The sequence below is a fragment of the Leucopleurus acutus genome (assembly GCF_964270905.1).
Source record: "Leucopleurus acutus genome assembly, chromosome: 7".
In the NCBI taxonomy this organism is placed as follows: domain Eukaryota; kingdom Metazoa; phylum Chordata; class Mammalia; order Artiodactyla; family Delphinidae; genus Leucopleurus; species Leucopleurus acutus.
In genome coordinates, this window is record NC_139150.1 from 13,320,594 (window position 1) to 13,391,768 (window position 71,175).

The 71,175-nt window shown below is 50.1% G+C and overlaps 1 protein-coding gene across 2 annotated transcripts; it reads right to left on the reverse strand.

Annotated features, from left to right (window-relative positions):
* Nucleotides 1-1,600: 1,600 nt before the first annotated feature.
* GSN (gelsolin) lies at nt 1,601-58,429 on the reverse strand. Of its 2 annotated transcripts, XM_082843371.1 has the most exons (18): nt 58,385-58,429; nt 46,483-46,561; nt 27,434-27,638; nt 26,333-26,487; nt 20,766-20,927; nt 18,803-18,952; nt 17,547-17,636; nt 14,692-14,824; nt 14,114-14,202; nt 13,729-13,944; nt 11,756-11,889; nt 8,464-8,554; nt 6,426-6,596; nt 5,667-5,841; nt 4,458-4,582; nt 4,134-4,211; nt 2,599-2,659; nt 1,601-2,008 (listed from the first exon to the last, which is right to left on the reverse strand). In XM_082843371.1, the coding sequence occupies exons 3-18, from the start codon at nt 27,627-27,629 to the stop codon at nt 1,839-1,841; spliced, it is 2,196 nt and encodes a 731-aa protein (XP_082699497.1). In that variant the 5' UTR covers nt 27,630-27,638; nt 46,483-46,561; nt 58,385-58,429; the 3' UTR covers nt 1,601-1,838. The 2 variants fall into 2 exon arrangements, with proteins under 2 accessions (XP_082699497.1, XP_082699496.1); XM_082843370.1 differs by lacking the exons at nt 46,483-46,561; nt 58,385-58,429 and adding an exon at nt 29,139-29,260.
* Nucleotides 58,430-71,175: the final 12,746 nt, after the last annotated feature.

Below are 71,175 nucleotides of genomic sequence, written 5' to 3' on the forward strand. Positions count from 1 at the left end.
GGGCAGTTAGGGTGATCAGCCAGCTTTGGAAACAGCAGTGTAAACACACACACACCCATCCCACCACATAAACCCTCACACTGGTTTCTGTTCTTCCGCGGTCCTATGAACGAGTTTTCCCTCTGTAAGTTGATGGGGATGGGTGGGGGAGAGGCATAGAACAAAAAAGGGGAAAACGCGGAGAGAAAAGACCAGAAGGATAGAGGGGAGGGAAGGGGATCTGTCTCCCAGCAGTTCCTTGGACTGGTTTGGGATCTCCATGGAGAAAAGGTTTAGAGACATAAGTTCATGGAGACGTCTAAGAGGAACTTCGTGACAAACGGAGCATCAGCGAAGAGTCAGGGTCTGGGGGACCAAGTGGGGCACAGAGGAAGTCCCTCTTCCACACCCCAAAGCCTGCAAATTTCGGGAGCATCCAGGAGCACCTCATGTCACAGAAACACTCGTGGGAACCAGAGGAAGCGAGGAAGATGCAGGCAGATGTTACAGGGTGTGGTACCTTGCCCACGTTCTCCTACAGGGAATGTAAGTGACTCAGGGGTCCAGCTGCTGGCTTTGAACTCCTACCGACAGTGTTCCAAGGCCAGGCCTCCCAATGACTGAGTGTAGTGGGGAGATAAGACACACCCCACCCCTGGGAGACCTTCAAATCCTTTGTTGGCTGATTTGACTTGGGCTCCAGAACATTTTAAATCAAACAAATATTTGTACACCAAGGTTCACAGCAGCATTATTCACAATAGCCAAAAGGTGGAAATGACCTGAGTGTCCATCGATGGATGAATGGATAAATAAAATGTGGCATATACACACAATGGAATATTACTCAGCCACAAAAAGGAATGTAATTTTTACATGTGCTGTAAAATGTATGAATTTTGAAAACATTATGCTGAGTGAAATAAGGCAGACAGAGGACAAATGCATGATTCCACTTATACGAGGTACCTAGAACAGGCAAATTCATGAAGACAGAAAGTGGAATAAAGGTTGCCAGGGGCAGAGGGGAGGGGGGAATAGGAGTTATTGTTTAATGGGCACAGAGTTTATGTTGGAGATTATGAAAAAGGTTTGGGTATAGACAGTGGGGACGGCTACATAACATCGTAAATGTATTTAGTGCCACTGAATTGTACATTTACAAATGGTCAAAGTGATAAAATACTATGTTATGTATAGTTTACTACAATAAAAAATAATAACAAAAATGGGACTCTACATTAAATTTTTTTTTTTTTTTTTTTACTTTGGCTCAAGGACTCCCCAAAAGCTTTGCTGAAGTTGCTGGACTGCACGGCCATCTAAGATGCATCCACCCAACCCCTCTTCCTCCCTCCTTCACTTGAGGTCAGACGTGCATCTCAGTCTGATGGCTCTCCAGCCTCCTGGTTCCCTCCCAATTTCCTTCCACATAAGCATTTTACCCCTAGTACAATCTATACCCGTTTCACCTCACTGCTTCTCAGCGGACCGTGATTCACACACAAGGTGAATGAAACTCACTCACTGGTTCACAGACACAAGCCATGCCTCCCCCTTCCCCTTCCCCGACTGGGGCCCTTCTCAGAACAATGACTACAGATGAGCCACAGCAGGGTAACACACTTCAAAAAGCTTTTTATTGAATTCAATTATTTCCAAAAGCACAAATACTTGAGACAATTTTGCAAGCACCCTGAATTTTTGCAGGGCTGTTTTTGGCTACTGTAAAAAAGCAAACAAACAAACAAAACAACCACCACACACACACACACCAGAGTGGCCCTGCTCGCTGTAAGGTCTCCTTGCGGGATGGACAGTTCTGAAAGGCACTGACCAGTAACAGGGTGGGGCCTTCCTCAGGCAGCCAGCTCAGCTAGGGCCCTGTCCAAGGGATCCATAGACCAATAGCTGTCATCCCAGCCAAGGAACCAGCCCACGAAGGAGGGAGGCTCAAAGCCTTGCTTCACCATGGTGATAGGGGTCCGCCTATCACGATTAGCTGGGTCTGTCTCGATGTACCGCTTAGCTGCAGACACATAGGCAGGAGAAGAATCCTTAGGGTCTCCCTCGCCAAGGAGACATGGTTCCCTGCCTAAGATGGTTTTTGATCCCCCTGTCCCCAAGGCCCAACCCCGCACTGGACACCACCATCCCTTAAAGGCAATGACACCCACAAGACTCCTCCACCGCCCTGCCCAGGAACACGGGAAGGAACGGGGGTCACAGTTTAACCTCCAGCTTCACGAAGCTTATGTCATTTTTCTCTAGCCGTCCCCTACTGCAAGATATCAAAGAACCAGCTTTTGGGTTTCCAGCTCCCAAATCAGATCTGCCCAGCCACCAGGGATCTGCTTTCCCACATCTAAATCCTGACAAGTTTGGTCCTCGGGCATTCTGGGAATCTGAAGCAGCTCCTAGCTGCTGCTTCCTTTTGGTGGGACCTAAGGCTTCTGCAGAAAGTGAGCTGTTCTTTCACCACCCCAGGGAGGGCTCACCGGGGGCTGACCACGGATGCGAAAGTCCCCACCTCCACTGTCACAAACGCCCAGACCCGCAGAGGAAGCTGCTTCCACCCCACCGCACGACACAGACCCACAGGCACCCTTGGGTCCTCACCGGAGGTCAAGGCTTCCGTCTTTTCCTCTTCTTGAGAATCCTTTCCAACCCAGACAAAGACCTGGAAGAGAGGCGCGAGATGAAATGGCGTGAGGCGTGCTGACTCTACGCGCTCCTGGAGGAAGCGCAGCAGGTTCCAGGTGTGGACCAGACACCCCTCCGCTGACACAGCCCGCGGACCGGGACTCCAAGGATTTGGAACAGACATGGCAAACTGGTGACCTCCAACCTGCTCTGTAGGCCCACCACCCTCTGGGGGGTGGTCTGCTTTTAGACAAACTGAGTGACTAGCGGATTACATTCAATCCAGACTTCCAACTTCCCTTGCAAACGGGGAGGACCTGGCAGCTTCACCCGCATGTGGATGACGAAGCTGAGTAGCAGCTGCCCCTCTCAATGGGAAGTTCCAGTTTGCCTCAGACTCCACCATGCCTTAGTGTCTCCCCAGCTCAGCCTGCTTCACTCACTAACAGGTGCCGTCAGCCACTGAGGTTGAGACCCCTCTCTAGCAGTTCAGGAACGATCCTTTTCCGGGCATTTGCTTGTTCAACAAATGAGCAGCCTAACATATGCTCACTGGTTTCCTCACCCAACGAACATGCATTAAGAGTCTGCTATGTGCCAGTCTCCGTGTGTCTGAGCCAACATGGTCTAAGGCTTGGAATAAAAACAACTCACCACCACTACCACCATCTTGAATCTTATGACAAGCTTGTTACACCAAAAAACCTATCCAGCTGATTTTTATGTATCATTTATTTTCATGTGTATCTAAAATATCTTAAAGAGCATGTAATTGATAAGATGGTATCAGACAATAAAATGCCAGACTTCCTTGCCGTCACTTATTTACAAATGTGTTCCCTACTGCAGTACATCGGCCCCTCAACACCAGGTATTGTGACTGTACTGCTCATCACAGAACTCCCAGCATCACAGCATTTTGCCTGGAAGACAGTGGTGCTTCAAAAATGTTGGCTGAGTGAGTGAATAAACAGATGAACGTACAGATTAAGTAGTAAATGGAACAAAGCTGCCAGCAGCTGAACGGCTAAACTGCAAACCTTTTGGTACTGATCCTCCAACTGGGGAGCCCAAGAAACAGCCCTGCGGGTCGAGGGGAGTCTTACACCTGCATGGCTGCTATCTCTAACCCTGACAACTCTGGGAGAAGCCAGCTTGATAGGAGGGGTTATGGACTGCCACCCCCCACGAGAATGCAAGCCCCGTGGGGACAGGGAAATGTCTACTTCTAGGTGACACCCCGGACAGTTTATGCCTGCATGTGACATGCTGCAAAGTTCAACTTTCTTTACCAACAGATTTAAAGGAAGAGTTCATGCTCCCCTAAGGCCTGGGAAATAACGCTGGTCGTCTGATTTGCATTTATATGGTGCTTTGCAGTTGGCAAGGAGATTTTATCTACCTCTCATCTGTTTGGATTATGCAAGGTAGGTACCACCATGCCCATTCTGCAGATGAGAAAATGGAGGCTCAGAAAGGGAAAGTGACTTGCAGCACCGTGCTTCACCCACCTGGTCCCAGATGTCCAGAAGCATGACGTCATCGGTGGCCAGGTCTTCCTGCATGAGCTCGCCAGGGACCTCTTCGATCTGGGAAGGAATGGAAGAGGTTAATAACAGCGCACCAGCAAGCTGCTCCCCCCCACCCCCAGGCCTGCTCTATCTGCCCCCTTGAGTGAGATGCAGAGCTGGCTCCAACCTGCATGGGTCTATGCTGGTCTGTCAGAAGGGTACACTCCCTGCCCCTGCTGCGGCTGCAACAGCTCCGCTCCCTGGAACACACCTCCCAAGGGGCAAGCAGAGGGAGCGCCCTCCGCGCCCTCCGCTGGGACTCACCACAAAACGTCCGATCTTGTTGGAGCAGGCGAAGAGGCGAGGAGGGTGGGCATCCATCTTCTTGTCCTTCAGCCGTGGGGACGTGCGGTAGGCGGCCTTCCCACCCAGGGCCTCCCAGAAGCTGTCTGTGAGGGGAGGCCACACCAGTTACCAACTGACCCCACCCTCCCCCCTCCAGCACTTCTCTTTAGACCCTGGGACAAACCCTGCCCTAGCACAACCAACTGCTCTCAATCCGCAGCCTGCATCTTAAAATCCCAGGGCGCCAAAGAAGGAAGGGGCCTGAGAGATTCGACGGTGATGAAACGGAGGCCCAGAGAGGGAAGACTTGGCAGTGGACACACAGCCAGGACTACTTCTTGTTTGAGACTGACGACAGCACCGCGGGATGGGGATAATTATCCCCGCTCAACATGTGAGGCGGCTGAGGCTCAGAGAGGTTAAGCAACTCACCCAACATCACACAGCTAGTATGCTGTAAAGCCACCTTACCTGACGCCACGTATCATTTCCACTATACCTGCTCTGTCCACATGTGCTATTTAAATTTAATTGCATTTTCCCACCAGTCACGTTTAAATATTCATTAGCCTAAACATGTGACTAGTGGCCACCAAATTGGAACTGGCAGACATAGAACATGTCCATTCTCTCAGAAGGTTCCAGTGGACTGTGCTGCTCTAGACAGAACTACTCTTCCCCATTTCTGCTAAGCATCAAGCAGGAGGGATTGGGCTTAAAAGTAAGAATGGAAAGACCTAGGGTTGGCATAACAAAGGTGTTCCTGACCCATGCTCTGGAAACAAAGCAGGCTTGTGGCATTGTGACCCCTCTTCCAGCTGACTTCCCCACCTGCCCCAGCCCACACTGAGCTCTCCTTTCTCTAACTCCTGGACGCCTCCCTCTCACTGACCATAGCCCTCATTTTCATCTAACTCACTTTTTTTTTTGGGGGGGGGGCAGCGCTGTGGCATGCGGGATCTTAGTTCCCCGACCAGGAATTGAACCCGTGCCCCTGTGGTGAAAGCGCAGAGTCCTAACCACTGGACCGCCAGGGAATTCCCTAACTCACTTTTATTAACGCACATTAGGGGACAGGTGCTCAGGAGAGGGGGGAGGATATAGAAACCCCCAAGCAGACAGAAGGGAGGGAAACATAACAGCTGCATCCCCAGAAGCAGCAGAGGCCCCTCTGCCCATTGCTCCTACCTGGCTCGCTGCCTTCTGCCACTTGCACAGGTTGGGCCCGAAGCACCTGGAGCAGCTCCTGGGCCCCGGTCTTCTCTGCCTGGCTGGCTCCTGTACCCACCCACAGGTAGGCGGCTGAGGGGGTTTTCAGGACAAAGGCATCGTTGGAGTTCAGCACGCCAGCCTTGGGGATCACCTGGGAGGGCAGTCCTCGATTAATCAGGAACCAGATAAAATGGCTCCCTCCTCGTAGCCCAGGAGACGCTGCAGCAGGACCAGCTCTTAGGTGAGGTCACAGACTTTGGGCACTGAGGGCCTTAGTTGACTCCCATGAGTCATTAGTGCACTGTGGCTAGCCAAGGAGATTCTAGAAATCTGGGCTGCATTAACAGAAGTTGGGCGCCCAGAACAAAGAAGGTGATAATCCCATTCTCCTCTAGGCTGCTCAATAGGATTATGTTCAGATCTGCACCTTCCACCATGAAAGGGAGAGCAGCCAACTGGAATGTAATGAAGAACAATGTCCAGATTGTGAAGAATGGACTGCCTGTGAGGTAGTGAGCTGCCCGTTATGGAAGGTATGCAAGGGGCAATGGGCATTTCTTGAAACAAGGGGAAATCTAAGACATACAATCTTGCTGCCAGGGCAGGAAGGTACAAAAAGCTACTTCTTAACCCCTCAGCCAAACCCACCCAATCCTGTGCCCGGAGATCTCACCATCAAGCCTGGGAGGTTTCAGAGAGGCCAATCCTGCCTGGGGTCCAGGGCCTGGGCATTACCTCAACAGCTCGGGTGGCTCCAGAACTGCTGGCCCGGACCTGGAAGAGGCGGGTACTGGCAGGAGCTGTCTGTCCACCCTCGCGGGAGGTGCCACCCCTGTAGACGATCATGGGTTTCCCGCCAAACAGGCTCATGAGGTGAGCAGGCTCCTTGCCTTGGACCACACGGCTCTGGGAGGGAGACAGGAGAGCAAGTCAGGAAAGGGGGTGGGAACGTCAGTCCTGTACGACACCAGGCTCACCGCCACCCCCTGCAGCCAGCACAGCCTGGGCTCACCCCTCAAATAAGGCCGTCACACTTGGGTCTGTGCGCGGGTGGTGCCTGACCCTACAGCACACAGGGGCTGGCAGGGGAACAGGAGTTCCAGGAAGGCCGGACACAGCACTGTTGCCTGAGGCCCCCCGGGCACTGCTTCGGCCGCTCCCCTCCCACGAGGCCCTGCCTTGCTGAGCCTGAGTCTAGTCCAAGAACCAAGAGAGCCCACGTTTGCAAATATTCCCTTAAATGGAAGCACAGGGACTGTTCGTGCACTTTCTTCCAGGATGGTGATGTCAGCCTCAGGCATGAAAGCTGGCAGAGTGGTGAGAATAGAGCCTTCCAGATCTGGAGAGACCCCTCCTGCACAGCCAGTGCACCCCACAAGCAGACTGCAGTCAAGGGCTTAGTGGTGGGAGGGAGAGGGCAAGGAGGTCTAAGATATATCACATCTGGTTCTGCCCTGTGTGCCCATTTCATTTCGGATCCCAGTTGTGACCCTGGCTAGCTAAATCTAGAAGACAATCGCACGTGTGGGCCAGGGGTATTGTAGCCACTTCCCAACGTGCGCCACCACTGCTGGGTCAGAGCTCAGATCCAAGCTCCGCCCTGACAGCGAGAATTCAGGCACGGGCCTCAACCTCTCAGTTTCTTCCTCTGTGAAATGGGGCCAAGAATGCTACTCCTAAGGCTGATGTTGGGATGAGCTGAGGCAGTAATCATCCCACTCAGCACCCGGCACCCACCCTTCAGGACCCGGTCAAAGTTCAAGGCACCAACCCCAAATCTGAATCCAGAGCCCTGCTCATTCCAAGGGTAGGACAGAGAAAGGAGGATTCTGTCTCCTTCTCCCATGTCTCCCCCCACCTGCTGCCCTCCAGGGCCCAACACTGTAGCCAGAGCAACCTTTTAAACTCATGAATCCCTTCACATTACATTTGCCATGTTAGCAACGTCCCCTTGTTCTCAGGGTCAAGGTCAACATCCTCACGGTGGCTTCTGGGTGGTCTGGTCCCTCTGATCATCTCCCCAGGCTCCTATCGTGGCACCCTCCCCTCGCTTTAATAACCAGTGCCCCCTCCCACCTCAGGGCCTTTACATGTACCCTTCCCTCTACCTGGAATATGCCTGGCTAACTCCTACTCAACCATTGGGTCCCAGCTGAAAAATCCCTCCCTGGATGGGGGCCCTGTCTAATCCAATTAGCTCTTACTTGGGATGTATGTGTCCTTACACTTAACACACCTGTATAAGGGGTCTATTATGGGCCAAGCATGGCTCTAAATGCTTTACAAATGTTAACTCTTCATCCTCACAGCAATCCTGTGAGATAGGTACAGTCATTAACCCCAGTTTGAGAACACAGAGGCATAGAGAGGCTAAGTGACCTGTCCGAGGCTGCCCAGAGGTGAAGACTAGATTTAAACCCAAGCAGGCTAGCTCCATGTCCATCCTCTGAACTAAACCACCACACTGCCTCTCCTGCTCCCCTGGTGTCTTATCATTTTCCCTCACTGCACACGTTGTTATGTGTGACTGTCCAACCTTTGCCTGCATGTCTGCTGAACATCTTTCTCCCCCCTAGACTGTAAACCACATCACAGCAGTTCAGGGCAGGGCAGGGGTGGGATCTGTGGGTTCATGGCTGCAGATGCAGTGTCAGAGCCCTGCATAAATGTTCGCTGAAAGGATGGATGGATGAATGGAATGATGGACAGTCAGATAGATGAGTGGACAGATGGACAGGGCCCAGGGTGTGGCCCCGAGGGACAATGGGCTCACCTGGACAGGGGTACCTCCCAGTTCCTCATCCAGCTGGGCAGTCAGGATGGCAGATGCGGCGACCTCATCCTGGGTGGACTGGGCACCCTGCCTGGAAGGGAAGTGATACTCAGCACCGAGGTTTGCAAAGAGCCCCGAGTCTCTCCTTCACCCTGGGCCTGAGAAACCCACAGATCCCCAGATTACAGGTAATGAAACTGAGACACAGAGAGGAAAAGGGGCTCTCTCAAAAGCAACCAGTGCCAGGAACCAGACCAACATGCCATCCCCCAGCTCAGCATCTCACCTCTTATAGAGACCTGACCACAACCAACAGACTTTCTCATCCTAAATCTGCCCTGCAGGGATATTTACAGTGGGTGGCTTTCTGCCCCACCTCTTCCTATGACTGTCTAAATTTCTCATAACCAACATGTGTTATCTGTATAAGCAAACAATCTGACAAATCAACGTGCTGATGCAGCTATTAAGAAAAAAAAAAAAAGGCTTCTCGTGAATTTTGTAGCGTGTGTGTATTACCGTGTCCAAAAAAATTTCTTTCAAGCTGCTTTTAAAAGTCTGAGGTTGTCATCGTTAATCATTAGAGAAATGCAAATCAAAACTACAATGAGATATCATCTCACACCAGTAAGAATGGCCATCCTCAAAAAATCTACAAACAATAAATGCTGGAGAGGGTGTGGAGAAAAGGGAACCCTCTTGCACTGTTGGTGGGAATGTAAATTGGTACAGCCACTATGGAGAACAGTATGGAGGTTCCTTAAAAAACTAAAAATAGAACTACCATACGACCCAGCAATCCCACTACTGGGCAAATACCCTGAGAAAACCATAATTCAAAAAGAGTCATGTACCAAAATGTTCATTGCAGCTCTATTTACAATAGCCAGGACATGGAAGCAACCTAAGTGTCCCTCATTGGATGAATGGATAAAGAAGATGTGGCACATATATACAATGGAATCAGCCATAAAAAGAAATGAAATTGAGATATTTGTAGTGAGGTGGATGGACCTAGAGTCTGTCCATACAGAGTGAAGTAAGTCAGAAAGAGAAAAATACCGTATGCTAACACATATATATGGAATCTAAGAAAAAAAAAAAAAAAGGTCATGAAGAACCTAGGGGTAAGATGGGAATAAAGACACAGACCTACTAGAGAATGGACTTGAGGATATGGGGAGGGGGAAGCGTAAGCTGTGACAAAGTGAGAGAGTGGCATGGACATATATACACTACCAAACGTAAAATAGATAGCTAGTGGGAAGCAGCCGCATATCACAGGGAGATCAGCTCAGTGGTTTGTGACCACCTAGAGGGGTGGGATAGGGAGGGTGGGAGGGAGGGAGACGCAAGAGGGAAGAGATATGGGAACATATGTATATGTATAACTGATTCACTTTGTTATAAAGCAGAAACTAACACACCATTGTAAAGCAATTATACTGCAATAAAGATGTTAAAAAAAAATCTGAGGTTGTCAAATTGAGAGGCATTCTACAGAATAAGACTAGTGCTCTTCCAAAGTATCAAGGTTGTGAAAGAAGAGTAAAGCCTGAGGGCTTCCCTGGTGGCGCAGTGGTTAAGAATCCGCCTGCCAATGCAGGGGACACGGGTTCGAGCCCTGGTCCAGGAAGATCCCACATGCCGCGGAGTAACTAAGCCTGTGAGCCACAACTACTGAAGCCCGCGTGCCACAACTACTGAAGCCTGTGCGCCTAGAGCCCGTGCTCCGCAACAAGAGAAGCCACTGCAATGAGAAGCCTGTGTACCGCAATGAAGAGTAGCCCCCGCTTGTCACAACTAGAGAAAGCCTGCGTGCAGCAACGAAGACCCAATGCAGCCAAAATTAAATAAATAAAATAAATAAATTTATTAAAAAAAAAAGAGTAAAGACTGAGGAACTGTCACAGATTAAAGACATGATTAAATGTCACTAAGGAGACGTGATGACTAAATGGCATGTGAGATCCTGGGTTAGATCTTAGACCAGAAAAAGGATATTAGTGGGAGAACTGGTGAGATTCAAGTAAGGTCTATAGATTAGTAAATGGTATTGCAACAATGTTAATTTCCCGGTTTTGAAACTTGAACTATGGTTAAGACATGATCATAGAGGGAGCTGTGTAATGGGTATATGGGAACTGTCTGTAGTATTTTTGCAACTTTTCAGCAAGTCATTTCAAAATAAAAAGTTTTTAAAAAAAGAAACCCAACCGTCAATCTTCAAAAAGTTTGAGACTGCATATAAGAGAAACGAAATGAAAAAAGCAAACTACTATACTGAGATACCATTTCATAAACTATAAGGTTGACAAACAGCAAAAGTTTGATAACACAGTCCACTGGTGAGGCCATGGGGAAACAGACACTCTCATTTGTTGCGGGTGAGAATGCAAATACTACAAACTCCACCTACGGAAACTGGGTGCTATCTATCAAAATGACAAGTGCATTTACTGTTTGACCCAGCAATCCCACTTCTGGGAACTTGCTGCAAAGATATTTCTCTACACATTCAAACTGATGTTTAAGGTTACTAATCACAGCAATGCTTCTAATAGCAAAAGTCTGGAATCAACCCAAGTACGCAACAGCAGGGAATTTGTTAAATAAACTACAGGATAGCCACGTGATGGAATATTATGCAGCTGTAAAAAGGACTGGGGAAGTTCTCTATGTACTGACAGAGACTAAGCTTCAGGAAGTATTAAGTGAAAAAAAGCAAAGTGCAGGATAAAATACATAGTTTGCTAGCTTTTGTAAGGAAGGAAAAGAACTAGGAATATAGGGTGAGATTTTCTTATATTTGCATCAAAAATTACTGGAAGAGTATACAAGAAACTAATGAAAGTGGGCATCCATGGAGGGGTGGGGGTCATAGAGCAAGGTGGGGAGGGACAAGCCTTCTCAATACATGCGTTTTTATTCTGTTTCGATCCTTGACTTGTGAATGTATTATCTATTTTTAAAGAATTAAAAATAATTTTTAATTAGAAAAGGTGGGAGGATGGACAGTACTTAGAGTGGGATTGTGGGAGAGATTTTCTGTTTATTTGTTTCTCCCTAGTCCCCATGTCTCCTACAATGGACACGTAATGCTTTTATGAGAATAGTTTAAAATTTGTTTAGAGAAAAAAGACAAGAGGTGTTGCCCTGTGGACGAGAGCCTTTCCCAGTGGATGGTGGCTGCCCCGGCTCAGGTCCACACACTCGCAGGCTTCCCTCAGCCCTGTTCACATCCCTCCTTGCTGCCATGCTCACCCCACAGCACAGGGCCCCAGACCCTCACCAGTTGTAGATGATCTGTCCCTGACGGCCGCCATGACGGTAGTTGTACAGAATGATGTAGCTGTCACCACCGTAGAACTGTCCATACGTGGCGGGGTCCACGGGCACTTTGTTGGAGCCTTCAATTCTCCAGATCTACCAGAGCAAAGCTGGGCTCAGACACAGTGCAGCACCCCCAGTCCCCAACTCAGACCAGTTGAGAGACCACACAGTGGTGGGTAGTGGTTACAAAACACGACCGCACTCGGACTCAGACTAAAGTTAAATAATCTGCCCGAATCACACAGCCACTAGGATTCAAACCCATGTTTCCTGCTCCGGATCCTTATACTGCACCCCTGCCCCACCCTGTACTTCCTCCTTGTAGAAATCAGCACAGGGACTGGTGGTCGCATGGTAGTATACTGGACCTGCATGATAGTATTTGCAAAATGGGTTTAGTGGGTGTTACACAGTATAACACAGGCTAAGGGTACAAATCAACGAATGACCTGGATCCAAATCAGGATCCACCCCCTTAGAGGTTGTGCAGCCTTGGACAACTTGCTCACTGTCTATGAGCCTCAGTAGGAGACTAATAAAGGATGTTGGTCTATTCATGAAAGTCTAGCACAGTGCCTGGCACAGGGTAATGGCTCTACAGGGGGCAGCTACTCTTAATTATTAGAACTATTATTATTTTATTATTAATGTTGCCATTATCTGTATCATTATTAAGTTGTCTGAATTTTATAGATCACCTGCAGAGGCAGGGCCATCACTAAGTGACCTCAGAATGACACCTGCTGGCAGATCTCTTTGCAGAGCTCCGGTAACACGGTGTCAAAGTGGTCACAAAGCCCTGCAGCGCCACCTGGTGGTGCTGCAAGTCCCGGGAAACAATCTCCGGACTTTGAAAATTCTCGAAGGTGATGGAGTGGGCTAAGCCTCAGTTTACAGGTGAGGAAAGTGAGGTTCAAAAAGGTTAAGTAACTTGCCCGAGGTCACACAGCTGAGCTGCCAGGGCTCTTTCCACACTGCCCTATCCTGATCATTTTCATTGCATCCTCCCCTCCCACTGAAGTAATGAATGAGTGATGAATGAAAAATAATAACACCAATGACAAAAACAATAATAAATAAAAATTAACACTTTTGCCATTTCTATTATGTAGGATGGAATCAGTGTTTGCCTGAAGCAGATTCTACTTCATAAACATCTCTGAATTCCACCCCCCCACACTTCTCCATCTTCACTGTGACCTTCCTGATCTCAAGGTCATTATCTCTTCCCTAGACTATTATAACCTCCTCATGAGGTCTCTACCGTCATTATCCTGTCTCTAAATTCATTTTCACAGTGAGTTTAGGAAGCACAGAACTGAGCCTGTCATATTTCTGCCTTTAAAAAAAAGAAAAAGAAAAAAAACCCCTCACTAGCACCTAATGGTTACAGGATCAAGTCCACACCCCTGGACATGGAACTCAAGGCCCCTCCTTGAGGATGCCATCAGCAGCAGGCTCCCAGGACAGCTCCCTGCCTGGAATACCTACTCTTCTTCTCTGGCAGCAAACTCCTACTCATACTCTGAGGCCCAACCAAAAGGTCCCCACCTCTGTGAAGACTGCCCCAACCACCCACCTTCACTTCCCTTCCTGTGTTCCCATAATCCCTGTGCACCTCTCGTCTCCCACTGACCACACAGGTCTGAGCAACCAGCTGCGGCTGTGGTCACCTCCCCTCCCAGACCAGGTACTCTTTATGGGCAGGGTGGGGTCTCAGACACTTGGCATGGAGCCTGGAAGACAGTAGGTGCTTAGGGTATGTTGGTTGCAATAAGCCAGCAAGACAAAATAATTCCATCCACCAAAAACTGTGGTCAAAATCTCTTAGAGAAACATCTTCAGAGAAGCAGGAGGCAGTGGGTGGGCCAGAGGTGCCAGGGAGGGAGCAAGGAAGGGGCCTGGACACACCCACCCCAGCCCCTCAGGTACCTGTTTCTGGCCTGTGCCATTGTCATCCATGCCATGCTGGGCGGCCATTGCAGTGGAGGTGTGCAGGGTGGCGGCATCGAAGGGCACGCGCTCTATGTTGGCGATGTGGCTGGAGAGATAGGTCAGGCCCAGGCCATCCGTCTGGTCTAGGTCGCGCCAGTTCTTGAAGAACTGTTTGAACAGTGGGGTCTCGCCACCCTCAGGAAGGATGGAGACCTGGAAGGGGAGGGGGGAGAGCAGGACATGCTGGCTTGGGGTCCCCCTGAGGACAGGGACCACCCAGCAGGGGTCCTCAAGGGAGCCTCAGACACCCAGTCCACACTGAGGTGGGATACCCACCCAAAATGGACCCATTCTCACTGTCCTACCTGGCTCCAAGACTCACCTGGGTCTGCTTGGGGTAGTCCATCTTGGAGATGAAGTCGGAGGCCGTTTTGAGGGCAGCCTTCCTCTCCTCCGTGTTGGCCTGCCTGCCTGTCAGCAGAGGGAGGGTAAGGGGCCGGGGGTCAGTGCTGTGCCCCCGCATCCAATGGTCCAGGGAAAGCAGAAGGCCAACCTCCCTCCCTCCTCTTCCTAGACTGTGGACAGCCAAGGCCAGAGAACTCAGAGCTGATCACACCATGAGCTCTCGGGGGGCCAGCTGGGGGTCCTGCCTGATGATGGCAAGCACACCGACCACTGTGGCCCATTTACTGAGCTCAGAACTATACAAAAATGATGGCATTTCATCCACACAACAACCTTATGTGATAAAGATCATTATCTTGTCCTCATTTACATATAAGGAAACCAGGGTCTTAGAGAGGTGAAGTGACTTGACCAAGGCCGCTCATCCAGTAGGAAAGTTGCCACTCAGACCCTCAGGCCCCCCTCCTTTTCCCTAGACTCATGAGCCAAATTCCTGCAAGGCTGCTGGAGCTCCCACTCGAGGTCCTGTTCAAGCCCTTCCCCTGTCCCCAATACCTTTCCAGACAAAGATTTTCCCATCTTTGCCATGGTCCAGGATGAAGCAGTCCTCGGACTTCAAGGCCCCCTGGGCGAAGGGGTTCTCATCAGCCACGAGGGAGACCGACATGGTGCCCGCACCATTGGAGACCTGGGAGGACAAGGGAAAGGCAGCCCAGCCCATCAGTGACCTCCACCACTTCAGCCTAACCATGGGCGCCCCCAAGACCACACGTGGGGAGACCCTCGTCTCACCCCCACCCCCAAACGACACTGCAGGGTAACATGAGGACTTGTGCCCTCAAGCCCTGAGGCTCATTCAGGATTTCTTTGTCTTTTTCCACTATGTCACAACCACATCTGCGACCTACACACAGGTGTAGCATGGAAACTGCACACGGAAAGGGAAGGGGGAGGATCCAATGCAGGAATGCAGGTGGCATAGGAAAAGAACTGTATAGTTGGTGAAAAGATATTCAACCTCATCAGTTAAAAAAAAAAAAGGAAATAAAGAAGAAAAAGAAAAAGATCTAAATGCAGTGTAGGATTCTGGATTGGAACCTGGAATGAAAAATTGGGGAAAACCGAATAAAGTCTGCAGTTTAGTTAGTAGTATTGAACTGATGTTTCTTAGTTTTGACAAATGTACCTGGTTATGTTAAGATGTTCAGGAGAAGCTGGGTGAAGGGTATACGGGAACCCTCTGTACTATCTTTGCAATATTTCTGTAAACCTAAAAATTATTCTAAAATAAAAGTTCATTGAATTTTTTTTTAAGTGTACCATACTCGTCAAAATTCAAAAGATTGACAATACCCACGGGCTTCCGTGGTGGCGCAGTGGTTGAGAGTCCGCCTGCCGATGCAGGGGACGTGGGTTCGTGCCCCGGTCCGGGAAGATCCCACATGCCGCGAAGCGGCTGGGCCCGTGAGCCACGGCCGCTGAGCCTGCACGTCCAGAGTCTGTGCTCCGCAACGGGAGAGGCCACAACAGTGAGAGGCCCGCGTACCGCAAAAAAAAAAAAAAAAAAAAAAAAAGATCGACAATACGCAGCGTTGAAAAGACTCTGGGTGAACAGGCACTTTCAAACCCGTGATGAAGGTAACTAGGGAGCCCTTCTAGAATGCATTTTAGTAATACATATCAGAACTCTAAAAAATAAGTGCTCCACATTTATTGAAAACTTACTATGTGCCAGGCACTGTTCTAAGCAATTTATGTAATTTATATAATTTAATCACTTCTACAATTATACAACTCCTTTAATCCTTAAAACAACCCTGTGGTAGTCCTAGTAGTGTCCCCATTTTATTCACAAGGAAACCAAGGCACAGAGAGATTAAGTAACCTGCACAGCTAGAAAGTACCAGACCTGGGATTCGAACCCAGGTAGTCTGACTCCAGAACCGGTAATTTTTTTTTTTTTTTGGCCACATCCTGAGGCTTGCAGGATCTCAGTTCCCGGACCCGGGATTGAACCACAGCAGTGAGAGCCCAGAATCCTAACAACTAGGCCACCAGAGGATTCCCAAGAACCAGTATTTTCAATCACTGACTCTTTATTCAGCCTATGACCCAGCAATCCATGTCTGGGAAACTCCCCTAATGCCACACTTCGCCCAAGTGCACAAAGAGGGACTGTCTGCAATCAGAAAAGGTGGAAACATTCTAATGTCCATCAAATAGGGATCTGCTGAGATTCCTACATTCCTAAAATAGAATACTACACAGCCGTTATAAAGGACCATGTGTATCTCTATTACAGACAGATATTCCTGACCACGTCAAGTGGAAAAAAGAAGGCCACAGAAAAGCATGAATCGTTTGGATCCGTGAATATCAAACAGAGATGGAAAAACATATGTAACTAGACACAGAAAGCTGTATCTGGAGATTTCTTTACCAAAAGGGTAACCATGTAACCATGGTAACCCATGGAGAGGAGAGGAGGCGAGGTTGACTTTTGAGTGTCGTTACTTTTGTAATTAAAACCCATTTTTAAAACAGTACTGGCTACCTTAAACTAGTGAAATTGCACTGACTCGTACGTTCTTCTTACGTTCCTGAGAACTGCTCAGTACTGTTATTTACAACGCGTATGTGTTACTTTAGTATCAGAGTAAATGTCAACAATGCGGTTTTTCCGTGGCCGTGATGAGAACCTGCACCTCATGTTGTTGTTATTTTACCACAAACAAGCCTAGGGCACGACATGGGTGTCACAGGCCCAGAGGCCAGAGTTCCCTGGCCCAGGAGCAGCCTCGATTCACTTCTTTAAATCACAAGAAGGCAAATTCCCCGGCGGTCCAGTGGTTAGGACTCCGTGCTTTCACTGCCGAGGGCGTGGGTTAAAGGGAACTAAGATCCCACAAGCCGCACAGCGCGACCAAAATAAATAAATAATAAAATCACAAGAAGAAATTATAAATAAAGTCATTAACCATAACCTGCCCCTCAACACACACACACACACACACACACACACCCCACACACACTTTTGTACTATTTCCCTGTATCTTCCTACAACACTCCCATCAGTTCCCTCTGTGGACCCCCGGAAATCCTGAAAAGTTGACTCGACTGCCCTTCTCCCCACTTTACAGACTAGGAAACTGAGACCCAGCAGAGAACATGTGCCGCCCAAGACCCCACAGATGAATGTGACGCACGTGTGTCTGCAGTCGCTCGCACGCCCTTACTCCCGGGGCAGGAAGGCAAAGGCAGCAGGTGGGCGTCTACTGGAGGCGTGTGGAAGCCGAGTCCCCCCCACCCCACCCCCACGCATGCTTTGCTCAAGGCCCCGTGGCAGTGGAGCTCAGGAAGACCAGGTCTCCTGACCCAAGACCCAGGGGCCAGCGCAGCTGAGGCTCACCTTGTAGAGCTTGGCCAGCTTGCGGTTGGCTGCGTCCTCCTTGGCTGTGTCCTCGGTACCCTCGGGCAGAGCCGGCTTGGGACCCAGCACCTGCAGGAGAGGGAGACACGGAAGAAAGGGTGGCGGTGAGCTCCTGGCAGCCTCCTCCCCCAGAGAGGGGACTGAATTCCTGAGAGAGCTCCCTCCCCAGGCAGGTAAGGACCACGTGGGCGTCCATCCACAGCGACCTTCCACTTAGGGTAAGGTCCCCTCCAGAGACATCCTGCATCTCTTGCCGTGTCTCCTGTGTGCAAAGCTCAACCAGGGCTGCCTGTCGAGTCCTTCCCTCCTTGTTCCTTGTCTCCAGGAGCTCCGTGCTCCTCTGCCTCCTGGACAGTCCTTCAGGTATTTATTCTACCATTTCCTCCTAGCCTTCTAAGAATGATAAACAGAGCTATGAATACCTTCCACCACATGCCTTTAACAGACCTCATTTCATCTTCGCACCCATGCTGAGAGGCACAGATTATCACTCTCGTTTCACAGGAGAGGAAACTGAAGTCTAGAGAGAAGAAGTACCTTGTCCACACAGCAATAAGGTGGCTAAGTTGGAATTTGAACCCGTATCCCTGTGATTTTAGAGTCTATTTTCACACCTCCATTCTGAGCTACCTCCAGCCTCAATGGCCCCAGCTACTGCCCCTCTCAAGCCATGTTTGGTGTCCAGGCTCCTCCCCATAATAATCACCTTCTGCTCTTCCTAAAAACCAGAACTCAACAGCCCCAGACAAGCAGGAGACAAGTGGCACGGAGCAGAGCCCGTGGTCTCCTCCTTTTCCTGGTGACCTCTGCCTCTGTTGATATGTCCTCAAAGCACAACGGCTGACAATGCCATCATGCAATTTGATGAAATGGGCTATAAACTACTAGGAATGGTCAGAAGAGGAAAGAGGGGATTGGGTCTCCATTGTCTCTTTCTGACCTGGCTCCAGCACCAGGCTCACCCTCGGAAGACGCCAAGACCCTCCTTCTCAGCTCCTTTGGAGGACCTAGCCCTCCCAGTGGGAGGGTGTGGCTCACAACCCCGGGATGTACCAGGTCCTGGGATTCCAGCCCCACTTCTCAGGGGAGTCTGGGAGTTGTCGGGGAAACTGCTCTTCCAGCTTGGTGGAAAAACAAATTCACCTCAAAACTGCCTGTTGGATGGAGGAAAGAAAGGAGCCTCCTGTCCCTATTCTCAGCCCCACCATGCACTCCTGGGATGTGGCCGTGGGTACCTGGAGCATCGCCTCCGGCTCGGAGCCCTCCTCGGACACGTGCACACGGGCCCGGCCATTCCGCTCGTTGTCTCGGATGCCCTTGGACAGCTCTGTGGCCTTCAGCCTCTCAAAACGGTTGCTCTTGGAGCCGCACCACTGATAGATGTCCTGTGAGACAGGGACCCCACATAAGGCAGTGCCCCATATAAGCCCTGCCCAGCGACATGGCAAGGAGGGAACTATGGGGGCGGGCGGTGAGCTCACCTTGTTCTCTGCTTGCCCAGGTGACAGCCGGTGGAGCACACACATGCCCACATCCAAGCACAACAGGAGTGATCTGTGTGCACCAGGGTATGTGAGTGCATGATTTGGGATATGTGTTTCTTCACAGGTACCCCTACACATAGAATGTGTATAGAAATGTTTGCCTGCTGGTGGGAGCAGAAATAGTGCAACCACTTTGGAAACCCATTTGGCTGTACCTTCTAAAGCTCTGTATACCAGTATCCTATGACTCAGCAATCCCTCTCCTGGGAGTACACCCAACAGAAGTGCATGCATACATCCACCAAAAGACCCGTGCAAGGATGTTCAGAGCAGCACCACCTGGAATAGCCCCAAACTATCCCAAGTGTCCGTCAACAACAGAATGGATCAATGAACTGTGGCATATCTGCCCGATCCGTTCTTATATAACAAGGAGAAGGAACAATTTACAACTAAAGGCAACAATACGGATGGATCTCAGAAAGAAAATGTTGGGCAACAAAAGTCAGAGATCAAAAGCAAAGATTCCACGTACATGAAGTTCAGAAACAGGTGGAACCAGTCTATGCTGTTGGTTGAGAGAGTCTGGGATGACGGTTATCCTTGGGAGTGAAAGGATGAGAAGAGGACAGATGGGGAATTCCCTGGTGGTCCAGTGGTTGGGACTCTGTGGGGCCCACTGCAGGGGGCACGGGTTCCATCCCTGGTCAGGGAACTAAGATCCTACAAGCCACGCGGCCAAAAAAAAAAAAAAATCTAAGAAGAGGACAGATGGGGCCTTCTGGGGGCTGGTGACGTTCTGTTTCTTGATCTGGGTGTTAATTACACGGGTGTGTTCACTCTGAAATCTATAGAGATGCACACTCAGGATTCACACACTCTTCTGTGTACCTGCTACACTTTAATAACAAGCTTACACTCAGTGTGTGCCTCCGTTTGCATGGACCTTACACCACGTGTATATATGAGGTTGGGTGTAGAACATCCGGCCATGTCCTTCTGCAGGTATGAGTACATGTGGATTTGAGAAGAACGTGTACAAAGCATTACACATCAGTCAGTAAGGTGGGCCTGGGTAAGTGCAGCCCACACACGTTGCCACATACAAGTGGGCATGTGCAACTACACGGATGACGTGCACATTGTGGGTCCCTGAACAACATGCCCAAGTCTCCGTGTGTAGGCATTCATCGTGATGCCATGCCCACGCCTGCTGGGCAAGAGCTTATAGTTTTTTTTTTTAATTGAGATATAGTTGACTTACAGTGCTACATAAGTTTCACGTGTACAACATAGTGATTCACAATTTTTAAAGACTATACACCATTTGTAGTTGTTATAAAATATTGGCTATATTCCAAAAGCCTACAGTTGCTGCACATGCGTGCCATGTATTTGCAAGTGAATGACTACGTGTAAAAAGGTACACAAGATGTGCACATGAACATGCCAGGGAGTCTGTACGCCAACTGAAGCCAGAGTGCGCTGTGCGTGAGGTCTGTGTGCGGGCATATGATGAGTCTGAGTCTACACGCCAGGCACGTCTGCACCCAAATCTCTGCAGGTATGTCTGACTGCTACACAGAGCATGTGTGTGCATGGGGGCTGCTGTCTCTGTGGCTTGCCCTACTTGTTCACGTGGATGCGTCCACCTCCCCAGAGTCAGGCCTGGAGCACCTCAGTGGCCCCTGGGAAAGGGGAGGGCACAACTTACATTGCCCAGGTCCAGGATGAAGCAGTCGCCATTGTTGAAGCTCTCCCAGGACACAGGCACCTCGGTGCCGCGGGGCACACGCCGCCCTTTGACCTGGAAGAGTCTCTGCACCACCACCTCATTGGGTACCACGTGCTTGAATCCTGATGCCACGCCTCCTTTCTGTTGGGTCAAGGAGACAGCGTTAGTCCACGGGAGAGCGTCTGGGGAAGGGATAGGGATGAGTTGAAGGAAATTCTGGCCTATGCACCACTGGACTTCTAGCAGATTCCCTACCCACTGCACATTGCTGCCACCCCTTTGAATCTCATACTCCACTAACAAAGACCACTGGGCCCACTTTCCTGGATCAAAAAGCTTCAAACATTCCTTTCTCAAAAGCTGCATTTTCTAAGGGATGTTCTAAGGAACTCTAATCCCCCAAATAGTCTGCAAGGAAAGAATTCCATGATCAAATAAGCACAAGGAATGCTCCTTACTTGCTCCCTGACTGTTACATAATGTACATCCACATAATAAAGGCTCTGGGAAGTCCTCTGGGAAATAAACCTGCTTGCCTTTTGTTTTAGAGAATATTTCCCTGCCTTATTGAATCAAGAACTGCTTTTCTCCTCCTCATCCTGCCTGCAGCTCGAGTGTTCTGCAAAACCCACTTTGAGAAGCACTCACCCGAAGCTTTCCCATCCTTCAAGGCTCTCCCAGTCTCCAGCCGAGACCATTCCCCTCCCTCCTCTGATACTGCTGCAGCAAGTCCCACCCAGCTGTGCCTTCAGAGGCAGCTGTGGGTAAACGACAGAGCACTGACCTCAGGTTCAAGTCCCTGCCCTGCCACTACAGTGCTGGGTGACTTCGGGTAAGTCTCTTTCCCTCTCTGAGCCTCAGGCCTCTCCCTTTTGAAATGGTGACAAAAGCCCCTGCTGTGCCACCTTCTGCAGTCATCACCAAGTTCCAGGGAACTTCAGGAAGAATTCCTGGCAGCGGTCAAAACTGCCCTTGGCTCAGTAGAAAGCCAAATAAAGTGGGCTGGGCGTCCTCATTAACAGTTCCCAGCCCCAGGTGCTCATCGACCCCAAGCCCCAGGGATGTCAAGTCAGAGCTGCGAAGGTCCTTATGAGCTTCCCGTTTTATGCATGAGGAAACTGAAGCCCAGAAAAGTGAAGTGACTTACTCAAGGGCACTCAAAAAGCATGCGGCAAAGCTAAGGAGTAAAACCTTGCCTCCTGTTCCCAATCTGGCACTCACCTCCCTGCTCCACACGTCAAGGGCCACTAAGGCCAGAAATGTGGCCATCCCCTCCAGGCCCCTTGCTGACACCTCAGTTTGCAGAGCAAAGCCAAGTCTGACTTGCCGCACAGAGTCCATGAGGGCAAGGGACAAAGGGAGTGAGTATAATTGGGTTCCTATTACGTCTACACGCAGTAAGCAATATAGAAGTGGTTGTGAAATGACAATGCCCACTCTGCCGGGCATTTTGTATGTGCCATCTATGAGGGAGGTGTCATCATCCCCAACTTACAGATGAGAAATGCAGACGCCAGAAGTGAAGAGACTTGCCTAAGATCTCAAAGCTAGTAAATGGTGGAGCTAGGATGCAAACCCAGGTGTAACTAAATTTGTAAGGGCCACATTTTCCCCCAACATCAGGTTTTCTTAGAGCAAAGGTCCCTAGGGTCACCCAGGATGGGAGGCAGGAACAAACCACTGTTCAGAGCAAGGTTCTTCAAGTTGAAATGTTTTCCCTGTTGTGAGTGGAGCGCCCTCTGGTGTCCTTTCTTAGTACTAGCATGAGGCCTTTCAAGAGCATTCCCTCGGGCCCAGCAGGGTGGCCAAGGTATTCGCAGAGCCTTTCTTTCCACCTGGCTTCAGGGACCCTCCTGCTGGGGAGCAGGTAAGGAAAGGCAGCTGGGGAAGAAGATGCAATGCCCCGTGCTCACTTGGTAATGACCGCAGAGGCTGCCACTTACTAGGCCTGTGACAGAGGCTGAGGCACCTGCTTTATGGCCATGCGGTGTGGTCCCCACAAGCCCCTGAGGTAGCAACTCTCATTACCCCACTTCACAGGCATGGAAACTGAGGTGAAAAGAGGTTCAGCCCCGTGCCCAGGGTCCCAGATAATTGTTGTAAGTTTTACCCCCAAGTTTGCCCTTCTAGGGACCAGCCTTGCCCAAGTCTGCCAGCCCAGGAACTCCTGAGTGTCTGTGGGCACCACTGACCCTGGAACCTCATTCATCTGGAGGTACAGAGACCGTGGATCTGAAAAGCTTTTCCAAAAGGTGCTGAACGGACACATGGACCATTTTCATGGATTCCTCAGAGAGGAAGAAATGGGGAAATGAGGGAAGAGAAAGACCCTTAACTTGTAGAAATACATCTCTAAAATATTTTACTTGTACAAGTGTGCCTTTTATTTTTTATCAAAAAAATAGAAACTTTCTTTTAAAAAAGGAAAAGTGTTGTTCAATGTCATAAATCTTGGTTCCAATAAATTCTCTGTATATGAATTTATAAATTAAAGAATACTTGATTTCTAATGAGTATGGACAGGCATTTCCTGATTAATTAACTCCTCTAATCTTACTGATCTGGGAAATTAGACTTAGAAAGATTAGTTAGCAAAAAAATAAAAGTAAGCTCTTAGGAGACATTAGTGGATCTCCAAGTATAAGGGGCAGGACTTTTTGGAAAGTTTTACTATTTTTCACTATTTTTACTTTAATCTCTAGGATTGATTGTTGCTTTCTATGGTCTAATCATTAGGTGGGCAGAGATTGGCATCAAATTATTTAAACAAAATTTAATAGGATATTGTTTTAAAAGCCACTTTCCAAATTAAAGTGATGATATATCTATATATACATATATATGTATAGATTCTATATCTATATATAATATACACATCTATACGTTCATATAGGGACTTCCCTGGCAGTCCGGTGGTTAAGACCCTGCACTTCCACTGCAGGGGGCATGGGTTCGATCCCTGGTCATGGGGAAGGTTCCACATGCCGCGCGGTGCGGCTAAAAAAATAAATAAATAACATATATGTTCATGTATATATAGAGAGAAATTATGTACCATTTGGTGTATATCTCCACGAGTAGAATCGTGGGGAACTTTTACTTCCTAGAAGCCATACTTCTACATTTGACATTTTACAGTAAGCTTGTATCACACTTGCAGTCTGAAGAAGGATAAAAGCTATAAAGATCTACATTTTAAAATATGTTATAAAACAAAGAAAAACCTACTGATTGGGGCTGGTCCCCTCCACCCTCTAAACTCAGGGTTCCTCGTCTAAGAAACAGGAGGGAGGACAGGAAGGGTTCAAGTGATTCTGTGAGTTCCCATTGCGTTCGGGCGCTTCTAGGACTCAGGCCACCCCAGACTCTGCTTGAACCAAGGTTTTCAAATAATGCAGCCCCGTGGGGTCTTTAGGGTTCTGTCTGGGAGTCAGGAGGAGGAGGAGGGATCAAATGCAATGACTTGAAGGATGTGGAGGTCACAGAACAGGACAGCACAGGCCCCGTGAAAGCCCTTTCCAGCGGCTCTCGTCCCCTCCCTGCCCCTTCTCACACCCCGAGGACGGAACTGGCTCCAGGAGCAGGCTTTCACAGAAACAAGTCTTGCATAACAAGCTCTGCTCCTTGGAGATCTATAATTGATGAGGGCGCCAGGCCGAGAACCTTGAACTGGGCCTGCCAAGTGCAGGGGCGGCGGGAGGACTTGCAGAAGGTGGAAAACAGGACTGGCTTTGGACCTCACATTTCCACCAAAAGCCAGGGCCTCTCAGGACTGAAGTCCCAAATCCAGGCTTGGGCTGGGAACCCATCCCCTGGAACATTCCTCAGAGTATGGTCCAAGAACATCTTGGAAAAATCACCGGAGGGTGAAGGAGGCTTGCTAAACATGCAGACTCCTAGGCTCCATCTGAGCTAAGATCAGAGACCAGGGAGTCTTCAAATGTCCACTCTGAGCTCATTCTGTGCGAGGCCCTTCACACCTGGGTTTAAATCCCAGCTCTGTCACTCACCAGCTCTGTAAGCTGCTTAACTTGTCCACAAGTTAAGCCACTGCTGTCCAGAGAGCAACGACAAAAAGCAGGCGCTGTTGCTCAAGGGGCTTGACAACTATTTGCTGAACGAATGAGAAATCCGTGAGAGCGCCCACCTGGAGGCACAAGCAGGGAGAGGGGTGGCCTTGGGGCCTGAACCAACCTCTCTGACTCCTGATCGAGCGTCCTTTCCGCTTTCTGCTCCAGGAGCTGCAAAAAGCCCTGGTCCTTCTCCAAGTCCAGGGACTGGGTCCCAAGCTTCTCACCCCTCCCTCCGTCGGTACCAGGGCCCCAGAAGAGGCTGTAGAAAGAAGGTAGAACTGGACAGCTCCGCAGGAGGCACTGTGGGCGTGGATGTGGCTGACAGGGGTGCTGGTAGGCTCCAGGGACTCCAACCCTGCTCCACCCAGCGCAGGGCTGAGGCCCTGTTCCCACAACACACCCTGCCCTCTGCTATCTCAGTCTCATGAGAGCTTTTCCATCACCTAATCCCTGATGTGTCAGCTGAGCAGACAGCGTGGCCACCCTGCTAACACAGACAACCCAGAGGCCCAGAGATGGATGATGACTTCTCTAAGGTCACACAGCACATCGGCAGCATAGATGGGGCTTAATACCTAGCCTAGAACCCTGCTCATGAGAAGCAGGTGGGTGTAGTGGGAAAAAGCTGGGAGTCAGGAGATCTGGGTTCTGGTCCTGGCTCTGGGACTGACTTGCTGTGTGACCTTGGACCAGTTGCTTAACCTCTCTATGCCTCAGTTGCCCCTCCCTCTCTTAAAATAAGAGATTTGAACTCTGACATTAAGACCATCAAAGCTTATGATCCCCTCCTTATCCTGACCAACGAGAACCCCAGCTTCGTAAAACTACAGCTTTCCAGGAGCCCTTCCAAGGTGCCAAGCTCTGTGCAAGGCATTTCCCAGCTATGCCTTCACCAAATCCTCTCCCCAGGCCCAAAGGGCAGGTACAACTGGTTCTCATGTAACAGAAGAGTAAAGGGAGGCTCAGGGAGGCCAAGTGGTTTCCCAGACATCGTACACAATACACGGCACAGCCTCTTGCGGCTTCCAGCTTGGTTTTGCTCAGCCCTACCTGGCTTGGGGCTGGGGCTCAGACTCTTCAGAGTTCAAGTTCAAGGGGGATTCTAACAAGCAGAAGGAGACATGTGATCAAATGTGTTTCAAATACCGAACATAGGCCCCTCTGTTGGCAGGCTCAAGCCCCGGGAAAGCAAGGTTCCCACCCATGGCCCACCCCTTACAGCTGGGGCTAGGAAGACCACCCTGTGAAGTGATGGAGAATTTTCTTCTCTCAATTTAATAAGAAACCAGAGGCTCAGAGAGAGAGTGTGTGATTTGTCCAAGGTCGCGCAGCTAGGAAGGGCCCAGAGCTAACCAACTCCAAAGGCTGAGCTCTGACCCATCTGCCCACATCACCAAACAAGACTGAAAGATGATGGATGGACCTGAATGAGCCCTGCCATTGGTGCATCTGTCCCTGCTGCCCGGCACCCACCTTGTACTTGAGGCCGTGCTTGAAGTAACCAAGGAAGGTGGCAGACTCGAAGCCCTGGACCTCACGGTGCTGCACAGCCCGACCGTTCAGGTAGTCATCCAGCTGCACGGTGAAGATAGCAGCTGCCCCGCTCTCATCCTGGCTGCATTCATTGCCTGGGGGACATCAGAGCAGCATGAGCCGGGCTTCTGTAAAGTGGCCCCAGCCTCCCACGGAGGAGGAGTCTGGAGCCCCCAGCAGTGCCCTGGCCTGGCTGTAGAAGCTGGGCAAGCCCCTGCCTCCTATGAGCTTCGGTTAATCTATCTGTATAATGGGGGAGGTGGGAGGCTGACTCCAGGTCTCTAGGAGTCCTCCCAGCTCTGACGCTTCCCCCTGCACTCACTCTCAACCTTCCTGAGCACGAAGTCAGGCCAGGGAGCATCAGAAAACCAAGGCACAGGGCTTCCCTGGTGGCGCAGTGGTTGGGAGTCCGCCTGCCGATGCAGGGGACACGGGCTCGTGCCCCGGTCCGGGAGGATCCCACATGCCGCGGAGCGGCTGGGCCCGTGAGCCATGGCCACTGAGCCTGCGTGTCCGGAGCCTGTGCTCCGCAACGGGAGAGGCCACAGCAGTGAGAGGCCCGCGTACCACAAAACAAAACAAAACAAAACAACAACAAAAAGCAGAAAACCAAGGCACAGTGAGGGGGCAGGACTCACAGAGTCACACAGCAGAGCTGCGGCAGGGCTCCAGGCTCCGACTCTGAAGGGCAAACTGGAGTGTGACTGGAGCTGTGCAGGGGGTCCAGGGTCCCCAAATCACCTCCAGTCTGTGTGCCATAGTGGCTTGTTTAACCCTCACAACAGTCCTATGAGGTAGTCTAGCGCAATCATCAGGTCCACTTTACAGAGACACTGAATATCTTGCCAAAGGGCAGAGCCGGGGTCTGAACTCGGGCAGGTGGGCTCTAGAGTCTTGGGAACATGTAACCAAGGGTCTGGCACACACTTGATGCTCAATAGTCACTTAATTCCCGTGGGCACTTCCTGGCGACCACGCCTCAAAGGTCTGTGCTTTACAGCAGAGGGGTTGGGATGGGGGCTCGGGCGGGGCCAGCCTCACCCAGCCAGTAGTGGAGGTCGTACTGCAGGTTCCCACTCCTCAGCTTCACCGTCTTCAGGATGACATAGGCATCGCCTGTGAAGAAGTCTCCGTAGAGTTTGCGGGGCACGGGAACCAGGTCGAACTTCTCCACACGCCAGATCTGCAGGCCGGGCTCCTTCCCCGCCTTGAGGAACTCGGGGTGTTCCACCACCATGCTGCTGGGCTGCAAGAGACGGGGAGGAGCCTGAGTGAGGGCAGGGGCCTCGGCAGGGAGAGACCCCACCCCGGGGCACGAGGGAGGGTGGTTTCCAGCACCAAGAGCATCTCACTTGAGCGGCTGACTCTCCCCACCCCGTTCTATGACCCCTGCTCGACGAGTGAGCAAACAGGGCAGAGTTTAGGCTCCAAACCCTGTCCGTGGCCAGCATCTGTCTCCCCTCCTCAGCTCCCTGGTGATGGGGGGACAGAAGGCTCTCTCTCCCTTCTCTCTTCCTTTCTTAGTGCCAATTAGATGCAACAGTCGAGGCGCAGAGAGGTGAAGACGGGGACACCCCCAGCTAGGAAATGACAGAGCAGGAATTGGCCCATGCTCTAAGAGCACGAGTTTTGGGACCGTGGAGAGACCCCTCAGATGGCAATGGTAAATCTGGGGGTCGCCAGGGGCTCAGCTTGTTCCCTTCCAGCATCCTCAGTGGTCCTCAGAACTAGAAGGGTCCTCAGAGAGTTCATTATCCAACTCCACCCTGCAGACAGGAAAATTGAGGCCCCAAGAGGGGAAGGGGACTAGCCTAAGGTCACACAGCCTGTCTGCTTTTGCTCTTTGGAAGTGGGAAGATCTCCCATGCCCCAACCATGTCCATGTCCACACCTCCAAGAAGGGCCTAGATGACTGAGCCCAAGTGGCCTCCTGCACTGTCTGCCTCCTCCCTCCTGCCCCCAAAACCCCACCCCCCCAAATTCCATTTCTTGGAAGAGGCGAGAGGACGCAGCCGGGGTCTGCAGGAGCCTGTTGGAGATGAGGTGGTCAAGGATGGGGGAAGGCCGTCAGACATGCACTGGGGCTAGACATGGAGCAGAGTGGGATGGTTAGCTTGGAGTCAGAGGGTGGAAATCAGCAGGCGCAGGTCACCTCGGGCCGGATCTGGTGGAAGAAGTCAAAAAAAACAGATGGGAGAACTCAGACAGAGGGACGGAGAACACAAAAGGACAGCAGGAGTGAGGAGAAACCAGACAGGGCAGAGGAGGTACCAGGGAGGCGAGAATAAATAACAGGAAGGACGGTAAGCAGGCGGAGGTGAGATCATACAGGGAAGAGGGGGAAAATATTGAAGAGGCAGAGAGAAATTAGATGAGAAAGAGGAATCTGAAATGGAAGAAGAAATCAGAAGAGGGAAGGAGAGAAATGAGGCAGAGGGAAGGAGAAATCAGGCAAGGAAGAGGAGAAATCTAGGGGCAGAGATGGGTATGAAATCAGAAGGTAGCACCGAGGGAAAAAGAAATCCGGCCAAGGTAAGGTTAGCCTCTAGGGAGGGAAACAGCCAGGGCCCTGAGGCTCCCACCCCCATCCACCGGAGCCCCGGAAGCAGCAAGAGATACTTACAAAGCAACAAAACAGTTTTTCCATTCTAGACCTGAAATACTCCCCTTTTCCTAGCGCTGTATCTGCAAGAACTTACAACAGAGAGTTACTCCGGGAGCCCCCCGGGGCCCCCCGGGCACTCACCCGCGCCTGGGTCACCCCCCGCGACGCGGTGGCGGCGCGGGCCGGCGGCGACAGCGCGCACAGCGCCAGGACCAGCGCGTCCAGTAGCGCGGAGCGGTGCGGAGCCATGGCAGCGACGGCGGCAGAAGACCTGGGCGGCAGCCTCTGCCTCCCCAGTCGCAGACCTTAAGTAGCCGCCCGCCCATCCCGCCCAAGCTGGGGACCGCCCCGTAGGGAGGGCGTGCGGCAGGGCTGGGCCCCCGCGGGCCTGGGAAGGGCGGGGATCTGGCCTGGATTTTAGAGACCTCGGGGTTCCCACCAGGACAGATCCAACTGGGCGTGGCCACCCCTTCACCCCAGGTCAGGGGTGGAGACCAAGCAGCAGGCGCTAACTCAGTGCACACTAAATGGGCACACGTAAGAATGGCAGGGAGTTCACCCATCTTAGCCTCCTGTGTGATCCATGCAAGAACCCTCCCCTCTCCACCCCTAACGTCTCCAGCAACAAATCCCATGAACTAATATTTATTGAAGGTTTTCCATTTCATATGAAAACTGACACATCCCAACATCCTTTACAGACTGGGTACCATCGACAGCCCCATTTTAAAGAGGGGAAAACTGAGTGCAGAAAGGTCAAGCAATTTGCACACTACTAGGAAATGAAAGCCAACATTTCACTCCAGGTGCTCTGAGTGGACGACCCACTTAGGCAGCATGTGGCTGTCGCCAGCTGAGGACACAGTCCGGGGGGCTGACCTTCACTGGACCCTTGAACAAGCCAGACAGAGAAAGGCAGGCAGGTCCCTCAACTTCTTGGATTGCAGGTTCTATTTTACTCAAGACTGCCCGTCTTTCCTTCCTTTTAAAAAAGTTTTTATTTTGTAAAAGGTTGTTTTGATAAAAACTTAAAGTCACGTTATTTATGCAGAGTTTTGCCTCTCAACCCCACTTACCCCTTGGGGCAACCAACCACTTCTATCTTCCTCCTTCAGCTGATTTCAGTGTTTGGCTTCATGTCTTAAATAACAAGCCCTTGTTGTTTGGGTTTTTTTCTTTTTTTGGGGGGGGGGTGTTAGTTTTCGTTTTGTTCTTGTTTTTTTCAGTTTTAGGTCCTATTGGCTCTCCCTGGGGAAGTCAAGGATTCAAGCCTCTTGCCCTTCTCCCAGGCTCCCTTCCCATCTCTCACTCTCCCACTGGAGGCTTACAGTCAGTCACTGGGTTAGAAGTGCTATTCGAATTCACCCAGGCCTGCTTCCCACCTTCTCCAGCCCCTCTCTTCTCCCTCTCACTACTCTGCCGGGCCCAGCTTCTCTATTTCCAAGTTCCCTTTGCATCCCAAATCTCCTCCTTTCCCAATAACAGGGAATGCAATGACAGGGAAGAGAATGCAGAAGCTGGAGACCTGGGTTTGATTCCCACGTCCACTGTGTGTAAGTTGCTTTCTTCTTCTCTGCCTCAGTCTTCTCATCTAGTAAATGGGTATAAAGTGGTTGCTGAGAATTAAACCAGTCTCTCTGTGTGAAAATGGCCTGGTCTGACAATTAGTAAATGGGAGTTCCCATCCCCCTTCCCCACGAGCTTTAGTCATCCACACCAGCTCCTCCTGGAGCCCAGTTTCTATCTAATCAGGCTGAAGTTTGCCTTCCATCACACACAACTTCCTCCCATTTAAGATGGACTGTGGGTCAGATAAAGGGCTAAATGAACACACACACGGAGAAGACAAATCAGACTGCAGGGATTATAAGAAAGCTTCATGGACAAAGGGACTTGTGACCTGGGCCTTGAAGGACAGGGAGGAGGGAGGTTGAGAAGAAGAGGCATTCTGAGGAGGGAACAGCATGGGCAAAGGGCAAATGCAGGCCACATGCAGTGACTAAGGAGGGGTCCTGTCTCAAACACAGGAGCAAGAAGAGATGAGGCTGGAGAGGGTGGCGGGGGTCACAGGGGCCTGTGTGTCACACTGAAGAGTCTGAATTTTATCCCAGTGTCTGTGGGGAACCACAGAGAGATGCCCGAGTTCTTGAAGCCCTATGTCTAGTCCTGGGCCTGTAGAGCCTGCAGTGAATCAGCTCTGGCCTAAATTCAGAGAGCTCTTCCCTCTCCTTAGGCATTTTGAGGGTTATAAAACCCCACAGTTCTCATATGCTCTTGATGGAAGTATAAACCAGTCTCCCCTCTCTAGAGAGCAATTTATGACCACAAATTCGAAACACATATTGCAACAACAGTGCCATTTCCTTCAGTATCACTTGCAGAGGAACGTGGAAATACACGTGCAAGGATGTTTACTGAAGCATTGTTTGAAGAAAACTGGAAAGGACCCAAGTGTCCCGGTTAAACAAATTATGGAGCCGCCATACAACAGACCACTCTGCAGCTGTGAAAAAAGAATAAGCTAGTGCGGACCGTCCCTGGCACATAGTAGGTGCTCAATAAGCACGGAGAGATCTCCAAGTGCAAAAAGCAAATTGTACAATGACTATAATGTGACTCCTCTCCTCTGTTTTATGAGGGTGTCTGTTTTTGTATACATCCTTAAAAAAATCAAGGAGGGTAAACACCAAACCGTCAAGCCAGTTTGTTTGAAAGGGATAAGAGGTTGGGGTTAAGCACCCACATCGCTGCCATTGGCACAAGGGAACATCTTAGGGTGATGAGAACATTCTAACTCTGGATTATGGTGATGATTACACAACTGAAAAATGTACTAAAAATCACAGTCCCGTCTGCTTACCATGGGTGAATTGTTATGGTATCTAAATTATACCTCAATATACTTGTGTGAAAATTTTTTTTAATGTGCTCTAGGGATTGAAACTATTTACAAGTATTTATCCAATGAAGTTTTTTTTGGTTTTTTGGGTGTTTTTTTTTTTTTTTATAAAAGACTGATCTACGGGAACTTCCTCAGTGGTCCAGTGGTTAAGACTCTGCGCTTCCACTGCAGGGGGCACGGATTCCATCCCTGGTCGGGGAACCAAGATCCCGTACGCCACGTGGCATGGCCGAGAAAAAAAAAAAAAGACTGATCTAGAAATAATACCTTTAAAATAGAGAATGATACCTGCTCATTAGACAATTTGGAAAATCCAAACAAGCAGGAAGAAGAAATTTCCTTGTCACCCCTGTCCCCCGAATGACCCTGAGTCGGCATCTGGCCCAGCTGAGCCGTCCTTTCTGCTCAGTTGGTGATTAACAGAGGGCTGCTGTGGCTTGGCCTTAGTGCCAGGGGTCACTGACCACTAGCCCAGGGTCACTGGCCCCTGGTTAATGATCACAAAGGCCCTGCAGCTTTGCCTGTCACATAGCTCTGGAGCCTGGGTCCTCAGCGCTAGAGACCTGGTGAACGGGCCCTGGCTCCCGCCTCGGGGAGCCCATGGCCTAGAAACTCCCACTACAGGGCAGTGATGTGTGCAGACTGTGATGGGGACATGGTCTTATGCTGCTCCCTGCCTGGAAGAGGATGAGTTCAGGGCGAGGGTGGGGGCAGGGGCCAGTGGGGGGACTTAAATGCAAAAGAAAAACTTCTAGGGAGAAAGGAAGAGTCCCCACCCAGTGCTAGGCTTCCCTCTGCCACTGACTTCCTGGGGGACTTTGGGCAAATCACTGTCCCTATCTGGGCCTCAAGGTCCAGATACCCAAAAGATGGGGTAGGCCCTGATGCTCTGACTCTAAGCCTCATTCCTAGCCCAGCATTCCCAGATACTGGCTCTACAACCATATCCAGAACCGACACGTCTCTAAGCCTCAGGGTTTCCATCTGTAAAATGGGAGCACTGGTCCAGGTTGCCTCTACAGGTCCTTCTGAAGGAGACGGTGCAGGGCCCCTGAACTACACAAGGGGGCACGGCGGTCACCGATGGCAGCATGCCACCTCACCTCTGGATCCAGACATCTCTGGGAGAAGAGAGGGAGGAAGGGATGGGCGGTGTCTGATTCTGAGTCTCCTCACAGCAACCAGGGGAAAGAGGTATTAAATTTCTCATTTTATAGACCAGGAAACAGAGATTCAGGGAGTTTCAGTCACTTGCTTGGGGTCATTCAGCTAGAAAGAGGCACTGCTGAGATTCAGACACAAGACTGGCTGGCTCCAGTGCCCAAGCTCTATCTGGGGATCAGGCAGGGCCTCCCAGCACCATCCCACCTGGGCAGGAAGGGAGAAACAGTACCGTTTACAGGTAAAGGGTTGCAGGCGCGGACTCAGTCAAGCCCGAGCCAAGCCTGGCAGCCCGAACTCCGTGGGGTGGCCATCCCTACCACGCGTCCCAGGCTGAAGAGGTCGCAGCCCTCCAGCCCTGCACCTGCACCTGTGAGCACCCAGGACAGAGGCTTGTCCTAGGAAGGTCCCCAGGCTGCAGCCACTGGGTGGAAGATGGACTGTGGTACCTACACTCTGTGCCACTCATGGGCACACAGGTCAGGCACGGTCTCCTGTACTTGAGAGGCAGCCCGGCTCTGCCACCACTCGCTCTGTGAGTACGCCCTAGTCCCTGCCCTTCTCTGGACCTCAGAGATCCCCTTGACCTCTGATCTTGGGTGTTCCAGGCTCCCGCCTAGTGCTACACACAGTAGGTGGCTTTCAGCATCAGCCCACATCTCTCCCCTGTAGTTGGATCCAGGATCCCCACCACCAGCTCTGGCCCTGCTCCTCTGTGACCTTAGGCTAGGCTCCGTGTCTCCCTGGACCTCCCAAGGCAGCTACCAGAGATGGGAGCAGGCAGCCTCACCCTCCGCCCCCGGCCTCGATGTACAAAAGGCCTTGGCTGGCCCTGGAAGACACCACCCTGTTCTTTTTTCTTCACCCCAAACACTGTTGTTCTTGATTCCCAGGCAGCCGGCTACTCATGGAAAGTCCTCTCTCAGAGCTTGCTTGCTTTCTGGGTCACTGCTGGGCTCTGGGTCCTCCTGGGAATACCCACCCCTCTGGTTTTGCTAAATGGGACAACAGGCAGTAAACAGAGAAGGCAGTTATGAAACCCAGTGAAAGCGGACAGGGCCTCTGTGAGGTCTGGGGAGCCCTGGGGACTTGAAAGAACACGTTTTAGAATCTGGGAGACTCAGCTCCTGTGATCAGGGCCTCAGTTTCCTTATCTATAAAATGGGGAGAATGATACCCAGCTCACGGAGCAGTGAGGAGGCCCAGGGCCCGACACACAGTAGAAGCTTCCCAAAAGTTAGTGCCCATTTTTTGCACTGCTTTCTTTGCACAGAGGCCTCTGTTCAGCATGTGCCACGTGAGAGCAGCGTGGTGGTGCTGGAGGAAGGCTACAGACTTCACAGGAGATTCTTGAGTTCAGGTCTGGGCTGTGGAACCTGGAGCAAGTTGCTTTCCCTCTCTGAGCGTTGGGTCACTCATCTGTAAAAAGGGATAGTAGTGCCCAGTTGCAGGATAGTTGGGAGCTCAGGAGCGAGACTGTTGGAGTGCATTGCACAGAGTAGGACTTATCTGTAGCAACGCTCACTAGTCCATCCTCTCTTTGTAGACTATGACACCAAGAACAAGCGTGTAACTTCTGAGAATCACATAGCAAGTACCTGGCAGAGCAGACCTAGAACCCAGGTCTCCATTCCTGGGCCAGAGGTAAGGCCTGAGCCCATGACATGACAAGGCGCCCTGTAAGGGCCAGCTGGACCTCTGCCCTGGCCCAGTCTACCCTGGGTGTGGACAGCTGGCGGGGAGATGGCCAGTGGGACTCCAAGAGGCTGACTATCCCTGGGACCAAAGCCACTGGCTCTTCCCCAGCTTCGGAGGCAACCCCACCTAGTGCTGAGAGCCAGGGCAGGACATTCAGAGGGGGACTAACCCCGCCACTTCCTGAGCCTGTGCCCTGGAAGCAGCCAGATCTGGCGGTGGGCGTGAGTCAGTGCCCTCCCTGCCAGGGTCCACTTTGAAGTCGGTGGCCCCTTCTCTGGGGAGGCAGTGGCCCTGGGAGGCTTGGCAGGCCAGCAGCTGGAGCTGCAAACAGCTGTATCGTAGCCCCTCTGGCACCCCACAGCCCACCGATAGGGGAGTCCAGGCACAAACACTATCAGCAGCAGGACAGTGAGGCCCAACTACGGGCACTGCGGTGCAGGACCAGTAGAAGGTGGGAACACAGTCTCTGCCCGCCAGCCTCCTGGGGCAGCAGGGCCTACGGGGCCCAAACCAGAGCCAGAAGCAACAAAGGCCACAGGAGGCAGCTCCCTGCTCCACAGAGGAAAGGCTTTCCAACAGAGAGAAAAACAATGTGCGTGATTGTGGAAAGAGCTCCCAACAGGAAAAGCTGTGTATAAATCCCGACCTACCACTTTTAGCTCTGTGGCTTCTGCTCTCTGAGCCTCAATTTCCTCATCTGTAAAATGGGGATTAGAATTGCTTCTTCCCAGAGTTGCTGTGAGAATGTTGTAAGGTAAAAATACGTTTGGGGCTTAGCACAGTGCTTGGCCTAGCGTATGCACATATAGAGGAAGCTGTGGTGGTTGTTTGCTGGGGGCTAGGAAGCGTCTCTCTCTCTCTCTCTCTCAATCTCTCTCTCTCTCTCTCTCTCTCTCTCTCTGACACTCATGTTCCTTATGTATAAAATCGGGGTTAAAATGTTTTTCTCAAAGGTGAGTGGAGAGCACTGAATGAGACCATAAATGTGGAAGATCCTAGGACCATGCCTGGCATAAGACAGTTCAAAAATGCCGGTTTCCTTCCCCCTCTTTCAGAGAGATAATGAGTGGCCCAGTGGTGACCCAGCCAAGGGGACTCAGATGATGAGCAAACCAGCCCATTTCTAAGGACACTTCAGGCCCTGGGACTTTAAGATTCTGAAAGAAACAGCAAAAGGCAAACAATGTTTGAGCATCTGGTCAAGGTCCCCCACTGTCTGTCTGGGGATCAAGTTCATCCTTCAGCAGGGCCCAGCTCCCTAGGCCAATAATCACCATGATGGGAGCAATAATGACAGGACCTCAGAAGACGGTGACATATCCCTCCTGCTGCAGGCTCCAAGTGAAGCCTTTCTCTGTCCCCAAGCTTTGCACGGCCAGTGACAGCCAAGACCTCCTGTAAACAGGAGCCCATCTTCTGGGTGTCAGTTTGTACCTTGCAGGCAGAACTTCCAAGAAACACAAAGGGGGCAGGTTCAGGACAGAGGAGAGAGTCCAGAATCCAGGAGCAGAATCCAGGAGCGGAGCTTAGGTGAGCTCGGGATACCAAGAATGACCAGTAGGGTGAGGGGTGCACAACCTTCCATCCAAGGGAAGACAAGATAATATCCAGGCTGAGTTTGGACAGAGCCCAAATTCCTACCTCGGGTGGGGGGGGGGGGGGGGGGGACTTGGGCCAATGGCCCTTCTGCAGTGTTTCAATTTCCTCCTCTATAAAATGCGGTGATGAGTCCTACCCTGGGGGTCATCCGGGAGGAGGGTTGAAGGAGCTCCCAGCACTGTGCTTATTAGCACACAGCAAGCGCTCAGTAACTGCAACACCCAAAGACAAGCGCCCGGCATGTGTCCAGGCCCCGGAAACGAACAGCCCACTGGCCCCCATACCCACCCTTGACTTCTATCTCTGCACCCTTGCATCCAAAGCAGGGTAGGACTGGAGGGTCCCAGCCAAGGCCCAGAGACCTGGAGGGATGGCTGGTGCCAAGGATAGGAAGGCTTCTTAGGAGGGGGCCTCAATCCAGCACTTCAAGAGTCCCCCTTGCCTCCCACCCCATCCACAAACCTCGTTATGATGCCCTCCCCTCTCCTCTGGTCTCCTCCCACCCCAAGGCACAAGGGCTCTGGAGTCACTGCCCGATCCCAGCCCTGTCTCTTACTACCTAGGTGACCCTGCAAGTGACTCAACCTCTCTGAACCTGTGTCCCTGGGTATAGAAAAGCCAGACTATCTCACAGGCTTGCTGGAACTTGACACTAGTAAAAATCAGTTATGGAAAAACTCCAAATGCTATAGCATGATTAGAAATTCTCTGCAATTTATCTCAAACTTTTAACTACAATAGAACTACCAGAGATTCAAAGATATTTTTTATCCTTACTAATCCCTTTAATTTTAATAAGGCTTTTTAAAACGTACTTTCCCCTCTTAAACACAAACAGAGGTATAGTACTGGAACCCTTTTGTTCCTTTCCCAGCTCAGTGAATAATCGTAACCAGCTGGAAGAAATGAATGAGATCCAGTCCACAAAGCACAGTGCCTAGCACATGACAGGGCTCCGGAACGGGTGCTGTCTCCTTTCCCCAGATGTTCTCCCAGCCTCACCTCCATCCAGGCACCTGCCCAATGACCCGCATCATCAAGCCCTCTGAGGGCTTCCAGAACCCTCTGGGACACTCCAGAGTCATCCCACCAGGCCATACACAAGGGCTGAGGCCAGAGCAGAGACGCTCAACCCCACATACTCCCCATTTACACTCACTTCCCTCTCCCGCCTCCCAGACACTGTCCTGGTTCAGGGTTCCCATCTTTTCTCTGGAACCACTGCACCAGCTTCCTCAGTGCCTTCGACTCTCCCTTTATCCACAGGAATCACATCATTCCCTGCTCAAGACCCTTCCACGGACCCCGGTGCAAACTGAAAGAAGTCAGGACTCCTCAGCTTGGGTTTTAAGGCCCTCTGGGATCTGGTACCTACACGCTCTTGCAGCCTCATCACCCACTGACAACCCCCTCCACCTTCCCCCCGACACCCTCTGCGACACCTCTTGCCTCTATACTTCCTGCCTCCCAGAGAGCTGCGGTGGGTGGTGGGGGGGCGTCTAGCCTCAGCTGTGGCTCTGACTACATGACCTCAGGCAAGCTCTTTGCCTCTCTGAGCTTCAGTCTCCTCATCAGGCTATTGGAGGCCTTGTGCAGATGAGACAAGGTAAGGGAGTGAGCGTCAGGTGCCAGGAGGGCTTGGGCAATGCTAGCGCGGGAGCCACAGCCTCCCCGCTGCACCTGCACCTCCGTTTCCCCCACTCTGACAGCAGCTGGTAGGGATGGGCTCCTCTGCCCCAGCAGCCGTAGGGGCTCTCTCTCCCTTAAGCCCCGCAACTAAGACGCGCTCACAGCCGCAGTGGCAGCCAGGGAGGGAAGCAGGAGGGAGGACGGCTTAGAGGAAAATTACCCGGCTCCGGCCCAGCCAACAGGGGCTCACAGCTGCTTCTGACAGAGGGGACTTGGGGGCCTGGCAGGCTCTTCCTGAGCCATGAACTTGGCCCCAAGCCTTGACCCCTGTCTGAGCTGGTGGGGGGATACTCTGAGCTCCAGTCCTCTGGGACACTCCCACTCTTTGGCATCCAAAGAGGCAGAGAGGAGGAGACAAACCAGACAGGCCTTTGTGAGAGGAGAAAATTGGCTCCTGCTGCCACGTGCTGGGGCCCCAGGCACTGACATGAAAAAAGGACCCTCTGTGCGCCGTTGCCGTACATCAAACCCTATACCCTGGGGACCTTGTTCCTGCGTCATATACTTTGAACCACGCCCAGCGTCCCATACACCGTGTTCTCTGTGTCCCATACCAGACCCTGTGTTCCTCATACCTTGTCCTGCCTGTGTACCCTGGTGCACAGTCCACGTGCTGCGTCCCATGTCACTTACACCTTGGATCACACACCATGCACCATGTCACTTCTGCTGTGTGATGTACTCTGTATAGACGGTCCCTGACTTGTGATGGTCCAACTTAGGATTTGGGGACTTTACGACTGTGCAAAAGCAATACACATTCCCTAGAAACCTGGTAGGGGGACTAAGATCCCACATGCCTCGTGGCCAAAAAACCAAAACATAAAACAGAAGCAATATTGTAACAAATTCAATAAAGACTTAAAAAAAAAAGGTGCTTTCAATTTTGAATTTTGATCTTTCCTGAGCTAGCGATATGCTGTACTATTCTCTGTTGTGATGCTGGGCTGCGGCCGCTCCCAGACAGCCACGCGATCACCAGAGGAAACAACCGGTACACTCATAACGATTCTGCACCCAGACAGCCATTCTGTTTTTTCACCGTCAGGACAGTATTCAACAAATTACATGAGATGATCAACACTTTATTATAAAGTAGGCTTTGTGTTAGATTTTGCCCAAGTGTAGGCTAATGTAAGTGTTCTGAGCACATTTAAGGTAGGCTAGGCTAAGCTATGACATGTGAAGGCAAGGTAGGTTAGGTGTATTAAATGCATTTTGACTTAAGATATTTTCAACTTATTGGGACGTAACCCCATTTTAAGTTAAGGAAGATCTGTGCTATCTATCATCTTTTGAATCCCACGTCCACTGTCGCAGGCCCTGTCCCTGGGAAGTGTATGCCATAAACCTTGCCCTGGGTTCACACACTGTGTCCCTTGCTCCATGATTCCCATCTGTTGTGTGAAGGTCAAGGAGGACAGGCTCTGGGACAGACTCCTAGTACTATCAACCGTTACCTACACGACCTTGCGAAAGTTACTCCCCTTCTCAGTGCCTCAGTTTCTTTGGCTATAAAATGGAAATGATATTGACATTTACCTAAGAAGTCTTGTCGTGGGGATTGAGGGAGATATAGCAATTACAGGGCTTAGCCCAGTGCCTGACACACAGTGAGTCTATCAGATGTTTGCTGTATTGTTACAACTGTGCCCACGTATCTGTACCACATCCTGTGTGCTGCCTACCAGGCTCGCTCGACCCCAGCCCCTACTGTGCATCAGACACTCTATCACGTTAGTCCAATTCAACCAAAGAGCTACAAGGAGGCTATGCCTCCTGCCCTACGGGAGAGAAATCCAAGGCTCAGGGAGGGGCGATAACCTGCAGGAGGTCACACAGCCAGAAGGGGTGAAGCTGGGAGTTGCACACAGGTCTGGGCATCCAGAGAGACAGAAAGTAGATTAGTGGTGGGCTAGGAGGGGGGTGTGCAGAGTGCTGGCCAGCAGGCACAGGCACCTTCTAGGGGTGATAGGGGGTGATAAAAATGTTCTCAAACTGGATTGTGGTGACACTGGCATCCCTCATGTAAGTTTACTAAAAGTTACTGAATTAATTAAAACCAGTGAATTATATGTATGTAAATTATATGTAAACTTACTCCAGCAATTTACGTAAGTTATACTGCAATAAAGCTGGTTTTGGTTGTGGTTTTTTAAAGCCCATGCGCTTCCCGGGCACCATTCCGCCAAGGCATTCGGCAAGAAAAGTGCTCTCCGTGAGTTCGTGCTGACGGTCTAGCAGAGGCTGAGCAGCCCCTCTGAGGCCCAGGGGAAAGCAGCCATGAGCCACATGGTTCCCAAACACCTCTACAGACCAGGTGTGCAGCAGAGTTACCTGGGGAGCTCCTGAAAACCCCACGCCCAGCGTCTGTCTATAGCTCGGGGTGGGGCCTGGGAACCTGAGGTGATGAGGCTCAACCTGGACTGGGAAACGCTCATCAAAGCCCAACATCTCCTCTCGCACTTGGGGAAACTGAGGCCAGGCAGCACTGGGGACTTGCCAGATCTAGTCCATCAAGCAGTGGGAGGGCCTGGGCTGGAATTGGGGCCGCTTCCTGGTTCCTTCTCTCCTTCCCTCCTCCTCCCGCCCCACTCCTCCCTGGCCCTCAGCCTCCTGGTGACTCAGGGCTCTGGGGCTCTGAGTCATCCAGGGGCACCCGAGAGGAAACTTCTTAGGAAAAACAATCCCCAAACAAAGCTTCCCCTGATCTGGGGAACAGAATAGGCCCAGGGGGTTAAAAGAGGAAGGGGAGGAGAATACAGGGTGGAGTTGGAAGCTGGGACCCCAAGACTTGGTCTTTCCTCTCCACCACTGAGCCCTAGAGAAGGCGTTTCCCTGCTCCAACCTCAGTTTCCCCTGAGTAAATAACACCTGCTCCTGCACATAGAAGCTCAATGTGGGCCAGGCAACACGATAAGTCCTTCTCAGCTTTGTCTTGCTGACAATGCTTCCCCAAAACTCATGGCTAGCATCATGCCCATTTTACAGATGGGGAAACTGAGACCCAGAAAGATTCAGCCCAAAGTTACACAGTTAGGAAGTACAGAGCAGAGTCCAAACCCAGGGCTATCTGACTCCAAAGTGCTACTCTCACTCCTTCTAAAAATACCTACCGCGTAGCGTGGCATGCTGATCTTGTCTCATAAACCGCGTAAGGTCAATGGCCCAGTAGGGGCTCAACCACACATGATTTTCTCCTTTCTTCCCTGTGTCAGGTCCTGCCTCAGGACTCCCCGGCCCAGTGGGGCACACACATGAACTTGGGTATTCACCCAAATGGCTCTAGGCAGCAGGAACACAAGGCAGGAAGCGCCCAGGGCCTGATGCCCCACAAAGGAGCATCTGAGCAGGGTCTTGAAGGATGAATGGAGGTTTGTCTTTGGGGAACAGGGAACCAGCACGCCAGGCGGAGGGAACAGCAAAAGCAGACGCTCGGAGGTGTGCCCCACTGGGAAATGCGGACACTGGCGGGGCATGCCTGGGGTTAAGACCTGGTGGGTAAACACTGGAGCGGCCTGACTGCTAGGGGTCCTGGCCTGGTCTGAGGCAGTGGAGGATTTTTTAAGCCCGGAGAGAATAGGCTCGGAGCTGGTTTCATCTCTGCAGAGGGCCTGGCTGGCGGATGAACTGGGAGTCAGGGCTGGGACTTCCCCTGAGGCCTCCCCGGAGCTCCTCTTCCAAGCAGGCCTTGGGGACGACCCTAGATCCCTTGCTACTCACCCATGGGTCAGCGTCGCCCCTGAGGGCCTCTTCCTCCACCATAGCTGGGCTGGGCAGAGGACAGGCGGGCCTCTCCTGACCACATCAATCTAATCACATCGGCCTATAAATAGGGCCCTGCGGCTTAGTCTGAAATAGCTGTGCCAGGCCCAACTCCACAGGCACACAGTTCCAGAAATGCTCCTTCGCCTTGACACAGTTAAAACCCAAAACTTCCTCAGGACACTACTGTTCGTGCTCTAATTCACTTTCTCAAACACGAGGCAGTGGGCTGGGGGGAAGAGCCCACCCACCTACTGCAGGCTACTGGAAATGGGCCTTGTGGTTGCTCCTCTGCTTCCCGCTCTCTGGGGACGCCGAGCAAGTCACTACCTCTCTCTGGGCCTCAGTCTCCCCAAATGTCAACTGGGAGGTTGCACTTGATATCCTTGGGGCCCTTCTAGCCAGGATGCTCCCCAGAATTGTCTAGGGGACATTGTTACCCCTTTCCCAGTCTACTTGGGAACTTTGAAATTGTCAGCATTTTTTTTTTTTTAATGTTGAGCCTTCTTTTTTTTTTTCCCGGTACGCGGGCCTCTCACTGTCGTGGCCTCTCCCGTTGCGGAGCACAGGCTCCGGACGCGCAGGCTCAGCGGCCATGGCTCACGGGCCCAGCCGCTCCGCGGCACGTAGGATCTTCCCGGATCGGGGCACGAACCCGTGTCCCCTGCATCCGCAGGCGGACTCTCAACCACTGCGCCACCAGGGAAGCCCGAGCCTTCTTTTAATTAATTTATTTTTTTATGTTTGGCTGTGTTGGGTCTTCGTTTCTGTGCGAGGGCTTTTTCTAGTTGTGGCAAGCGGGGGCCACTCTTCATCGCGGTGCGCGGGTCTCTCACTGTCATGGCCTCTCTTGTTGTGGAGCGCAGGCTCCAGACGCGCAGGCTCAGTAGTTTTGGCTCACAGGCCTAGTTGCTCCGCGGCATGTGGGACCTTCCCAGACCAGGGCTCGAACCCGTGTCCCCTGCATTAGCAGGCAGATTCTCAACCACTGCGCCACCAGGGAAGTCCTGTCAGTATTTTAAAAATTAGAATTGCAATAAATACTTGAGACAGGCTCAAGCCATGCCACTGAAGGGCTGGGTGACCTTGGAGGAGTCACTATCCCTCTCTGGGCCCCAGATTCCTCAGTCATAAGATGAAGGTGCTGGTAGATTGATGCCTGAGGTCTATGACTTTTTTTAATTAAAATTTTTGTTTGTTTGTTTAGTATTTATGAGAACCATGATAGGCCAGTCTTGTGCTAAGTGCTGGTGCTAAAAGACAGCTAAGACCTGGTCCAGCTCTCGGAGCCCAGCCCTGTGCCACACCCCAGTGGGGGAAGTGTAAAGGCATTTCCAAACCACTCGGCATCCCACTATAGGCTCCCTTCAGGGCTTCTGGGGACACCTTGTTTCCAGTTCACATTACAGATTTATGGCCACAGAGGAGGCCTCCCAAAGGGGCAGATCATGACAAAGACTGGGCCATTACCAACCAACAGGGAAATAAAGATAACCAAGCCACCACTAGGTACCAGGCATATGCTTAGGACTTTACTTCCCCATCATTAATCCTCAACAACCCTAATATCACCCCCATTTCACAGATGAGGAAACTGAGGCTGAAAGGGGTTAAAGGACATGTCAAGGGGCACATAGCAAGTCAGAGCCAGAGTGATGCTCAGACCTGCTTGCCTCTGGAGCCCAGGGTGTAACCAAACCCCAGCGAAACACCTCAGGAGGGCCAGCCAATGGGGGAATGACCCAACAGGACACAGAAGAGAAAGAGGCACAGAGCATTTTACTGCGTGTGTGTAGGTGGGTGGGACTGACAAGGCTTCACCCAGTGATCCTCATTCTCTCCAACCAGTTCACAGTGTTGCCTCTTCGATCCGCCCTCCCCTCTGCCTCTCACCAACAGCTGATTGTTCTCAAATCCCATCGCTCAAGCCACTCCTCAGCTCAAGACCTGCCACGGCTCCCTGACACCCAGAGGATCAGGACCCTGCGTTCCAAGCCTCTCCCACGCGCGCTCTCCCAGTCTCCCCACCCCAACCCCACCCTCCTGCTTTAGCCACTCTGCTCACTAGTCCCCAAGCACAGAGGTTCCAGCAGGGGGCCAAGCCTTTGCCCGGGCACCTCCCTTGCCTGGAATGCCCAGGCATTCCTCTCAGCCTAGCGCCTGACTCAGGGGGAAGCCCTCTGTGGCTCCCAGGGCCCCAGGCATCAGCCACCGCAGGTCTGGATCTCCCAGGGCAGGACAGGGTCTGATTCACCTCCTCTCCCCAGTGCAGAAGTTCAGCAATGAAAAAAATGCAAGGAGCCCAGAGAACACTACCCAGTACACATTTCAGGGCTGCCCAACACCAAGCCTTCTACTGACGAACAGCGTCAGGATGCCACAGTGTGGAAGAGCCAGAAATTACAGCCTCGGGGCTCATCAGGGTGGGGCTTGTGACTCTCTTTCAAGGGTTCTAATAATGAAATCGGGGCAAACTTCTCCCCTACTTTAAAACTTCCAGTGGTTCCCCAGGGGTCTAGGAAAAAGTCCAAACCCTAACCAAGGTCCCCAAGGGCCCACACGACCAAGGTGCTGCCTGGTCTCCAGGCCCTTCTCTCGTCGTGCTCCCTTCTTTCAGTTCCTCAAGGCCACACTCATGCCGTTCCCTCTGCCTGGGGCTCTGTCCCTACCCACTCAGCCACCTTCTACTTCTTCTTCAGGTCTGAGGGTTTTCAGGAAGGCCTCCCTCATCTGTCCAGACAAGATCCCATCACACCCACCCAATCCCATATGCTCCCATGACGCTGGTCCTTTCTTTCATAGCTGAGGAAAGAATGAATTTGTTATGTGTAGAACAATGTATGTAAGACCCAAGACGGTAAGACCATGAGGGTTGGAAAAATCTCGTTCGTTGCTGATTCTCCATCAGCCAGTCCAGGGCCCAAATTTCTGTCAGGTGAATGCAGGCATGAATGAACGAACGAATGAATGAACTACGTTACTATAGTATCGTATATATAGTAACTCTGTTATTATACGTGTAACTCGAGAAAGAAGTAGTCAGAATCCTGCTGAATGTTTGAGGAAAAAAACCAGGGCCCTGATTAGGAAGGTCAGAGAAGTAGGAGATAAAGTGAATGGTGCAGCCCACCAGAAGCAAAAAGAAGAGAGAGCTTCCAGAAGGAGGAGGTACCCGAGGCTCCAGAGAGGTAGGACATGGAGAGCGGAGGAAACACCACTGGATTTTGACAAGGAGGAGGTCACCGGCGGGGTCCCATCGGAGGTGGGCGTGAGGTAGGGTACAGCACAGGGATGGAGGAGGGAAGGGGTGAACACGTAAAGCCCTCAGCTGACAGGTCCTCACTCGGTGGGTGCTCACTTCTGCAGAGGTGGGAAAGCAGAAGATGGTTCCTGTGTCATTGTCGCCAAAAGCATTAACACAGCATAACTCTTTCTGGTGACGGATCACTCTGAGGCTCTGGGAGTTGTCGGGGCTCGGTCTCAAAATCAGGAGCATCAGAACCAAGACGGCCCCCATCCCTCCTTCAGGGCTGCCCCTTTATCTAGAACCCTCGGGATACGGCTACAATTGGACAAGTCCCCCTCTCAGGACCCAGCAGGCCTTGTAGGAATCCCCAGCTTTGAGGACACAACATTCTGGAGACCATCGGAAGACCCTTTCATCTAAGCTTGGGGAAAGAGGAACAGCTCCAACTGCAGTTGGCTTGTCGTGTCACCCCCCCCCCCCCACCCCCGGAAGCCAGCTGGGTTGCAAGGATGAGTAAGCCCTGAGGCATTCAGCCCCTTCTCCTTTTGGCAGCTAAGGGTGATGTCATGACCTGGAGGGGTGTTTTCCAGGCTCTCCGCACGGTTGCTATCACAAACTCACTTCTTTCTGTTCCGACACTGGAAGCTGGGGCATTCCCCTAGGGCTGATACTTCCCCTTTCCACAGCTCACAAAGCCCGTCAGCATCTATGAGCTTGTGCAGTACTCACGACAACCTTGTTAGGTGAGTGGGGGAGACCAATGCACCCATTTTATGGGCAGAGAAACCGAGACCCGAGCTGGCACCTGAACCAGGCCTCCCGCTTCCAGCCGAGGACTCCGTACTCCACTCCCTGCCTCTCAGCCTCCTTCAGCGGGTCACCTGTGAACCTGATAGTCAGGCGGGCCCCGCCCTGCCGGCCATCCCAGGTGGGTATGACTCATCCACTTTCCCCATGACTCACACTTCTCACTCCTCCTATGGTCAACAAGCCTGGAGCCTCCTTGCCAGCCGTACCCCAGCTTTTCTCACCTCTCCAAAGAATTCCTACACCTCCTCCTCACGGGAGTCCACCCTCTTACAGAAGCGCTAACAGAGGCCTTGAGAGGGAAAGCGCTTTCCCACAGTCACCCAGCACGCAAGCAGCACAGCCAGGCTCGGGGCCCAGGAGCCCTGGCACCCAGCCCAGTTCTTGCCTCTTCCCCACGGGATCACCCTTGTCTGGCCTCCCTCTCAAGGGACCGTGAGGGGTAAATGAAGTAATGAGGAGAAGCATTCGCTGAGCCTTACTAGAAAAACCTCGGCGACCGCCTTTGAATCCACTTGTGGCGACCAGCAGCTGCTTCCACAGTCCCCTCCAGACTCCCCTGGGCAGCCAGGGCTAGGTTTAGAAGGACGCCAGGGTGTCTGCACTGCTCTACCTACCTTGCAGGCTGCTGGGTGAAGACGGTTGCTCCTGTTGGGAGGTGTCAGGACCAAGGCGGAAGCACGTTATCAGCACCACCTGTAAAGAAAGGGCCAAGACTCCCAGGGTCAGGGGCTCAAGGTCATCTGGTCAAAGCCCCATTTGATACTTCCACTCGTCCCCAATCCCCACCCCCCCTCCACACCAAGGTCACATAGCCCTTACTTGCACACCTCCAGCCACGGGGCACTCACTTCCTGCCAAGGCTGCAAGACCTTCTGTTGGACAGTCTGGCTGGTTAAAAGGCTTGTCACAAGGATGTGCTAAGATCTCTCTTCCCATGCCTCATACACACTAGTCCTAATTCTACCCTCTGGGGTCACCCAGAACAGGTCTGCCACCCTGTTTCCCAATGTCTCCATAGAGACTTGAAGACAATGACCCTGGGCCCCTCAAGTCTTCTGCAAGTTGTACACCCCCCTTCCTCCAGCTCTTCCTGAGATCAAGGTGTCTGGTTCCCTCCCCCTGCTTCCCTGATCTACTTCAAATGAACCCGGTCCCTACTGACAGCACAAGGCTCAGAATTCAACATTTAGCCGAGCTCTATCCAGGGCAGGGCAAGCAGAATTCTCACCTCCGTCATTCTAGATATCATGCCTCTATTAATGCAGCCTAAAGTCCCATGAGCATTGAAGGTAACCTCACTGCATGACTGAATTTAGCTTATGGTCAACTTCAGAGCTGTGGTTCAAGATCCTGGAGTTAGACAAATATGGCCCCTCATTTAACTAATATGTAACTTAACCAAGTTCCTTCATCTTTCTGAGTCTCCGTTTTCTTCTCTGTAAAAGAGGGATTATGTTAGAACCTATCCCATAGGCTCATTATGAGGATTAAATGAGATAAAATACGTCTAGGGTTTTGAACAGCGTATGTGCTTACTCTGATTATTAATCTCTAAGCCTTTTCCTAAAAATTATATCTTTCTCATCCTGTACTGGTGCAGACTGGGGACCCAAGCTGTTTACACGCCATGTCCCCACCTCTCTGCTTAGCATTGCTCTATTGTTGTAAGACTGTATTATCACTATCTGGTGATGGGTCTCTCTCTCCCATCAGACTGTGAGCTCCATTAGACTGTTTTGCCTTTGAAACTCCAGTGCTGGCACGTGACCTAGCAAACAGCAGGACCAGTGGGTATATGCTGGATGACTAAACGAAGGGCCAGCCTACGCCGGCCCCGGAGTAGATAGTGCAGCCCAGTCTTTCAGCTCCCACACTTTCAGGGACAACCTGGATCGTCACCCTACCTCACTCCCAGACTCATTCACAGCTCATCCACATTCAGGGAGCAGCTGAGCACACTTGCTCCTGCCTGAACTGGTAAATTTCTCTGCACAAACCTCCAACCCAAGGGGAGACGGTCCAAGACTCCAAATTCAGTGGAGCCCTGCAGGCTCCTGGGATTAAGACACAAATGAACCCTATTCTTAGCTGACAGTAAATGGCCCAGACATTTCTGCGGATGTCTGCATTGTGAGTGGCACCCGTGCACAGCAAGGGATCTGGAAAGAGGTTGGGCGCTTATCTGGGCCCCATGACCTAGATGCCCCTAAATGCCACCTCCATGGGCCCTCTTCAAAGAGTTCCACAGAAGCTTCCCAGTTCCACGGGATAGATCAAAGTAGAGCTGGGTTCCTGCAAATGACTAATGACGTCCCACTTTCTGTTAACTCCCTGAGGACAAACATTTCAAATCCAGCCCCCTTCTCTGACACACCTCCAAATCTCACGCTCATCCTCACCGGCAGTGCTGCATTTGTTCCCAAGTGCCACCTGTTTCACCCTCAATGCTCTCCATCTCAGCATCAGCACCGTCACCCACCATGTACACACGGGGCCAGGCCAGACACCGAGGCACCCACCTCTTCAGTCTTCCCTGCTCTGTCACTCTCAGCTGCAAAACTGCCTGCTGGTTCTACCCTAATGCATCCACTTCTCCCCACCCCGACTGCCAACATTTTGGTCCAGGCACCATTGCCTCTCACCTGGGATACTGCAGTGCTTCCTACCTGGTCCTCCTGCTTCCTCTCTCCTCGCCTACAAAGCAAGCCCAGACCACTGTTACTCCTCTGCTCAGACTCGACCATGGCTCCCCGACAGCCCCCAGGTAAAACACAAGATCCTCAGCAAACCTTTCAAAGCCTTTTACGATCTGCCCCCATCAGCGCCTTGAGCCTCAGCTCTCATCAGTTCCTGTCTTCCACCCACACCCCTCCAAGCTCCAGCCAGAGGCAGCTGCACTCTGTTCCTTGAATCTTCCTGTAATCTTTGCACAGACTGTTTCCTCTGTTCCCAAACTCTCTTCCATCCCTCCTGTTCTTTTCTCCCGCTCATGATCAAGCCCAGCTTTCTTCCAAGAACTCTTCTCTAACCTCCCCTTCCCCCGTGAGGCTGAGCTCCTCTGAGCCACCACCCATCTCCCCTGTCACACTGTTAATGGTCTGTTTCCAAGTCAGCCTCCCCCATCAGACCAAGACCTGCTCCTGGCTATCCCAGCGCCTAGTCTAGGGCCACCACAGCTCAAGATTCATCGAAGGAAAAAACTGGTAAATCACATGCATGCACACATGCATGTACACGTGTGTGCACACGTGCATAAACACTCATGCGCACACGCGTTCACAGAGATGGCAAAGGGTACAGGTGCTGCCATCTATGGGCAAAAAGAGCATTACACTCTTTTCCAGGCTCTGGACACCGGGAGCCCCAGAGTTTCAAACTCAACTGGGTTTAGAATTAGCTCCAGCTAACTCCAAGTTGGTCTGTTTTCCATTTTGGACCTTAAGGCTGCCACAACTTAGAAACAAGGTCCATAAACCACTAGCTCGAGTCTACCACCCACATGTTGGATGGAGCCATAAAGAGGAAGTGTCCTTCCAGTACTCACCATCCCAGTCTGGGGCTCGCGTGGCGCCTGTTTGCTGAATTATATCTTAGGGAGGGAGAGAAGTGCTTTCTAATAGTCAGAGCTGCCCACAAGTGGGAAGAGTGAGCAGAGAGCTTGCCGTTAGTGAAAGCGTACAAGCACCAGGAACCCCATCTGTCTGGGTGGCTGAAGAGAGCTTTCTGCCCTGGAGCGGGGGGTGGTGGTTGGGGGAGGCTGGAACAGAGGTGTTCTATCCTAAAAGACTGCTCCCAGCTCGCTGGGAGGACCCTCAGATTTGGTGGGGGCAACGTGTTATCTGTCCAGTAACACCAGAAGGGTTCAAATGGCCGCCCCAATGACAACAGCTGTCATTTTTTGAGCACCTACCAAGTGTTAAATTCCATACATACACCATGTCTCATCCTCACAATAACTCAGCCAGCAGATGTCACAGTCCCTATTTTGTGAAGGAAGAGCAGCAGTTCAGAGAGGTGAAGCAATGTGCTCAGGGTCACACAGCTAAGAATTCGGGCCAGCTCCCATCAAGTCAGGCTGCCTCCCCGATACCTTGGTCTCACTAAATTTCAAGCTATAAGGCTGGGCCTCTCGCTCACTAGAGAAAAATATAAAGCTCCACTTACTCTAGACCGGGGTTAGCAAACTTTGACAGTAAAGAGCCAGAGAGTGAGTATTTTAGGCTTTGCAGGCACATGCCCTCTCTGTTGCATATTCTTCCTTGTTTAGTTCTGGATTTTCTTTGTTACATTTTTACATCTAAAAAAATGTAAAAACCATTCTTAGCTTAGAGACATACAAAAACAGGCTGGGGCTTCCCTGGGGCTGTAGTTTGCAGCCTACAGCTACAAAAGAATAATATTTATAATCTTGAGTATAAAAACTTTTGGTGGAAATGTTTATGCCAAATGCTAGGTCCTTCAGCTGTATTTCTCCCCCTTCAGATGGCTTCCTACTGAGTCACTCTCTCCTGAAGAAGAGCCCTACCTCGCTCATGCAATTAGGTAGCAAAATATTTCAAGGGCTGTTCAGATTCTAGAAACTCATAACTGTGGACCAAATACAGTTCAACTCAGTGTTGTGAAGAGAGGAGGGAGGCAAATACGATGGGTAGAAAGAACCTCAAAGAGAAGACATCAAGAGATGTGGGCTCTAGTCTGGGCCCTTACCAAAGGATTTAGAACCTTACTGTGCAAAGTGTGGTCCCTGACCCAGCAACATCTGCATTACCTGCAAGCCTGTTAGAAATGCAGAGTGTCAGGCCCCACTCCAGACCTATGGAACCAGAATCGCATTTTCACAAAATCCCCAGGTGATTTGTGTGCAAGATAAGTTTGAGATGTTCTAGAACACCCCTTACATCCAACTGCAACATTGTTAACAAAACCCTTCCCCCGAGGAGAGAAAGGGTCCAAAGGCATCTTTTTTTATGTTGTAATATTAAGTCTCTGCCCTAACGTCTGCACCACTGACCTCAAAAAGCTTGAGGTCACCCACTTTAGGATGCACAATCAAGAGACCAAGACCTGCCGCTGGATCTTGTGATTAAGCCTTTGACTGGCGGAAAAGTAGACCCAGGCAGACCAAAGAAGGTGCCCATCCCCATTTCACAGTGGCGGAAACCGGCTAGAGAGGAAAATGACTTTCGCAGGACAACACTGCCAGGACAGACTTGGGGTCTGACCATGACCAAGTTCCTTTCTTCCCAGGTCTTGGGTTTAATAATAACTGAAATCCTTTCGGTTTAGACCAGAACTTTTGAAATCTCACAAGTGGTGGAGCAGAAATCAGAGAACTTGCTTTGTGCTTTAGGAAATTCACTTGCTCTCTCTGGGCATTAGCATCCCTGGCCATGAAGTGAGGAGGTGGGACCAAGCAACTCCCGAGGTCCAGCTGTTATGGTCGGAATCTGGAAACGGTTTCAAGGCGAGGAGGCAGTCAGGAGAGAAGCCTTCAGCAGAGGGTGACCACAATCACAACAAAGTCTCTGCACTGGAAACAAAAAGGCAAGTCCATCTGTCCTAAGCATGGAGGCAGAGCAGTGACCGGGCACAAGCTCAAGGTCTTACGGCAAGTGCCAAGCAGAAACTGGAGTGAGAACCAGATTCTCTCTGCCTCTTCAGCCTGGGATCTTAATCGTTATCCCTTACTGATGCTGAACTGTGCAGATCTACAGGCATACCTCGTTATATTGCACTTCTGTTTATTGTGCTTCATAGATACTGTGTTTTTCACAAATTGAAGGTGTGTGTCACCCTTCGAGCAAATGGCCTTGTGGCATCATTCTCCCGACAACATTTGCTCACTTTGTGTCTCTGTGTCACATTTTGGTAATTCTCGCCGTATTTCAGACTTTTTCATGATTATTATATTTGTGATGGTGACCTGTCATCAATGATCTTTGCTGTTACTACTACGACTTGCTGAAGTCTCAGATGATGGGTAGCATTTTTTAGCAATAAAGCATTTTTGAATTAAGGTATGTACATTTTTTTTTTAGACAGAATGCTATTGCACACTTAATAGACTACGGTATAGTGTAAACATAACTTTCACATGAGCTATGAAACCAAAAACCTTGTGTGACGCGCTCTCTTGCGATATTCACTTTATTGTAGTATCTGGAATCGAACCCACAATACCTCCAACTTATGCCTGTATTTGCTAAATGAAGAAATGAAGTAGATGCTTCAGGAAAATGGTCCCTGAGCCTTCTAACAGGACAGCTTGCCTTTTGATAACCAGCTTCCAATGCTCCTTAAAGAATGCTGCCACCCTTGTGAATGGCTGGTGGAAATAAGGAACTGCTACAACCTTTCAAGGGTGGCAATTTGGCAAAATGTAGCAAAAGCTGTAAATACATCATTTTTGACCCAACAACTTCATTTCTTGGGCTCTCTTGTAGAAAATAATGAAAGAGAAATAATTTATGCACTAGAATGTTCATTGCAGGATTGTTTATGAACAGCCTGGATGCCTAATAATACAGGATCAGTTAAGTGAACAATTCACAACATAGATACAATAATAGAGAATAATAAAAAATCAGGTCAGCATTTATCATTTTAATAATAAAAACGTAAAACTTTCTTTTTACAAATAAAATGCATTATTTCACTTCTTTAATTCCCCCAGACTATTGGAATGAAAGATTTTAAATAAACATGCATTTATCTACTTAGGTAGAATATACTTTTGTTTTCTAATCATTTTTTATTTTTTAACATCTTTATTGGAGTATAATTGCTTTACAATGGTGTGTTAGTTTCTGCTTTATAACAAAGTGAATCAGCTATACATAATACATACATCCCCATATCTCCTCCCTCTTGCGTCTCCCTCCCACCCTCCCTATCCCACCCCTCTAGGTGGTCACAAAGCACCGAGCTGATCTCCCTGTGCTATGCGGCTGCTTCCCACTAGCTATCTATTTTACATTTGGTAGTGTATATATGTCCATGCCACTCTCCCACTTCGTCCCAGCTTACCCTTCCCCCTCCCCGTGTCCTCAAGTTTATTCTCTAGTAGTTCTGCATCTTTATTCCCGTCCTGCCCCTAGGTTCTTTATGATCTTTTTTTTTTTTTTTAGATTCCATACATATGTGTTAGCATACGGTATTTGTTTTTCTCTTCCTGACTTACTTCACTCTGTATGACAGTCTCTAGGTCCATCCACCTCACTACAAATAACTCAATTTCGTTTCTTTTTATGGCTGAGTAAGTATACTTTTAAAACTCTTTTAAAAATTAAATTTAGAGTACTAAATAACATGAAAAAATATTTATGTTATAACGTTGGAAAAAAACTGAAAGGAATAGAAGATTACAAACGTGGTATGACCACAATTATATGGGGGTAAAAAAAAAAAAAATGTGCTGAAAATATCAGGAAGGAAATGCACCCAAATGTTAGCGGCGATTATCTCATGTTGGCAGAATTATGGACAGTTCTTATTTTTTTATGCTATTTTTATTTTCTAGATTTTCTATCATAAAGAGTTATATTTAGAACAAGAAAAAAAGTCATTGGAAGAGGCGGGGAAAAGTACCCATATCCCATGGGTATCCCACCCATACCACTTTGCCACTCGCCCCAAATTAACTGGTATTTACTGAGTACCCACCAACGGCCCAGCACAGCCACAGCCACTATAAAAGGAAAATTAAGGGCCAAGCCCCACCCTGAAGGCTCACATATACCGGGTATATATTCTTTGTCTGACAAATAAGCGGAGCCCAGATGATATCCTTGCTGAAGCTGGAAAGCAATAAGGTTGTTTGCTTAACCAGTTCAGCAGAATAAATAAATCTACTCCCACTGGTGTGGTGGCGCCTTCATCCGAGTTCCCTGAGAAGCTCTGCGGCTCTAACTGCTGCTGGAGCCCCCTTGGGAAGAGCATGTTTCAGGGATACATTACAGCCCAGGAAGAAAACTGTTATCCCTGAGTCCAAGCATTGAATGTAAGAGGTTCTGAGGCAGAACCAGCAAGGTATTGGAAGGAGTAGGATGGGGGGCCTGGGAAGGAACCTAACTGGCCACGTGGTCCCTGGGGACCCCTGGGCATGAGAGCTCACATCTCCAGGCCTCAGTTTCCTCATCTGTGAAATGGGACCCATAACAACCTCAGGGCTACCGTGAGGCTCAAAAAAGAGAAAGTAAGGCATTTCAGCTCTCTAGGCTGAACATCAATTTCCTTATCTGTAAAACTGAGTCAATATCTCCTCCCTAGTAGAGCTGTTAAAAGATTAAACAAGGCAGTGAAGACAAAAAGTGAACACAGACAGTAAGAATACTACAGACAGGGGCCCTCATCCTTATTGCTTATGGAATAGGGACTAGGATACGTGAATGAATCCTAGGCCTCAACTTCCTTATCTGTAAAATGGGCAACCAATTCAACACACAAAGACCAAATTTATGAACAGTAGCTGAATCTCCAGCTGGCACTGGTGCAAGTCACTTAAACAAAAATGATCGCTGTGGGCTCACTTTATGCTTACAGACGTGCGGGTCCCATGTTCCTGCACTGAGCACAAAGCCCTGACTCAGAGGCCACCAGAGCTGGGAGAGCCTGACGCGTCCTATCCACCCCCCTAGTGCCAGGAGGACACCGGGGCCCAGAGGAAGGCAAGGGTTAGCTCAAGTCACCCAGTATTTTGTCAGTGGCAAAACCAGGACCCAAGCCCAGGCCTTCTGCTGTCCAGCCTTGCCCACCACGCCTACTGCTGTCCTCTGCCCTGCCCTTAAATTGTTGATGTGGTCCCAGGCAGGGCAGGGAGAGCAGTCAGTCTGCAGCCGGGGGTGGAGAGCGGGGAAGAAAAACTAGAGAGCAGCAGGAACCCAGCCTGCCTGTGGTCTCCAAACTCTCAAACCACACCAGGCTGAAATATGACACAGGCTCACTCAGTTGAAAGGGGGGAGATATTTTTACTTAACATCCCCCAGCTGCCTGAACACTGGTCTCTTTCTTTCCCTCCCCCCCAAAATGCATAGCTCCTGGGACCTGGTTTTCCCTGCTTCTGCCAGCATTTTCTCAGGAAATAACCGTGGGGCAAGAGGGGTACCCACTCTTCCTGGCTTCCTCAGAAAGCTTTCCAGAGCATGGGCTCAAATGGTGAAAGGAGGGAGACTGGGCCTGGCTGGGCCGCCTGCTAACTCTCTGAGTGACCCTGGGCAAGTCTGTGTCCTCTCAGAGCCTGAATTCCCTAAAACGGAGGGGAGATGGACCTACACTCTGGAGTCCTGTAGACAGTACAGAAAAGCATGAGTTTATGCACAGTCCCAAGAGGCCCCTCCAGGCCTGTGTGCTGCAGAGCTGAGCTCCCCAAGCCACACACACTGATTTGCATCCCTCGTCACAGCCACAGCAAAACTCCCCCTCAGTTCTCATCATGTCAGGACTAAACAGAACCTCCGGGAGAACATTTAGTGCAGTGATTAAGAGCTACAGCTCTACAGTCAGACCTCCAGAATCCTGTCACCGACACCCAACAGCCTCACAACCCGAGGCACATTATTTAGCCTCTCTGAGCCTCAGTTTCCTCCTCTATAAAAGCGGATAATAGCAGCTACCTTAGAGGAACGGTTGTGAGGAACCAACAAAGTAATTAATGTTCCAGCGCTTGTTTTACTAAAAGGCAACTTTTTATTATTATCACGGAGACCAACATCTCCATTTTACAGATGAGGTCACTGAGGCCCAACAAACTGGGACTTGTCCAAGGTCGCTCAGAAGAACTCAGACTACAGCTCCACTCCCAGGTCAGTGTGTCTAACTTCTCTTAGTCCTACAATCTCTAATAACCAAATATACATGCTCAGAGACTAGATACAGGCTGTAAAGTTTTCTTGAAGAAATGCCTCAGCACAGGATGACAGACCATACAGAAATCATCTCCATGACCTGGCAACTTCTCATGAGAGACACAGACTGCCCACATGGAGTGGGGAGAAGCGACCCTCTGGCACTGGATGGCTATGAAGCGTGAAGGCGTCCAGTCTACAGCCCTTGCTTGCGCCAGCTTGGCAGAACTGCACACAAGGCTGTCAACAGGGGCCACCTCTTGGGAAAGAAGTGGGTTAGAGGGATGAAGCCCACTCTATACTCTTCTTTATGTTTGAATCTTTGACAATATTTTTTGCTTTAAAAGTAAAACCCAACACTGAACAACTCAGAATAACAGCAACCTTATCCGATAGCTACAAGTCTATTGTCTGCTTTGAGATGAAATTTACTGCAGGTTCTGACAGGTTCTTCAGCTGGGCTTCCAGGATCTGCCACTCTAGTCCATTCCGTGGTCTCTGCTCTGGTTCAGACCTGCACTCTCTTGACCATCCAACAGCCTCCTCGGGATCTCCCTGCCTCCAGTTAGCCCCTTCCAATGCATCTGCTACATCAGCCACAAGATTAATGAGAGTTTTGATCACTGCCTTCAGGGTAAAGTAATTCCAAGCCCTTAGTTTACAATCTAGTTCCATTTTGATTTACGGTCTCAACTCCCACCACTCCACCTTTCACTCATCTGCCATTCTAGCCATGTTGATTGTTCAGAAAACCTCAGTGCCTTTGCATGAGCTGTTCCAGCTTCTTAGAATGCCTTTTCTCCAATCGCTTTATGCCCTAGAAAACTATTACTCATCTCCAAGGCCTGGGTCGGCCAGACAGACTTAATCACCCCTTTAGGCTGAAGTAGCTCTCAGTATTGCATGTTTATTCCAACCACTACAGATGAGAAGCATCTTGAGGACAAATAGCTTTGTCCTCCTCAAGGCTCTGGGGCCCCTCACAGGGTAAGACACAGAACATGGACCCAGAAGAGCGCTAAATCCAGGAAGGAGGGAAGGAAGGAAATGCCATGAGAGGCAACCCCTACAGCCTCCTCCTGGGAGCTGCTTGCTTTTCCAGATTCATGTCAGTCCACAATAAAAAAGACTATGGAAAATTCTGGAGTAAAGTTCCTTTCCCTGATTCACACGGAAACATTTGCTGCTGTGAAACTCACCCGGGTGCCAATGCAAGCTCCCCCGGCTGTTTACAATTTCCCTGGCGTTTATAAACAGTGAGGCCCCAAAGAGGAAAATGGAGTTTCAAGGGAGTTGGATGCCAACTGTCCCCGCTCCCAGCCCACCTCCTTTGTTCCAAGGCCTCTACCCCTTAATTAACATCCCCAAGAAACACCAGCCAGCACCCCAACATGTGGGTGTGTGTTGGTGCAGGGGTGTTGCTGCAGTGCTCAGTTTCTTCGTGAAGGGAACTCGAGACTCAAGAAAGAGTCTACAGTCCCACCAGCTAGGAGTCAGCTAAGTGAGGCCTGGAACTGGGTCCCAGCCCTGCCCCTTCCTCATTGCGTGACTATCAGCTAGTCACAAACTCTCAGGGCCCTTCAGTTTTCTCAACTGCGAAACGAACAGGGCTGCGGGGAGACTCCAACAAGCTATGGTCACTGTAAAGTAAAGTGTGGCAAGAGTTCACAGTGCCCTGGTCAGAAACATGGTCCTGGGAGAACAGGACCTGCAGGATTAAGCCTAAAAGCCTCCAGAGGCCCTGCCTTCCACAAAAAGCAGTTACCCCCAGGGCAGCCCTGAATGTCCTTGGCTTTACAGAGTTCTGGGGGTTGTAAAGATGTCCTCTCTGCTCTGAGGAAGATGTGAAAGCAGGATAAGGAGTGGATGTCTGGGCAGATGAGGGGCTGCAGAAGAAGCCAATGTCCCCTGCATCCCCCACAGTCTCCAAGGACCCAGGCTTCCTTCTGGCCACTGTCCAGAGCAGCCGGCCTGCACCGAGCCAGGAAACACTGCTGTAATCACGATCTGGGGCGTTTGGACCCAAGAAGAGATGGGGGCCTAGAGGGAAAGGGAGATTCCCATCACTGTCTTCAACTCTGAAAGAAGTTTCCGTGTGCGTCAGGGAAGAGAACATACTCTGCAGGGCGGGGGAAAAGACAGTACCGACAGGTAGCAAGTGCAAGCGGATTCCGAGTAGGAGGAAGCACTTTCTAACAGTCCTGGGCCCTGAAAGAGGAAGGAGGTCGAGGGCTCCTCATCGTCGGGGGAGCGCAGGCAAAGGCGTTAACCCTGGATGGAGTCCAGGATCCGCGGAGCAGACCCGCCCAGCGGAGCCACCGCCCAGCCCGCGCGCTGGAGACCGCCGGCAAGCGAGTGCAGGGGTGACCCCGGGCCCACTTAACCCCAACCGCGCGAACTGGGTCAAAGTTAGTTCAGGTGCTTGCAGCAAACGGGGCCTGTGGGTGGAGGCCTGAACCTCCTCCTCCCCTGCCCTAAGCCCCCAATCCAACTCTCCTTGGTCCCCTGGAAGACCAGCAAGGTGAGGGAGGAAGCTCTTCTCCAGCGATGCCCCGGCTGCCGGGCCGAGATCCAGGCGCGGGCAACCTCGGACCGGACCGCGAGAGGAGGGAGAAAGACCCAGAGGCCCGGGATCCCCAGATGCCCCAGGGTCGTGGTCGCTCCCCTCCCCTACCTGCTGCTGCGGCGCTGGCGACGGCGGCTGCTGGGTCCAGCTGTGCTCAGCTGGTTCCTGGCTGCAGGGCAGGGGCGCTGAGGTCGCCGGGCTGGGATGGGCAGGGCGCGGGCGGGAGCCGCCCTCAGGGCGGGGCCGCCGTGCGGTCGGGGGGGAGAGGGGAGGAGCGACGGCCCCTCCCATAGGCGGCGGGGAGGATGGCGACTCTGGCTCCGGGCTGGCTTTCGTGGAGTGCACTGCATGTGACTTTGCCCCAGACCCCTCGCTACTTGCCCAAGGAAAGCATCAAGCTCCCTGCTTTACACGGGAGGAAACTGAGGCCCGGAGGCGGAGGGGAGATCTGCAGGAACCTGGCGGGCACGGGAGGAGACCCGGGGAGAGCTTGAGCTGGGCTGGGGCCAAAGAGCTCAGTTGGAATGGGCAGCGTGCGGAGGCGGATTCAGCTCCGGGGGAGTTCAGGCTTCAGGAGGCAAAACCACTGAAACCTGGGCAACCCACAAAACCGGGGAGGCGTATAAGCAGCAGCTAGACCCACTGAAGGGAACAAAGGATCAGAATGATTCCCAACTGCATTCAGAAACAAGAAATATAAGAAATGCCAAAGCGCATCCTTGTCTTTAAAATATTAAGCGGCGGCTTTGGAGTCAGACCGCCTGGGGTGGACCCGCCCTGACACTTACTAGTCCTGTAACTTCGGGCAAGTGACTTAACGTATCAAAGTTTCAATGTCCTCATCTGTGAAATGGACATCATAGTTTCCTCTTCACGGGGCTGTTGGGAAGACTCAGTGAGAGAAAGACTCTTAACACAATGGCTGGTACCGTGGGTTCTCTATAAATGGACGTTCTTATTAGTGTGACGGCGGATATTACTTTAGATGATAGAGCAAATCCACCTTGTCAAAAGATGAATGCCACGTCACTTTTAAACAAATGTAATATTTTATTTATAGCAATAGCATCTCACATGCATGTGACAGAGAGCCATTTACGATGGAGGAGGGCATAGGACAGCCTCCCAACAGTCCTGTGCACATGTGATATCCTGGCCTCTTGCAGCTGCTCTGTGACTCCGAGTTGGGAGGATTCACACTGCAGGAGACTAGAGCAGATGACTGCGAGGTCCATTCTCAGCTTAGGTGCTGGCAGCAGTCCCATGTTCAGCTGGGTAAACCTCCCTCCAACAGAAGGTAAAATGTACCAAGTCAATAATTGCCGAGTGCTGGGAATAGAGACAGAAAAGCTTGTGTTGTCAAAGTAGCAGAGAAGCTAAGAGCACACACTCACTTCCTGGTTTTTCCTAGTGTTTCCACCGAGTAGCAGTCAGGGAAGCCACAGGGCCTGGGGAAATCCCAGCCTGGCTCTTCCTCCTGCCCCCAATCCCTTTCTACAACTCTAGTAATTACAAGAACCATTTCTTGAACACCTTGTGCCATGCTCTGGGCTTCCCACATGCTACCGACGTTCATCCTCACCTTACCCGTTCCCTGCTCCCCCAGGGTAAGCGTTACCATGTGCAGTTTTCAGATGAGGAGACCCAGGCACAGAGAGGGTTAAGTAGCTCTCCCGAGGTCACACAAGTGACACTGTGCATGTCTGAGTCCTCGGCCCCCTCTTCTTTGCTCAATGTCCTCTGTCATACTCTGCCACTCTTCCTGGCTTGGCAAACCCTGTTCAGTTCCACTTTCTCTGAGAACTGAAGCAGGATGCCTCACCCCCAGGAGGCTCCCACCCTCTCTCTGCCACTCCCTGCTTTTTCCCAGAGGCTGCCTGTGGCCCACTGTGGGATAGATGGGGAGGAAGGCATAAACACAGACTATTTGGTTCTAGGCTCTTTGATTACAGTCCCTGGTATACACATGACCTCGAATTATCTAACTTATCATTTCCAACCCCAGCAACTTCTCTCAGGCAAAGAGAGGGAAACCTCTGAATCTGTGTCTTCAGATAACTGGAGGATATGATATTGGCATGGAGGAAACATTGGAGAACATATAATCCAACCCCTCATTTTAGAAATGGGGAAACTGAGGCCAAGAGAGCAGAGAGGCTTGCCCACAGAACACTCTGACAGCTCCATTTGGTCCTGGAGAAGCCCATCAGTCTAGACTGTCACGAGAAATAATTTTAAAAAATGATTATGACAACAAGAGTGACATCCAATAAGACATCGGAGGGCCAAGCAAATTCCTAGCGCTTTGCTCTATATACGTCAACAGGACAATGTGTGTCTCACAGCTAATCAGGATATATCTTGGCCTGACCCTTCAGTCAGGGTCAAGTCTGCCTTGCATGGATGCACAGAGGTCTCCTCTGCCTTGGTGTCTTATTCTCATTTCTTTCTAGACTCCTTTTTGTACTCCTCTCCCCATTGGTCTAGGGATCAGTAAGGACTGTTTGCCCTGTAGCTCCCCTTCAGAGTGAATGTCTTCTTGTTCTTGCTGATATGGACCTCCTCTCATGGAAGAACTTTGACGTCTTTTGCCAGAAGACCACCTCTTTCCCAGGAGTGAGGATGGGGGAAACAAAGGCCACACCCAGGCCATGCAGTAGACAATTTGGGGGTACCCGCTCCCTCTTCTGAGACTGCCTTTCTCCATCCACAGTGGTGGCCCTCACTTGGTACCCAAGTTGGTACTATAACTCTCACCCCACCTCGAAGACAGTTGACACCATCTGGAGTGGACACCACAACCAAACTGCACCATCAGAGTTTGGAATTAGAATTTGGGACATAACAGTGGTGATTGATTAACTGGGCATGTGAGGACTGGTCATCTCTGAAGGCCAGTGCCACCATTGTGAGGCAGCTGTCTTCCACAGAGAAAGCCAATGAGACTCTCATTAAATGACTAGATGGGTGTGAAGAAACACAGGGAAGAAAAGGCTGGGCTGACCAGGGAAGACTTCTGGATCTGTGGCCTCTTTTGGACGCAGACCTCTCCTGGAGCTAGCTTCAGAAAAATAAGTTATAAGGACAGGTGTCTTTTGAGCAGTGAATGCCTTATAGAAGCAGAGCCCAAGTGGAGATGTTATGCAAAGGAGTAATTGAAGAAGTGCTCTCAGGAGAGACCTTGGAATTATCTCAAGGAGCCCTAGGGCAGGGATGCAGCTGGGCCTCAGAGTCAGACTAGAAGCAGGGCCTGAGTACTAAGCAAACCCAGGAAGTCCTCTCACTCCATCGTTCATCTCTGCCCATCTGGCTTCATTGCTCTGGCTCACATGAGAAAAGCATCTCTGCTTTCCACAAAATGCCTCTTACCAGCAGTGAGCTGGACTCATTGTCTGTGGCCCACATGCTAACTTAGGCAGATGCCTACCCTTTATCCAACTGACTCGAGCCGGAGTGGAGGTGGGTTTCCCCCATTCAGGTCTCTGCATTGAGATCGCCTGTTTGACTGGGTACGCAGTAGAAGGAGGAAGTGTGTTTGCTTGATTTTCCAATATATCCCCAGTGTCAAATAGTGCCTGGCACAGAGCCAGTGCTTAGCAAATTTTTACTGAATTAATCGATCAGTAAGTGAGGGAAACAAGAGATAAGTTTGGCCGGACAGAGTGAGTTGGGATGCCTCAGAAGGACGCAGGAGAGGGCTGCGCTTTGAATTTCAAGAGCCGCCAATCCTAGCGTCTTCGGAACGCCCCGGGCAGGAACGTGTGTGTCACACTATTTTAATGAGAACTTAGAAGCATGTACCATACAATCACTGTCAGCTCAGTCCTAACGCACAGTTTCTATATTTCCACATTGTTTGAATCCCTAGAAGGCCTGATCCTATAATTATGCCCCACACATGCCAATAAAATGCTGAGTGGCCTGAGCTTTGGAGAGGGTCCTGGTGCTGATTTCCCCTCCGTCCAGCCTCCCAGGTTAGATTTTCAAGGAAATTGTAGAAGCGCCCAGACATCCTTCTTCCTTCTGCCATGCCTGTCACTGCTGTCCACAGCTACACAGAGCTGGCCCTAGGACAGTGGTACTTTAAATAATAAAAGCTAAAATTGTAATCATAGCTACCACTTTGGGGATGCTTATTGGCCACTTTATTATTTCAGTTAAGTCTTACAACTACCTCCAAGTTAGGTATAATCTTCAATTTCACAAATAAATAAACAGTCTCAGAAAAGGTGAGTAACCTGATTAAGGTGTCACAGCTGGGTGAGTGGTAGCCTGGGATTTGAACCCAGGTCTGTCTCCAAAGTCCAGGCTCTTTCTACAGTCAAAGTGAAAGTCAAGGGGAAGATAAAGGCTTTTCCATACCTTCTGTTCACGATCAGGAATTATTTCTCTTCATCTTGACCATGTTAGGGCCTGAAGTTGGGCCCTTCCCTGTACATTTCATATAATGTTTTATGAAAACTCAGTATTTCTTTATGTGGAAAGTATCTGGAGTTGTTTAAGAAATGTAAGCCTGTTTTAAGAAAGGTTGTACACTCCTGTGCTTTACAAATAAAAAGTAATTCATAAAACCCCTTAAACACACACACACCCAAAAACCTTTGACGTAGTGCTATTTTTGTATCCTTTCATTCTGTATCCATATAGGAAGTTCATGTTTTTTGTTTTTTCCTTAGTTATTATTTACTTAGTGCTTTTCTGAGTACAAGCCCTGTGCCTGGTGTGAAGGGCATAGAAGTGAATCAGTCATAGACTCAATCTTTGCAGGGTCTGTGGCTAAGGAAACAAGACAGTTACAATAGGGTGTTATAGGAACTAAGAAAGAGGAAGCTCAGCGTGGGGACGGGAGGAGAAGCTGGGGAGCAGACTCCAAGAAGACTGCAAAGAAGGAGATGAGCTGGGCCCTGGAAGATGCCTCTCTGTGCTTCAGTTTCTTCATCTGATATCTGTGTCCACCTCAAAAAGTTGTGGGAAAATGAAGTGAAATTATCCATGTCAACTGCTTGCTGCAAGACCTGGGGCATAGCAGGGCCTCTGTAAACAGAAGCTGGTATCATTTACAGGAAGCCTACAGGTAAAGACACGGAGGAGTTGAAGAAGGGTGAGCTTGTGCCATCGTGTCTGGAATGCAAGGTACCAGACTGAGTTATGAAAGATGAGGCCAGACAGCAAGATGACAAGACAGCAAGAGGACAATTAGTCATAGGTGCCTGCTCCGGGCATTATCTCCTTCCAATCTGACAGCAGTTCCTCAGATTGAAACTACTCTCCCTCCCAGTTCACAGATGGAGAAACTGAGGGTCAGAGAAGTGAAGTCCCTCGTTCACATTGCACAGCTGGGAAATGGCAGGACTGGGACGAGAAGCCGGATTTCACTCCAAAGCCACTGTCCCCCAGGAGGGGCTAAGAGCAGGCCAGGCTGAAGGGATGGGGCAGCGGGAAGCTGGCTCTCATGCAGCAGACCCACGCTGTTGTAGCCGGATCAAGAAGAAGTTTCTGCGGAGGGGCACAGGGGCCTGCTGGCCTCGCAACCCTTGCCTGCCAAGGATTTAGCAGGAAGAGCTGGCTTTTGTTCTAGATGAATCAGCGCAGCTGTTTCTGAAAGCCCAGCCCCACTCTTCTGGGCTCAGCGGACCAGAAGGCATTCAGCTGCCCCAGCAGGTCACCAGTGGGGTGGGGGCAGGCAGAGCTGTGTGCACTGGGCCGCACCATTTCCAGAGAGTTATAGTTATCGCTCCGAGGAACAATGGGCTTTTCAGAGGTTGTGCTGCATCTTGGGCTGCAAGTTGTGGTAGAAACACAATCAGACCAGCAATGCATTACCTTCTTTGGGATTTGAGGAACGGAAAAAACACACAAAAAGTCGTCCATAACAGCTGATTGGGTTGATCTCGTTCCTCCGCTTTCCTGCTCCTCCACTTTCTCCTCCTCCTCTCCCTTCCCCCTATTCTTTTGTGCTTCCCTCTTTCTTTTTTCCCTCTTCCTCCTTCTCCGCTTTCTCCTTTCTCACTGCTGTTTCAGCAGTAGCAGTGCTTTGCTGGAGTCCAAATAGCCTTGCCCGGGGAATGAGAACACCCGCGTTCACTCCCTGCCCTGCCTCTTTCTTGCAGGATGGTCCTGGGCAAGTCACTCACTCCTCTGATCCTCCGTTGTCTCATCGGCAAATTGGGACAATAGAAGTAACCGCCTCTGAGAAAGGTTATACGTGGCTCATAAACCCAGGAGCTTTTCCAGCCCCTGCTTCTGCTGCACTGGCCCCAAGGAGAGCCAGAGGGCCTCTGTCTCTTAAGATCTAGTAAACTGTCCTTCAGAATGTTAGACTTCAGGTCAAGTCACTCTAGGTTGTCTTCTTTCACAGCTGTGATTTGTAAGAATGTCTTCAGAAACTCACAGGGCAAATGCAATCACTTCAGTTTTTTTCTTCTCAAATCAAAACCACCAACTTGAGAAACCTGTTTTTAGGTTTCAACAAGAAACTCCGAGGCTGAAGCAGCCCCAGCAGGGAGAGGGTCTGCCCATGTCCACACCAAGCAGGGAATCTGGAGTTTTGCTTTCTCCCTGGCACACAGTGGTGCTGTACCGACCCTGACCTCAGATCCAGGTCCCTGAGCAGGTGCCAGGGGTCTCCAGGAGCTGGCCAGCTCCCATACTGCTTAGCCTAGACCCCATGCTCAGTTTCTCACCCAGCCATTCTCCAAGGTCCCAGCCTTCCAGTAGTGAGAATATTAGGCGGGATCGATATATTAGTAACCCTATGAGGGATATAGTGAAAGCTATGATAATATTTATATGTACTAAAGACACTTGGTAATGATGAGCCTAATCATAATCTAATGAGTCGAAATCACTTGTTTTGTTTTAAACTAAATACCATATTCAGCTCACTCCAGTCCCTTTTGAGTTCACTCATAGGCCAGGCTAATTGCCAATACTGAGATCAAAAGTAGAGCCATGGTGAGTATTGTTTTTAGGTTGTTTGTTTGGGTTGCTCAGGGGAGGGGCAGTAGGAGAGCAATTTCCAGGTCGAAAAGGAGGAACGTGATTGCTACTAGGAAAAATTTTATGGAAAATCGTAAGCGGGTGGATCCTATAGGGTCAGATCCACGTTCCTAAGGGCTTGTTTCTTCTGCATAAGTGTTTAGTTGAGGGAGTCAGAAGGCGATGAGTACAAGTAATGAGGCCAGTGTTGTATTTGTTAATAGGGTCAGTATTAAGTTTATTATTCTTTTTCGGAGTGTACCGAAACTAACTGATTGGAAGTCAGTTGCACTAATTAATACTAAAAGAACTATGAGCTTCATCAATGGATAGATATGTAAAGGAAGAGTCATACAACATCTACAAAAGGTCAGTATCAAGCAGCAGCTTCAAAGCCGAAGTGGTGGTTGGATGTGAAGTGGAATTTTAATTGGCGCAGGAAACAAACAACAAGGAAGGTAGACACAATAATTGCATGTAGTCCGTGGAATCCTGTGGCTGTGAAGAAAGTCGATCTGTAGACCCCATCTGAGACCGTAATACTCTGATGCTTGTAGGATTGTAAAATAGATACCAAGAGTAATTGTAATAAAGAGGGCTTGAAGTATGTGTTTGCGATTTCCTTCCATAATGCTGTGATGGGCCCAAGTAATGGACACGCCAGAGGCCAATAGCACAGAAGTGTTGAGAAGCAGTACCTCTAAGGGGTTTCGAGGGTGAACGCCTGTTGGTGGCCAGCACCGGCCTAATTCAGGTGTAGGGGTGAGGCTTGAGTGATAGAAGGCTCAAAAGAAGCTGGTAAAAAAAGAGGACTTCTAAGACGATAAATAAGATTATTCCGGGGCTTCCCTGGTGGCGCAGTGGTTGAGAGTCCGCCTGCCGATGCAGGGGACACAGGTTCGTGCCCAGGTCCGGGAAGATCCCACACGCCGCGGAGCGGCTGGGCCCGTGAGCCATGGCCGCTGAGCCTGTGCATCCGGAGCCTGTGCTCCGCAACGGGAGAGGCCACAACAGTGAGAGGCCCACGTATCGCAAAAAAAAAAAAAAAAAAGATTATTCCCTACTGAGGTCCCTTTTGGACAGTTGGTGTGTGGTGGCCTTGGAAAGTGCTTTCTCGAATAACATCTCGTCATCACTGATATATTGTTAGAGTATTAGTTAGTAGGCCTAGTATTAGTAGAATTATTGAGTTGAAGTGAAATCATATGATTAGGCCTGATGTTATGAGAAGGGCTGAAAGGGCTCCCGTAAGGGGCCAAGGACTAGGGTTTACTATGTTATGTGGTACGTGTGGATTTGGTGGGTCACTATGTGTTGTTGTGCAGATATAAGCTTACCAAGAGGGTAGATACATAGGCTTGAATTATAGCAACAGTGAATTCGAGGACAGCGAGTAGGGTGAGAAGAATGAATGTAATGAGAGCAGTGAACGTGCTGATACTTATTAGCGCTAAGGTTGTTTCTCCGATTAGATGTATTAATAAATGACCTGCTGTAATATTGGCCGTTAGTCGCACAGCTAGTGCTACTGGTTGGATGAATAGGCTGATAGTTTCGATAACTACTAGCATGGGGTTGAGGGGGGTGGGCATGCCTTGTGGTAGGAAGTGATGCTTTTGTTTTGTTGCGGAGACCTAGAACCACGGCACCGGCTCATAGTGGGATGGCTGCCCCCACATTCATTGAGAGCTGCGTGGTGGGTGTAAATGGGCGGGGCAGTAGTCCGAGAAGGTTGGTTGACCCAATAAATAGGATGAGTGACATTAGTATCAGTGATCAAGTCTGTCCTTTATGATTATGGATGTTTATTATTATTTATTTATTTATTTATTTATTTTGGCTGCATTGTGTCTTCGTTGCTGCGCGTGGGGCTTTCTCTAGTTGCGGTGAGCGGGGGCTACTCTTCGTTGCGTTGCGTGGGCTTCTCATTGCAGTGGCTTCTCTTGTTGCGTGCAGAGCACAGGCTCTAGGCATGCAGGCTTCAGTAGTTGTGGCATGCGGGCTCAGTAGTTGTGGCTCGCGGGCTCTAGAGCGCAGTCTCAGTAGTTGTGGCACACGAGCTTAGTTGCTCCAAGGCATGTGGGATCTTTCTGGACCAGGGCTTGAACCTGTGTCCCCTGCATTGGCAGGCGGATTCTTAACCACTGCGCCACCAGGGAAGCCCTTATTATTTGTTTTGATGTGAGTTGGATTAGCCATTGTTGAAGGGAAATTATGCGATTGTTAATTAGTTGTTTTGATGTTGGAAATAAAATACTTGGGAATATAATATTTAGAATGACTATGGGGAGGCTTATTATTGTTGGGGTCACGAAAGGGGCAAATAAATTTTCGTTCATACTGTCTCTCAAGGGGTAGGTTGTTTTTGCACTTTAGTGAGTGTTGACTTTGGGTTGGGGTAGTAGATAAGTTTTGAGATTTTTAGTTGAAATATAATAAATAGTGTTAGAAATATAGATGAAATGGTAATAAATCACATTGATATATCTAGTTGTGGTATGTCATTAAGGAGAATCTTAGCTCTCAGTCTTTAACTTAAAAGGTTAACGCTAACCTAGCTTCTTAATGAGCTTATAGCATAGATGCGGATCATTTTTCAAAGTATTTTAGAGGCACTAACTCAAAGACAATTGGCATGAAGCTATGGTTTGACCCACAGATCTCTGAACACCGTCCGTAATATAAGCCTGGTCATGCTGACATTAGGGTTGTTTGGTTTAGGCGTCCTTGGATTACATCTGTTTTTAGACCTAAGGAAGGTACGGCTCATGAGTGCCATACGTCTTTGGAGGAGAGTAGTATTCGGATTGTTATCTCTATAGGCAAAACTACTCAGTTATCTACTTCTAGCAGTCGTAGTTCTCCTGGTTTTAGGTCTGATGTTGGGATTATATAGGAATCAAAATTTAGGTCTTCGTAGTCAGTATATTCATAGCTTCAGTATCATTGGTGACCTATAGTTTTTACAGTAACAGATGGATTGTTAATTTCGTCTATTATGTAAAGGCTTTGTAGTGACGGCAGGGCGATTAAGATCAAGATAATGGCCGGCAAGATAGTCCAGATAGTTCCTACTTCCTGTGCATCTATAGTGCTAGTATGTGTTAGCTTAGTTATTATTAGTGAAATAATATAAAGAACCAGGGAGCTAATTAAGAAAACAATTATTAGGGTTTCCGTGGTGGCGCAGTGGTTGAGAGTCCGCCTGCCGATGCAGGGGACGCGGGTTCGTGCCCCGGTCCGGGAAGATCCCACATGCCGCGGAGCGGCTGGGCCCGTGAGCCATGGCCGCTGAGCCTGCGCGTCCGGAGCCTGTGCTCCGCAACGGGAGAGGCCACGGCAGTGAGAGACCCAAGTACTGTAAAAAAAGAAAACAATTATTAGTGTGTGGTCGTGAAAGTGTAGTAGCTCTTCTATGATGGGCGATGTTGCATCTTGAAAACCTAGCTGGAAGGGATATGCCATAGAGATATACAAGATTTCCACCTGTGACTTAACTTCAACAAAGTTATATAAAATTTTACTAATATCTCATTCATGGAGAAAGACATAGCGGCTATGGTGTTGGCCTGAAACTGATAAAAAAGGGTTCGACCCCTTCCTTTCTTGACTACTTTAGATTGACGTAGATTGGCTCTTCAAATGTGCGGTATGGTGGAGGACATCCGTTTAATCACTCTAAATTTGTAGCAGTGAGCTCCCCTGTTAGTACTTCTCGTTTGGATGCAACTGCTCCTCAGATAATGAAGATTATCAGCAAGACTGCTGTTAACGAGATGAATGAGCCTGTTGATGAACTAGTATTTCACGTTGTATAGGCATCCGGGTAGTGGAGTATCGTCGAGGCATGCCAGATAAGCCTAAAAAGTGCTGTGGGAAGAAGGTTACGTTGACACCCACAAATATGATTACAAAGTGAACTTTTGCTCATGTTGAGTTGAGTGTATATCCTGAGAAGAGTGGGAATCAGTGCACAAATCCTCCTACGATAGTGAAAACAGCTCCTATTGAGAGCACATAGTGAAAGTGTGTGACTACATAGTAGGTATCGTGAAGGACAATACCTAATGATGAATTAGCTAACAGGACAATGCCTGTTAGTCCACCGACCGTGAAAAGGAAGATGAAACATCATGGCCAGGGACCATTTAATATTACCTCCGTGGAGTGTTGCCAGTCAGCTGAACACTTTTACCCCTGTGGGAATAGCGATAATTATAGTGGCTGATGTAAAATATGCTCGTGTATCAACATATATACCTACTGTGAATGTGTGGTGGGCTCATACGATAAACCCTAAGAACCCGATTGATATTATAGCTCATACCATACCCATATATCCAAAAGGTCCAGATCAAAATTTGTGTGCATTTCTGCCCTTTGGGACTCCAGACCTCCCCCCCCTTTTTTTTTTTTTTTTGTCTCCAGGTGCCCTACATGTCCCCCTTCAGGGATGAGGGAGAAACCTTTAAGCAGTTAAAGGTGAATTACCCAAAGAGGATCTTTAAGCTCATCTTTCCCTAGAGAAGAAAAAGAAAAACATATAAATCTTCAGAGGGCAACCTGTCACACTCTTTTAAAGTACACAACTTAATCATGGCATAAAATGCAATCAGTACAGTCTGGTTTTAGGGGACCCATGGAAAGCTGTGCGAACCTTAGGTGCTGAGGGCCATGGGTTGGCAAGCTCTACATTTTATCACCATCCAGACAATTCCAAGCTTGTATAGCCTGGTATTGGTGGCCACACATGACCTGGCCTTGCTTTATCTTTGCAACTCCATCTCGTCCCCTCCTGCCTGAACCCTGTACCCCTCTGCCACTGAATCACCTGCTGATCTTCCGGCAGATCCTGCTTTCTGTCACCTGAACACCTCCAGAGCTTTGTACCCCAGTTCTCTCTCTCTTCGGATTGCCCATCTTGACATTTTCCTCCTGTTTAAATCTTTCCTACCTTTTCAGATTTAGCTTTGGGGGGAACCTCCTTAGCAAAGCCTTCTCTGACTCCTACATGGTATGTCATACCAGCGGCCCCTCCGTGCTCCAATGGTCCCCTGCGATGCCTCTGTCATAGAACTTCCTGGACCATTCTGCCAAAATAGGTTCCCCTGTCCTGTTATTCTTCATCCCAGAACCCTGCTTAATTCCCTTACAAATGATGGTCATTTGTAATGATTCAGTTACTGGTCTGTATACTGTCTCCCTCACTAGACTATGAGCTCCCTAAGGACAAGGCCAGATATCTCATCCTCTACCACCTATGAAAGTGGCCGGCACAGCATCCTGGACAGAGCAGACCCTCAGAATACACTTATTAAATTGAATTGAAATGGCACTAATCACACTGTGTTAATAATCATCTGTTTATGTTTCTAGCTCTACCAGTGAACCCCTCATGGGCAGGGACAAAGTCTCATTCACTATTATGCTCCCAGTGCCCAGCACAGAACTTGGCATATAATGGGAGACTAGTAAATGTGGAATGAATAAATGAATGAATGAATTAAATGAATAGGGACTTCTCTGGTGGTCCAGTGTTTAAGACTCTACGCTTCCACGACAGGGGGCACGGGTTCCAGGTTCGATCCCTGGTTGGGGAACTAAGATCCCGCATGCCACACGGCACAGCCAAAAATAAATTTAAAAAAAAAGTTTTTTAATGCATAAAGAGCAGAACTAACATGAAGACAGGATGAACAAACGATCAAATAAAGGAATTCCAATAACCTTTCTGATACAACCAATTGATAGCTGTTACTTTCACTATTTGAAATAAACATAAGCCTCCTCTCTTGATTCTGTCTGCTTGTACTACTGGAAAAAAAATTATCATGGAGTTGGTCAAGTCTAACCTTTAAAAAACAGTCACCACAGAAATCCAATGACTGGAGTAATGAATAGGCAAGACATTGCTATCAATT

Excerpts from the sequence above, each read along its gene's own strand:
- GSN (XM_082843370.1), bottom strand. The coding sequence starts at position 29,246 with ATGGCTCCGCACCGCTCCGCGCTACTGGACGCGCTGGTCCTGGCGCTG. Across the intron at positions 14,825-17,546 it reads AGCTGGCCAAGCTCTACAAG|GTCTCCAATGGTGCGGGCAC; the intron begins GTGAGCCTCAGC and ends TTGTCCTCCCAG. Across the intron at positions 14,203-14,691 it reads GAAAATCTTTGTCTGGAAAG|GCAGGCAGGCCAACACGGAG; the intron begins GTATTGGGGACA and ends CTCTGCTGACAG.